Raw genomic sequence first — 72,089 nt, 5'->3', positions numbered from 1 at the left:
CTACTCGGTCTCACGAACACAATGGTATATTCAAAATCAGAAAATAAACAACAACAAAAATTTGAAAATCAACAAAATGCAGCAACATATATTTGCTCGATTTGACTTTTTTATCCATCCTCATGACGAATGAACTATGGATTTATACTCGGGTGATGTTGAGAAGTTATTGGATACATTATTTATGTAAAACAAACATAAATTTGCATTTGACCCTTTTTGTTCATGGATGTTCAAAAACACTTTAAGCTCTTGATTTTGAAATCAATTGAGTTTCCATACAAAATTGTGATTATTAAGGTACTAAATAAATAAAGTAAAAGTAAAAATACAATAAAATTAAATAAAGAACAAGCATAAGATCGATTTAAACAACAATAAATCACTTTTACTTATGGAGGTTCAAGAACACTTTTCAACTCTTGATTTTGAAATCAATTGAGTTTCATACAAAATGGTGATGATTAAGGTACTAAATAAATTAAGCAAGAGTAAAAATGCAAAATAATTAAATAAAGAACAAGCATAGGATCCATTTAACAACAAATCACTTTTGCTTATGGAGGTTCAATAACAATTTTCAAATTTTGATTTAAAATCAATTGAGTTTCCATGCAAAATGGTGATGATTAAGGTACTAAATAAATAAAACAAGAGTAAAAATGCAATAGAATTAAATAAAGAACAAACATAAGAGTCTACCTATTTAATAAAAAGAAAGAAATGACTTGAAAGAAAATGAAGAGAGTTTTGACTTAATTTTTGTGAATGATTGGTGGTGAGATTTGTGAATGAGAATGATCTTATTTATAGACTCTAAAAATGATAGTTTAAGAATTATGTAAAGAGTGTGAGTGTATTCTAGAAGCTTATTTAATTAAATAGTGAATAATGATCTAATATATGCATGGAATAATAATGTAATAAATGAGAGATATTTTGGATATTCTAGAAGCATTGTTTTTTGTTTTATGATGCATGAAAATGATTAATAAAATTTAAATAGATATTTTGATGATAAATCAAATAATCATGAATATATCAACTCTTTCTTTTTTAAATGCATATTAAAAAAAATACAAATTTAGTCAATTTATTTAACATGTAAAATTTTAACTTTTTTTACTTTAATGCATATATGCATGGTTATGGTAACTTTATTTGATGATAAAAAATGTATATGGATAAAAATGGAAAACTTAACAAATGAACATGTATTAGATGAATTTAAAATGTCCGAACAAAATTGGGGTATGACACATAGGTGTATATACATGCATGAATATATTTGTTTTTGAAAATGCTCCACCATCATGCATACATAAAAATCACATTGGTACTTTGTGAAACTAAGAATCCAAATCTTACTTCAAAAACAAATATGAAGATGAAACTTTAATGGAAGATAATGGTGAAGATTCTGAAAGAAAGAGTAAATAACAAAGTTACACATTCAAACTACAAAAAATGATTATGGTTTGAAATCGTGGAGCACTAAAAATAAACATACATGAATACCTCATAAACAAACACATATCATCGATTTGAAAAAATTCTGAGTTTGTATGAAGGTTGAGCATGAAGATATGAATTCAAACCCGTAATTAGGGATTAAAACAAAAGAAAAGGTTACAGGGACTAAAATAAAAAACGAGCCAATTTATAGGACCGAAAATAATATTTAATCCAAAATTCTGAATTTTTGTTCATATCTTCATCTCTAACCATCATACAAACTGTATTTTTCAAATCCAAAATTATTCTTTGATTTTCCTTTTCATAAAAATGATTTTTCACACTTCTATCAAGATCAAATACTATCATTGTTCAATAAAAATTCACCACCAATTCTATTAGGTGATGAAGCTTGCAAACTCATCTCCCACCATTAGAAACAACAACTAAATAAAATAAAATAAAATAGAGTAAACTTATATATTAAGGATTTGGAACGGAGTAAAGTTGTCAAACGAATACGTAGTCATAAATGAAGATGCAGAGGAAGAAGAATGCGGATTAGAGGAGGGGAAGAAGAAGTTCAAATTACGAAGTCAATTCATTTTTGGATTTAACCATTCTTCTCATTATATATGCGTTGCAAATATGAAATAAGAAACACACGTGGTTTAGTGGAGATGCATCTTTGCCTCTTAAATATAAGGTCCATAGTTTGAATCCTTTAGGATCATTTTTTTGAAAATTAAGGAAAAAAATTGTCACATCAACAACGTTTGTCAAATCAATTTTTTTGTAATGGAGAATTGACGTCAAAGACTATAATCAAACGAAATTTAATATATAAGGACTGAAAAAAAGACACAAAGAACTAAAAAAATTTCACTAATTTTGGGATTAAAAGACTATATAAACTTTATTTCTTTTATATATCAATTTTTTATATTCGATATGGTCTATTAAATATAGAATATTTCTTTTATATATCATACATTTTTTCTATTTTTATTAGATATTGACTTTACCACTCATATCTCAATCCCAACCTATTAATATATGAGATTAATTATTATACACTGTCAGTGTAAAAAGTTTTACACTGTATTACTTTATAGATTTTTAAAATAAAAGTCAAACTTCTTTTAATATCCAACGTCTATGATTAACTGACGGTGTAAAATCCTTTTACACTGTCAATGTATTTCAATTAAACTCTTAATATATTAATGTATCTATAAAATGATTTTATATGAACGAAATATTTAGATATTAAAATCAACCTTTACTATATATATATATATATATATATATATATATATATATATATATATATATATATATATATATATATATATATATATATATATATATATATATATATATATATATATATATATATATATATATATATATATATATATATATATATATATATATATATATATATATATATATATATATATATATATATATATATATATATATATATATATATATATATATATATTTGAATGTCTAAATAAATCTCACAAGTATACCATATTCATTTTAATTTTTTTAATAATGTGAATATTTAATAACTATTTAGTTTCTTTAACTTTTCTCTTGAAAAATTATTAACTCGGTCGCATCAATTGTTCCAAATTGCTATAACTAACATTAAAATTAAAGTTAACATAGAGGTGATATGAAATGTTTTAAAAATTAGATTGAAAATCAAATCGATTAAAATATTTAATTTAAGGTTCAATTGATTCAACCGATTAAATCTACGATCGAACTGTTTATTAAATAAACTTATAATATGAAATTAAATATCATAAATATGTTATACGTAATCATATGTTCACAACTTAATAAAATAAATATTTTAAAATTCAATTACAAATTTAATACAACAATATCGATAATGATTTTTTTTTCAAAATAACCAATTTTTTCAAAAAATTTCCCAAAATAACCAATTATTAAAAAAAAACCAAAATAATCAAGTTTGGTAGAGGATGCTTCAGATGAATTGGCGCACCCCCAAACCACTAAGAGGAGACGCCAATAGCATTGACGCATGCATTGGGCTCCTCATGAGGAGGCGCCAATGCTAGTGGCGTCTGAGTGTATTTTGCTTGGTGGGTGTATGCGCCAATTCATCTGGCGCATACACCCCCTCCTTTTTTTTTATTTTTTATTTTTGGTTTTTTTTTTTATATTTAATTTTTATTATTTAATAAATAAGAAATAGTAATGAAAATAAATAAATTCATTGAATATGTAATAATTGGTTACATTTGATTGGACTGACAATAAACTAATGATTCTCCCGATTATAACGTCCCCCGGTTCCACATCCTGGTGCGTTAGTTTGTCTCCAAGGTCTCCCACGATTTTCTTGAGGTGTTTGTGGTCTTTGGGTGCTGACCTGATCGAGCGATGGCTGGTTGGAAGGTCCGGTGGAAGTTTCAACGGTATTTGACAGATGTGTCATCATTTGCTCCCAATATCCGGAGGGGCTCTGGCCAATGACCCTTCCGTAATGGAGTTCAGTGCCCATGTCATGGTAGTTAGGGCGTTGGGGTTGGGTGAATTAGGGACGGTATAGTTGCCCAAATTGGGCCATTGAGTCATTTTGAAAACGAAGCAATGGTTCCTGGGGCGTACTATAGTTAAACAATGGTTGGGTGTTCATTGGTGGTGGGCTACGATGAAGTGACCCATATGAATCATCTGGGCTATAGACGGTTGTGGTTGCGGGGTTTGATTCTTGGTTTTGTGTTTGGGTGGATGGTATGAATGGATTGCGACGTTGGATGGTTGGTTGGCATGAATGGGTTGCGATGTTGGGTGTTTGGTTGTTGTGCGTATGTGGTCGGTTGATGTTGTGTGGTTGGTTGTTGGATTTGGGTGGGTTCACATTGGTGTTGGGTGGTGAATTGTTGTGGGGCATACGATGACAAAGCATGTTGGCGTGGATCCATCAAATATCGCGGCTCAGATACAAATTGTTGAGTTATTACCGACCTAAACCATGTCATATATTGTTGAGTGGGATCTTGCACCTTGGATGACTGGTTCGTTCAAGATGTGTTGTCGTCGATTCCTCCATTGACGACACATGTCTTTTGCAAAGTCTCTCCAGTCAGAATAATCCCATTGTGCATCGATCCTTTTTTGATGCCAATTCCCCAAACACGTGGGAGATTATGGAATCTGTTGTAGCATTTCGAACTGCAGTTTGACCCGGTCACTTTGGTACATTTCCACCGTAGTGAATCGGATAATCGGTGTCTTCACTATCCAAACTGTAGCATCGTCATGGTTCACATCATGATTCAGACCCAGATACGGCCTCCAAACAAACTGTAAAACAATACGAAATGGTTAGATGAAAAATAATTTGAGAAGTATTTTTAAATTAAAATATAGTTCGGTAGGATTATTACATCGTCATGTCCAATGTGGTCCAATAGATTTCGATAGACTACAATAGCGTGTTTCAGACACCTATTGTAGTTCATTCCCCTTACTGACCACCTAAGATAATCAAAAGAAGTGAAAAATATTATTTACTGTTAATTATAATAATAAATATAATTAACTAAATGGTGAAAGGTAAAGTGTTAAACTTACTTGGTTGCAAACGGGAATACGAATTGACGCTCATTTATCGGGGCGAGCGACGGCATTCTTGACCACCTCCAAGCTTGAAGCAAATACGCACATGAAAAAAAAAGTACAGGTATTCTTTTTTGCAGTTCTACACATTGCACTATATAGATGGGTCAACATAGCTGAACCTTAACTATAAGTTTATACCTTATTAATGTTACGTAATAAAGGTAAATACATTATATAACACCGAGCTTTTATTATTTTCTCATACTCGGTTGATTCGTCGGACAATACTATACTGGCATAATATTGATTTAGGTATTTTAACTCGACCATTCATTGCATATATTGTTGTCTTGGTTAACTCGACCATTCACTGCCTTTCCGTCTATACGGAGACCCAACAACATGTACACGTCCTCAAGTGTGACGGTACACTCACCAATCGGAAGGTGAAATGTGTGGGTCTCGGGTCTCCACCTCTCCAACAAAGCCAGAATGAACTTGTAGTCCACCGAGTACGAAACAATGTTTAGTAGATTTCCAAATCCATATCCTCTAATATATGGTTCTATTAAAGGATCGTGGGATACATATTCATGCACACGACATCTAAATCGCTTCGGATCCTAATAACAAAAAAGTAAGGAAATACAATTAGAAGAAGAAATACATACTCAACAAACACACATCTATAAGAAGTAAAACAAAAATAGAAACTAAAAAGAGAGAGATAACAAAGGTATAACACAAAAAAGATATCTATTAGAAGTAAGACAAAAATAGAAACTAAAAAGAGAGAGATAACAAAGGTATAACACAAAAAACATAAAAATTTGAAAGAGAGAGATAACATACAAATGCCGTGATATTCTCGATTGTGCCTCTGTGTTCATCGCCCATAGTCAACAAAGACATGATTTGAATTTGCAAAGCTTGAGTTTGGTAGATGAAAGAAGTGTGGTAGAAGAATATAATTGAGTATTGATGAAGATGATTTGATATTGTTGATATGAGAGGCTATTTATAGATGAATGAGTGAGTAGGTTTGCAATCTAAAAAGAGTGTGATTGGTTGCATGGAAAGGCAAGAGGAGACAAGGGAATGACAAAATTCAGAATGTGAGACAAAGCTAGTATGTGAGGAATCTCTTCTTGGCGCATGTGAAGAAAGCACATGAAAGGGAAGAGGAGCCCTTCCTCTTGGCGCCTACATGTGATTTCTCACATGCAAGGAAGAGGCGCCCTTCCTCTTGGCGCCTTAGTGTAGGGCAATTGGAAGGGGCGCCCTTCCTAGTGGCGCCTAAGACAAGTTTGTATGAAGAGGCGCCCAACCCTTTGGCGCCTCAGTTACTTTATGGCGCCTAGGTTGGAATCTTAGGGCACAGAGCTCATAGATTCTTTGATTCCCTGGCGCATGCGTGTTCTTGTCACTCTTTTCTCTGCATGCTGGATTCCTTCTACTGCATGCATGGTCAAGTCTGTACAAACAATGACCAAGTTATCAATGCAACGACCAACTTAGCAATGGCCAAGCTATTTATGCTGTGCAGATGAACAACTTAGCAATGCATTCAATTCTATTCAAGCTATTTACATATTTAATATTTTAACATAATGTCTTCCACACAACATTACATGATCAGTGCTCATGTCGAAGGTGAAATATTTGATCATTAGTTGTTCGGTTTTTGTTTTCGAAACACATAGGTGACTCGGTTTACAATAAATCGACGATCAAATTTTTCACATATAAAACAAAGAATAGAAAAGAAATTGTAGTGCAGTAATGTGGGTCAGATCATCTATAAAAATCCGGGTTGGTTTGTAGAAAACCAGGTAAAATTTTATCAGAAGAAGATTCGAGATGATGATGATGTTCAACATATGTTTATCAGTCACGAACAATCCGGTTACAACGATATAGAGTTGTATATATTACCACATCAACAACAGGTGTCCCAGTACATTGATCAGTCACAAGTGTTTTGTGAGACTGATGACGAACAAGCTGAGGTGAATGTTCCAGACGACGAAGAAGAGGAACCTGAGATCATGGTTGATTTGATGATGAACGCTGAAGAGGAAGAGAGGCCAATACCAGCAAGTCATGTATATTGCCCACCCCAACACATGACAAGGTTAAATTTGGGTTCAGATGAACCTTCGACAGATGTATGGTACAATGCTTACGTGCAGATGCAAGGATCTCTGAAACAAGGAGACACATTTCGCACTAAAGAGGAATGTGTAAAAGCCATTAAGAAATTCCACATGCAACTATCAGCTGATTTCAGAGTTGACAGAACGGACGCATCGAGGTATAAAGTTTATTGTCCGAATGAGCACTCCCTTTTTAGGTTGTCTGCTTCATACCGGAAGAGGAGCGAGTCTTGAGAGATTGGATCAATGGGTCCAGATCACACATGCATGCTGACAAACCCAATGCAGGATCATCGTAAATTAAGCTCTCAGCTAATATACGATGAAATATTGTCTATCATTGGCGATAATCCGTCGTTAAAGGTGAGTACAATAATCTCGCATATTAGGGCAGAGTACGAGTACACTCCATCATATAGGAAGGCATGGATAACTAGAACAAAAGTTGTTGAAAAAGTGTTTGGCAATTGGGAAGAGTCTTACAAACAACTTCCAAAATACTCGTTGGCTCTAAAACACTATGCTTCCGGGACAATTGTCAAGATGGAAACATTGCCCGCCTATACACCAGAGGGTCCGTGTGCTGTTGGAAATTGAATATTTCACCGTCTATTCTGGGTGTATCAACCATGTATCATAGGTTTTTCTTTCTGTAAACCAATTATACAAATTGATGGTACATGGTTGTATGGAAAATACAAAGGAACGTTACTGATGGCAGTGGCACAAGATGGGAACATCAATATTTTTCCAACCGCCTTTGCCCTAGTTGAAGGGGAAACTGCTGAGGGATGGAGTTTTTTCCTAAGAAATCTTCGATTGCATGTTGCACCTCAGCCTAACTTGTGTTTGATCTCTGATAGACACCCTTCAATCATCAGTGCATATAATAACATTGACAATGGCTGGCAAAATCCTCCTTTGACGCATGTGTTCTGTATTAGACATATTGCTCAGAATTTTATGCGGGAAATCAAAGATAAGACGTTGCGCAAGAAGGTTGTCAATGCAAGTTACGCATTATCAGAACCTTCTTTCAAACACTACCGCGAGGAAATAATATTGTAGAACGAAGATGTGATACGGTGAATCGATAGTATTCCGTTGGAGAAGTGGACTAGGGCATACGACAACGGTCAGCGTTGGGGCCACATGACAACAAGTCTTATGGAATCAATGAACTCTATCTTCAAAGGCATCTGTAACCTACCAATAACCGCTTTGGTGCAGGCTACATATTTTAGACTAGGGGCGTTGTTTGAAACCAGACGCTCAAAATGGAGTTCTGTGTTGCAATCTGGACAGTTGTTCAGTGATGCTTCAATGAAATTCATCAGACATGAAGTTGCCAAAGCAAACACATACGTGGTTACGGTATTTGACCAAACTAAAGGTTGGTTTAGTGTTGCCGAGTCCATGGATCACAATGAGGGCATGTCGATGGGACAGTACAGAGTCGAACTAGATAAAGGTTGGTGCGACTGCGGAAGGTTCCAAGCCTTTCGTACCCCCTGCTCCCATGTCATTGCGGTATGCTCAAAGGTTCAAAGGGATCCATCCTACTTGCTATCTGAAGTTTATAAAGTCGTCAGCCTTTCAAATGTTTATAAAATTAGTTTTTCGGTAGTGGCAAAAGAGGATTTTTGGCAAGAATATCAAGGGGACATCGTCTGGCACAACAAAGTTATGCGAAGGAAGAAAAAGGATCGCCCTAACAGCACCCGGATTCGAACCGAAATGGATACGACGAACAAAATGGTTAGACTATGTAGTTCATGCCTTCAACCAGGTCACAATCGTAATAACTGTCCTAGTGTTGGAACGAGCACAACCAGATAAATTCAGATGTACCTCTGTTGCAATATATGAAAAACTAATTTTTTTTCATATTAGACGTCTGTGACGAAAGTACCATTACATAAACAGTAAAACAGATAATTGTAACAAATACAATACAAGAACTATGCAATTACAACCATCAAAACAATTTTGAACATGTAAAGCATCATTCTACGAGCGTCTTGGTCGGTCTTAATATCCATCCATTACGCACTTCTCCGTGTTGGTTGAACGTGGACACAAGTCATTGTATTCTTCTAATCCGTTCACCCTCTCCAATTTCTCCCTCTAACCAATTATACAACGTCCGATTAAGACGTTCAAACATATATGTGTTCCAAAGTTGAACCTGTATCGGAGCCGCAACGGAAGAAAATATTAGATCAGTATTTCGTTTATGAATGTATGTAGACATTGTTGAAAATAGAGAGAATTGAAATTGATGGTTGAACTAGACAACTTATGGTATTAGGAGATGAGTTTGAGTGAAAAATATTGTATCCAAGGCGTGGTATTTATAGAGACGGAACATCCATTGTACAAAACACGTGGGCATTCATCCATTGTACAAAACACGTGAGCGCGTAAGGGATTGGCGCCCACATGAGCATCACATGCAGGCGCCAGATGAACTGGCGCATACCAAGCAAAATACACTTGGTTATTTTTTTTTGAATAATTTGTTATTTTGGATTTTTTTTAAAAAAATTGGTTATTTTGAAAAAAAATCTCGATAATGCATATAATAACATAATATAGCTGTACACTTCATTTCAACTTTCATTTAAAAATAATTCGTACAAATTAAAGAATTACAATAAAATAGGTTAAATTAATTCAAATCGAAATTAAAATAATAGAACATAACAACTAAAATAAAATTTAAAATTTAAAATACCTAAATTAAATAAGATAGAATACCAAAAATAAACAATACAATATACTTAATTAAACAACAAAAACTGAATTCGAATTGAACTATGACAAACAAGTTATAATAGACAACAACAATCAATATTGACTTGAACGATAAACAATATTGAGTTGAACATTATGACTATGTTTGAAAGAGACATTATGATGATGATGAAATGTGATTGAAAGATAAACTATAACAGAGTGACAAAAATTAAAAGTTTGTATGGTCGTAAAAAACATGAAATTCTTTTATGTGATTGGCTAATGATATGTTAAATTTTGGTATTAAAAAATGATCAATTTGATATATTTTTTTAGACAAGTGATTTTATATAATCGACTCTGGTTCTTTGTTTTTAATGGATTTGGACGGTTTAATCCAATTTTTTTTTTTTACTTGATTTTAATCCACTAGTAATTTTAAAAGATTGGCTTAACCGAATTCGTCTTCAATTTCCGATCTAATCAATTGAATCGGCCGATTCGTTTCGATTTTTAAAATGGTGATGCGTTCTTCGTATCATTTTTCAAATTGCCACTTGAGTAAACAAGGAACATGGAGATTCTAAATTATAAACAAAAAAAAAAGAAAATCTAAATCATCACTTACTTATTAGGTTTAACAATGGAAAGAAAAAAAATTATAATAGGAAATGAGTAACGGAAAGGTGTCAGTACCACAACAATAATGTTAACCTTTAATTAAACAGCATAAAACCTAAGTAGAATCTTCAAGTTGTAAATCCAAACAGCACAAACCTAAAACATGGAACTTGTTCTTAAATCAAAACATAGATGGAGCAAGATCCGGAAGGAGCCACATGGTCCCATATTAATGTTTTACTCCCTCAAATTATTTAGTGTATGTTTGGAAAATTTGAAAAACACGGGAATAATTTTTTTTAAAAAGTTTTTGTTAAAAAAAATAAAATTCTGTTTTTTAAAAATGAAACATTAAAAAATTTCAATTTATTTTTATTTTTTAAAAGTATTTTTAGAATTATGTAATAATAACTTTTTTAATTGTTATTAAAAAAATATTATTTTAAATAAAAAGTTAAATCTTTTGTTCAAAACATTTTTTTTTCAGAAAGACAAGATCTTGACCCCTTACTTAAATCTCTAAATAAAATATTAATATCAAAGGGCTAAAAGAAATGTATAAAGAAATACTCATTTGAACTTAAAAGAGTCAAGTAAGAAATTTAATGAAAGAGATCTAGGTATTGTTTGACCGTGTATTTTTCGATCGTAAAATTTATTTTTAAGTCAAAATTAAAAATTATTTTTAAGTTAAAATTGAAAATAAGAGTTTTATAAATAAAGTTAATATTATTTGATAATATTTATATTTTTCCAACTTTAAAAATAATTTTTAACTTGATAATGTGACCATTTTGGCTTACTCATAAACCTACTTACCATTCTAACTACATAACATACGTCAGACCTGGTGTTACACAAATATTTCAGAGAGCCAACCAACTATTTGAAGGTTGTAGCATATATATCCTCACCATCAACATCAAAATCTAGTTTATGGTTTGTATCAGTAGGTGTGACTGCTGACCTACAATTCATCAGCTCAAATCTCTTTAGCAACTCAAACTCATACCTCAGTTGGTGCATAATGATTCCCTTATCAGAGTGTAAAATCTCCATTCCTAGAAAATATATCATGTTTCCAAGGTCAATCATATCAAATGCATTCGTCAACACCTTTTTGAACTTGTTTATCTCAAAAGTACAACTTTCTGTCAGCAATATGTCATCTACATAAAGGCACACCAGAATCACATTGCCATTAGAGGTATGCTGCACATACACACCATATTCCATTTCACATATTTTAAATCTCAGATGGTTCAAAAATGAATCAATTTCTAAATTCTAGGCCCTTGGAGCTTCTTTCAGCCCGTACAAGGCTTTATGCCGCTTGTACACCATCCATTATTTATTCTCTATCACAAACCCAGGAGGTTGTAACACATAAATTTCTTTTTGCAATGAACCATTTAGGAAAGCTGATTTTACATATAAATGTATCAGAAACAAATTCTTATTTGTAGCTATAACAATAACCATTCTTATGGTTTCACGTCTAGCTACAGGTACAAACACTTCAAATTAGGCTAAACCAGACTTTTGTAGAAATCCTCTAGCTACCAATCTTGTTTTATGCTTGGAAACTGAACCATTTGGCTTCAGTTTTATCTTGAAAACACATCTCACACTGATGTATTTCTTGTTCTTAGGTAGAATAGTCAATTCACATGCCTTGTTTCTTTCGATCGCCTCAAGTTCTTTCTTTGTGGTCTTCATCCACACTTTCTTCTTAAGTGCCTACGGGTTCAGAGTCCACCATATATGAGACTTTCTCATACTTTATTTCTCAAAGTTTCCAACTCACACCTGTTAATCTCAACATGCTCAAATCGCCACATTTCTAACAAATGTGAGACTTCCCTACACTACTCACACTTGTTATTTTCAACAAACTCTATTATCTCAATCATGTGTAACTAACTGAAACTAACTTTAGTTTATATACAATTTCAACCAAACCAAATAAAAACTGAAATAAAACTTAAATGAAACAAACTTGAATTTGAATTACATTTAATAGTTTGATTTTTATTTTGGATATTCTATTTTATCTTAGATAGAATGTTCTACTATAATTAATTTTAGTTTGAACTATTTTATCTTATTTTATTATAATTATTTAGTTTGTTCAAAGTGTTCTTGAATTAAGGTTGATATTAAGTGCATCATTATATTGTATTATTATTCATACTATTGATCTTGTTGTATTTAATTTGTAATGAAATTTTGAAGTATTTATTTTATTAAATTGTGTATTACTTATCTATGAAGTTTAAATCTATTCTCGAACAATTAAAGACTCAAGGAGAAAGACCAAATTGTAATATCCAATTTAAAATATTGACGTAACATATAGAAAAACATGTTCGACCTTACCAAAAGACCGAACACCTGATCTTAGCTACGGGTACATTGTCCACCGCTAGATTTGATTGAACGACTCCTTGCATTACACGTCAGATTAGAGGAAAACTGTTAAAATATTGACCATATATAAGCTCTACCACGTGTCATTTACATGTATTATCTCACTCTCACTCTAAAATCGCATCTATTTAATTTCACTATCTTGAGCGTTTGAGTGTTAACCTTACCAATTCTCCCTTATTCCGCTTAAAACTGTTATGGCCGCATTTGAAGAACTTGTTCACCAAACATCTCCTTTTTCCGTTGCCCCACATAATAAATAGTTTAACCATATATATAATTAATTAAACTAAAATAGATTAAATAGAATTTTCACCATTGTTGTAAATATATAGGTTGTTAAATAAAATAAACAAACTAATTAATTTATAATTATGACAAGGAGTGTTTAAAATAGAAAATGCACTTTCCCTAATTCACATTCCAACCATTATCAAAATTTGGGACCCTTTCTCAAAGTCGCCATTATTTATTTGTGATAGCCTTTGCCCTTTTGTCCACGCCTAATCTTAAGCCATGATTTCTCCTAACTCGCACATGCACATATGATTAGACAAAAGGTTGTTGTGAAAAGCACCTTTTTGATTTAGAGTTTTTAACTCCATTTTGGCCATAATTAACCACTCCTTGTCCCATAATTGTATCACCTATTAACAACACTTTTGGACTTCATGCTGTCAATTACTAGGAATTAGACAAGAACAAAAGTAAATGTCTGCTTTTGGCTCCAGCGAACTTTGTACCACGTAATATTTCTTTTATCATTTTTTAATCATTATATATATATAGAAATATAGCCCTTTTCTTATAAACGAAATAATATAAATGTAGCATTAGGCTTTTCAGAGTAATGGTATAGTATCACCATTTACATAACGAATGATTAGATGATTTTGTGGACCCATGTGGAAGCCACTCACTATATCACACATGCTAGTATGCTACCACACCAAGGGGGCGTTAGGAGTAATTCAAATAATGGGAGATTAGGAGTAATTCAAATAATGGGAACACTATTTCTATTATCAACTTTAGTAGACCAAGTACACCATGTTTAAGTTCATTAAAAAATATCATTGATTCTATTAATTTAGCTCATTTAATATAGTATTACATAATTATGTGATTGCATCTGTACGAAGTCAAGCCGTCTAATAAGCAATATCTTATTTATTTATTTAAAATAAAATAAAATAAAATTATTAGATTGAAAGAAATCATAACGAATTATAATTAAAATTGAAACTTTATAAAAATATATGATTTTAAAGAGATATCGATATTCTATCAAATAGTATGAGTCGTTTATAAAAAAGATCGTAAATAAATGGTATTATATAAAAATATGTGTAATAAAGATATTTTGTAAATAATAATCTTGATTATACATAATTACTAACATTTAATATTAAAAAATAAAATAAAATAGAATGAATTAGAAAAAATATATGAGAAAATCAAATATGTTGAACAAAAAAGGACAAAAAAATAATAATTAATTAAACATTTTTTCATATCTAAAAACTAGATTCTCGAAAATACATTGCTAAAATCTCTTTCATAATCTCTCCCGGCTGAAAACTAAGATTTGAAATGGGAACCATTATAATTAAATCTGTTACAAAGTTGGGTTATTTCGAAAGTACAAATATTTTAACTTTCATAACTTTCACGATTCAAATTGTTTTATTCCTGAACGAAAATGTGAGAATATCTATTCTCATGAAATTACACATGATTTTAGTGAAAACTTTATATTATGTGGTATAATGAATTTTGAATTAAGCTCTTATATCATATAAAAGTTTATGTTTGATTTATCGACTTGTAAGATAAAAAATGTCATTTTATATAACTTTTTTACTTCTGTTTGTTACCAATGTGAAACTTGAGAAATAAAGTCACTGTTATCTAAGTAGTAATTGTATAAACTCTACTTGGGAATCATAAATGATTGGTGAAACGATGAGATGAGATAATGGATCAATGGAGCAAGTTTCTGGTGCGACAGATAATGAGTTGACCATCAATGTTACCACTCCAATGTCCAAGTAACTGAGAGAACGATGAGTAATATGAGAGTGAAAATAAATTTGAATACCTTAAATGATGCACTTTCTTCCTTATATAGTGTGAGCGGTTAAAATCGTCCGCGTGGGGTAAAATGTGTTATGCAAATAGTAATTGGATTTAATCAGACGATGATCGATGCGTTTGGAGGATGGAATCATATACCCTTAGTGGAATAAGAGATAACCTTCTTCATGCGTTCTTTCGCTTGATGTCGTTATTTGGCCTTTCAATATCGATCTTACGAACAACCCAGAACACTTGCTCCCTAAGCCATTGTCTCTGCTTTGTTGTACGAGGGTTTTTTGTGTACGCTCCTAGGCCGACTATTTACACGAGCAAGTGAAGAGACTTTATGAGACGCCACATTCGTTAGGAAAAATTGTTTTAAATGCATTTCCTATAATGGGTATCATTTTGTATAAGCTACGCATATCCGTACACTAATAAATAACGATGTCTCCTTTATCTTAGGATAGTCGAGTGTCTTGAACGATTCACAAAGAGTTCTTGACTGTTGATGGTGTGATTTGAGCTTCTTCATATAATGGATCATATGGCCTTCTTTTGTTGGGGGCACATATAAAGTGTGAATTTATGTGTTTGCATGTATCATGTCTACAACAACATGCTTAGTTTTGATGTTGACAACGCTCTTAAGTAGTAATTGTATAAACCTCTACATGGGAATCATAAATGATTGGTGACACGATGAGATGAGATATTAGAGCAATGGAGCAAGTTTCTGGTGCGGAAGATAATGGGCTGACCATCAATGTTAGCACTCTAACGTCCAAGTAACTGAGAGAATGATGAGTAATGTGAGAGTGAAAATAAATTTGAATACCTTAAATGATGCACTTTCTTCCTTATATAGTGTGAGCGGTTAAAACCATCGGCGTGTGGTAAAGTGTGTTGTGCAGATAGTCATTGGATTTAATCAGACGATGATTGATGTGTTTGGAGGATGGAATCATATGCCCTTGGTGGAATAAGAGATAACCTTTTTCACGCGTTCTTTCGCTTGATTGCGTTATTGGGCCTTTCAATATGGATCTTGCGAACAACCCAAAACACTTGCTCCCTAAGCCATTATCTCTGCTTTGTTGGACGAGGGTTTTTTGTGTACGCTCCTAGGCCGACTATTGACACGAGCAAGTGAAGAGACTTTATGAGACGCTACATTTGTTGGGAAAAATTGTTTTAAATGCATTTCCTATAATGGGTATCATTTTGTAGGAGCTACGCATGTTCGTACACTAATAAATAACAATGTCTCTTTTATCTTAGGATAGTCGAGTGTCTTGAACGATTCACAAAGAATTCTTGACTATTGATAGTGTGATTTGAGCTTCATAATATAGTGGATCATATGGTTTTATTTTGTTGGGGGCACATATAAAATGTGAATTTATGTGTTTGCATGTATCATGTCTACAACAACATGCTTAGTTTTGATGTTGACAACGCTCTTAAGTGAAGTCTTCATCAAAAGTGTTGATTAAATTCATCGGGTGTTGATGATGACAACACTGTGTAGTGATGTCGTCACCTGATGTGGTAATCAAGTTGTGATGCTTGAAGATCAAGATATAAAAGTCCGTCTTTGGAGGACAACAACTAATGTCAAGTATCGTTTGATGAAGTCGGTGAAGATCTCTAATCAAGTTGTGTATATAATAACGGTGTCTGTCATGAAGAGTTATCTCGACCCTCAATGATAATGTAGCAAGAAACCTGAAGGTTCTGAGTTGTGAAAGAGAGGAAGTGTGGAAGTTCATTGAGTCTGATTAAAGTGATTTGTGTCTATAAAGGTATACGGCTAGCTATCGAATTTACTAAGATAAATTACATACACACACACAGACACACACACAGATAAACACAAAGACACACACACACACACATACATACACACACCCACACACACATACACAAATGCACACACACACACACACACACTTTCAAATGATAAAAAAATCACTCTTACTTCATTTATTCAACCAGAAAATGTTTTTATGCCTAGCTAATAGGTTAGAGACTCATTCAAATCAATTAGAAGGGTTTTTTACATGACATAATCGATTATCCCATTGGGGTTAATAAATCATCAGTTTTGTCACTCTAATAATCGATTAGTTGAGGTGCCTTTATAAGCCTTCCTTTTTGCATTTCATAATTGATTATCCATGTGGCCTAACCGATCGCGAGTTTTAAAAGGCATGTGGATATTTTTATTTTAAGCCACATTTTATCCTATAAATACAGAGATTCCCCTTATTTTATTTCACAATAGAAAAATATATTGTTAATACCCCCCCCCCCCCCCCATCTCTCTCTCTCTTTCTCTCTTTCTCTCTCTCTCTCTCTCTCTCTCTCTCTCTCTCTCTCTCTCTCTCTCTATATATATATATATATATATATATATATATATATATATATATATATATATATATATATATATATATATATATATATATATATATATATATATATATATATATATATATATATATATATATATATATATATATATATATATATATATATATATATATATATCATTCTTTATTGATTGCTTAGTACTTTTGAGAGTGAAATCTTTTATCAGTGAGGTGTTTTGGTATGGTGTAAGGGTTTTATTGTAAAATCTCATTGTGAGAAGTTTTATTTTGGTTATGAGTTAAATAATTGGAAAAGCTCTTGTTTGGTTAATAAGGTGAACCTGTTAAAACCTTTGCTTGGATGGTTGGTCTTCGTAATTAAAACTCTTATTTGGTTTATGAGCTTAGTTTAGTGTTAAAAGCTCTCAGTTGGTTTGATATTGTACTAGTGGTAAAATCTCTTGGTTGTGAGGTCTCCGTAATTAAAAGTCTCGTGCTTGGTTTGTAGGAAAGTCATTGCAAAAAATCCAATCCTTTTGTAATAAGTTTATAGGGAAAACCTGTCAAAAGCCCATATCATATTGGAAACTTTCAAGAAGAAATTCTTGTCTAGAGAAGTAGGTCAAATCATTAGGCAAAAACTTTATAAATATTTGGTACATCTTTCTCTTCCTTTATCTATTTACTTTTCAGTTATTTATTTTTGTTGTACTACTTTCTCTTTGAATTACCTTATTCTTCTGTTTATTTCTTATTTTATTAACAAACTCGTTTTAAACTTTGATTCCATCAAATATTTTTATTTGGAAATAGTTTACAAACCCTCACAATTCATCCCCTCTTGTGTTTGAAGTCACTTGTCTAACAAACATCAAAGTTTATCTCATGTTTAAATACTAATCGTTCGATGGTGAAGATAATGCTAGCAAACACTTCTACTTTTAATAAAAGTCTTTTCATAGATATACCTCTGTCGCGAAGCGAAAAAATGATCACGATCTCTCACACGCTCGATATGATAATAGAATTTCCACCGAGCTTTATTTATTCCAGAAGGAACGGGAAAATATCGATAAAATCCTTAAAATAAAAAGAAAATGGTCGTCGAAACCGAATTCGGGTTCGGGAGTCAGTTAGGTGATGAGAAAGTATTAGCATCCTTCACATCCATTGTACTCAATGGGAACAATTTATTAACTTTGTGAGTAGAATATTAGCTTTCGTTTGTTTGCTTTCTTCAAGTTATTAAAAGTTTTAAAGAAAAAGAGAAAAGGACTAAAAAGTAAGTTTTTTATTAGGGTTCCTGACGAGCTTTAAATCTCGCTTCTATGTATCTCCAGGTGCGATGTAGAACTCAAGGCTACATTGTTCTGGATAGAAATTGTTTGTTTGTTGGTCGATTTTAGCGAAATATATTTTGTCACAATCGAACGAAAAACTTTGCTTACTACCAACAATAATGAAGGAATGGGATGCTTACATCAAATCAGAATACATAGACATATCAATATTCACCGGAAAATGTCGCTAGCTTAGTCACTCATATGAAAATGAAGCATTATTTTGCATCATATCGAGACGAAACATATTTCATTTATGAAAAGGGTTTGGGAACGTACTAAGGCGGAAAAAGATTGGATTAGTTGAGTTTTTTTAGATGCATGAAATTTGTGAATACTCTGACAAAAGTCGTAAGTCTTTTACCAAAAGATGAGTATTCAAACAAAAGATAATTACAGGTAGCACTCTAATACTCAGGGATAAGATAAGATATTACGTCTGCCCCATATAAGGATGAAGCAATTGTAACTTTTTCATTGAGAAGATAGATATATCAATATTAATGGGAAAATATCACTAGTTTACTCACACATATAAGGACAAAAATCTCAGCAAAGGGAAAAGATACAGGAACACTGATAATGTGTACCTAAGAGGAGTCTTGGGTCGAAGAGATTTTGGACTTAGTATTTTTGAAATGTTGTAGAAACATTTCGACCGCGTGGAGTTTCGACAGCATCGGGATCTTTGGAGAAACAGTTATTTGGATGCGCAGATATTACGTTCAAATATGAATAACTACCTGCGGATTTCTTTTTGAAGGACACATGGAGATAGTGCAGAGGCGGGTTGCATACAAGTCTTCACGTGGAGAACACTAAAGATAGAACCATTAGGAGCAGTTGTTTGCGTACTAGTATATATAGGAGTTCATGTGTAGAATTCAGTGTGTTCATTTTACTATAAAAATCTCACGTAAAACTCAAAGTACCAGTATCCAGAGAAAAAAGTCATGGCTGAGAGAATGTATGAACAATGAAACACCATTTTTTACCTTCAATGCAAAGTCTTTACAATTCACTTTACTTTGTCTTACTAGTTTGTTTTTAGTTTCATTCAATTGCATAGCTTTTATACTTTCAATTCTTGTTACTTTCGTTACATTTTTAACACTGTCAAAGTCTGTATCTTTCACACTATTTCGACCAAGTTGAAAGTAGGTTGTATACCAAAAGAAAACTATAAAGCAAGGTTTTTTTGGCACTATGTCCTAGGATTCACTAGTTGATTCTTCAAGTAACCTTTAATTAAGAGACTAGCTATTGTTTACCAATTTTTCGTGTAAACAAATTGGCACGCCCAATGGGACATGTGATAAATTACATATCTTTCACAAATATTCATAGTTTTCTCCTATAAACATGTTCTATATTCATGAATTTTCTGGGTAGTTTGCATGCGATTAAGAAGTGGAAAACCTTTGTCCAAAATGTTGCGTCCTCTTGTAGGTAATGCCAATCCCCATAATAATCCTCAAAATGTAGTACAACAACCAGTCATGTCAATGGTTAAAGATCATGTTGCCTCAACGCCTATTAGGACAACGGCTCTGGTGGTGTCAGTGACGTCAATCGCACCAATATTATCACAGGGAGCAACTCCCCCATTGCAATAAGGGAATCCTCTTATTAACCCTGCAATTGCAAGATCTTTATTCAGGTTTTTAATGCCACCAAGTGGCAGAGACTACCCTTGTGGTATGCCAACGTCAATGATGGCTAACCTTCAGACGAATATGTCAACCTTTAGTGATAATGCAGTGGCCACATCGCCATTATACAATCCCTATAGTTCCTCAGCGTCAACCATTAACAATATGGCACGGCTAGGAGGGATGAGTTACATGCCTCAAAGTACACCATCTTTAAATCTGACCTATATGATGGCTATGAGGCAACAAATGGACGAGAGTAACTTAGAAATAGTAAATACTCTTACCCAACAAATGGGAACCATTCTCAACCATTAGATTGCAAATACAAATCATACCTATGAAGTATTGGCAAATCAAATGAGGCGAATTGTTGATTTCTTTGGCACGCCTCTAGTATATGCGCGACCTACCCCTCAAATATCAAACATTTGGCAGGTCGAAACCCCCGAGAATGGGATAACACAAGCCACTGTCGGCCAAAACCAAGGTTTTCAACTACCTGATCCTCCTCTAAATAGGGAAGATTTCTAAAAAATAGAACAAAGTAACCCTAGGCCTTTAATGGTCCAAAGAAATCAGAATTTTACCAAGTGCTTAGGCATGTCCAGCAAAATAATTTTGGGGGACACAACAACATTGCAAACATGGTCGAGAAAATTTTGGCACATAACGGCCTCAATGTGGGACTCCATATACCTAACTTTATATCCCCTTTGTCAAAATACGTTTGATAAACGAAGTTACCCAACAGATGGAAAGTCCCAAAGTTTACCAAATTTGCTAGAGTCGCCATTGAGTCAACAATTGAACATGTCGCTCGATACCAAACTGAGGTTGGCGATATTTCTTACAATGAGAATTTAAATATGAAATATTTCCCTAACTCTCTAACTAAGAATGCTTTCACTTGGTTCACAACTCTATCTCCATAATTTGTCCAATCATGGAGTCACTTGGAGAGACTTTTCCACGAATAATTTTACGTGGGACAATCGAAAATCAGTTTTAAGGAGTTGGCTAGTGTTAGGAAAAAAGTCCTTGAGTCGATAGGTGTCTATTTGAATAGATTTAGACTTCTCAAGGCAAGGTGTTTTACCCAGGTTCCTGAACATGAGTTGGTCGAAATGGCCACTGGTGGCCTAGATTATTCAATTTGAAAGAAATTAGATACTCAATATCTTAGGGACGTGGCAAAATTGGCAGATATGGTTTTCCAGGTCTAACGCTTGAAAGCTGGAAAAAAAGCCTGACCAAATAAATACCATAAAAAGGAAAAATATGCTTATATAGAAGAAGATGATTACATCTATGATGTAGGCGATGATTATTCTGAAAAAGGTGAGGTCAACATGGTTGAACTTAAGCCAGGACCCCCTTATGTGTGTAAATTACTATAACCATCGAATGGAAAAAACCATGTCGAGACCAGCAAAAATGAGAAGTTCTCCACTAGAACTTACACGTTTGATATTACAAAATGCGACGAAATATTTGACTTGTTGGTTACATATGGACAGATTATAGTGCCCACTGGCCTAAAGACTCCTCCTTTAGAACAAAGAAAGAAGAGAGGTTTTTGTAAGTACCATAATTTTTTATGTCATAAAACTTATCAATGTGTGCTTTTCGTGGATTTGGTTCATAAAGCTCTGAAAGATGGAAGGTTACAGTTTGGCAAAAAGCCAAAGTCATCAATGAAGGTGGACTCAGATCCCATGCAGACATAAGATGTTAACTTTGTTAAGCCTGTGGGATTCTGATGATTGAAGTTGTTGAGAGCATAACATGGAAGTTGACAAGGGTGAAAAGATCTCCGTTGTCGTCGATTCTGACATTCAAGTTGTAACACCCCTTTTTCTACCCCAAAATACTTAACACATAATCAGAGTAAATAAGCACGCATATAACAAAAGGGCGTCACATCGACGTTTTCAAAAACTAAAAGCTTTCAAAAACCAAACCTCATTCATCATCAATATACAATACATCTGGTCATTTCAAATAACACATTTCACTTATCATGAATATTCAAGAATATGCATTCGCAGCGAAAAATAATGAATACTCATGCATTTCATCAAATGATCCATGTCCCATACCATGATCATCTCTCAATCATCTTTTCAAAATAAACGGAAACCATAATCAGAATATTTGGCACTATGGCCTCTCAACAGCAATTGCAAATAAGCAGGTTCGCAAGTAATAACATAATACTTATCCAAATAGGATACGAGTTCAATATTACTAATCTACCCAGTGTTACATGACCAGAACATTGACTCATTACCTAGTCTTCAAACTAAAATACGGGAACTCTCTAGCTAATCTCGAGCGAGCTACCGTCCACTTACTTCAGCGCTACTACTCCTGAGTATATGCGCGATACCCATGTAAAGGTAACATTCAAACAGAAAGGGTGAGAATTCAAATCATTATGAAGAAGTATAATAAGGCACAATGATTCAATCAACAATTAAAGGAATTCATCACACTTCCTATAACCATGTAAATAGTACTAACCAATATTTATTTCACATGTTTCAAACATCCATAAAAACTCAAGGAGTACAATATTAAAATCCAATATGATATTCTTAAATATACACATAACTACAATTATCACATAATCACATATGCTGTCAAGTTATGTATCCAAACATCATCAAATTCAATTACCATATCTCATACACACATCACAATCACAATAATGCATACACTCAAGTATCACATAACTCTAATGTGACTCAATGTAAGACATGTGACTCTATGCATGCGGTACCTCAACGTGAACCCAACGTTTCACCGCTTTCCGATTCAATATCTAGAATCCAAGCCACCACGTCTATTTCCAATTAAGGATCAACGTCTGCTACGCCTATTTCCAATTAAGGATCAATGTCTATTTACCACGCCTATTTCCAATTAAGGATCAACGTTTACTACGCCTATTTTCAATTAAGGATCAACGTCTATATGGACCCAACGTTCCACCGTTTTCCGATTCAACATCTAGAATCCAAGCCACCACGTCTATTTCCAATTAAGGATCAACGTCTGCTACGCCTATTTCCAATTAAGGATCAACGTCTATATGGACCCAACGTTTCACCGCTTTCCGATTCAACATCTAGAATCCAAGTCACCACGTCTATTTCCAATTAAGGATCAACGTCTGTTACGCCTATTTCCAATTAAGGATCAACGTCTATATGGACCCAACGTTCCACCGCTTTCACTATGAAGCCGACCATGCATGCCATGAATGAATGTACAAATACCAATACATATGCAATTAAGATCATCTCTACCATCTTAACATTCCACATATCACCATAATTCAACTCTATGAATTATCCACCAATGGTACATATACACATTCATAACAATATATCATTCATAATCCACCAATGGTACATATACACATTCATAACAATATATCATTCACAATCCACCAATGGTACATAAAGACATTCATAACAATATATCATTCACAATCCACCAATGGTACATAAACACATTCATAACAATATATCATTCACAATCCGCCAATGGTACATATACAGATTCATAACAATATATCATTCACAATCCACCAATGGTACATATACACATTCATAACAAATACACCATTCACATAATATCTATTAGAGTAACCTTTCTAATGCTTTAAACCCCAACCCAAAATGATTCATGAGTTGAAAGTTATGAATAAAACCGTGCACAAATGCGTTACTAAAAAGTTGTTGTTTTCTAAATTTTCTAACATAATTTTCATCTTCTTCAACCCCAAAAGCGTCCATGAAATAATCTCCAAAATTATTTTATTCCTGAAACAAAGTTATAGACTTCTGTTTTAGCTATCCAATGCTTCAAACGGCACTCAATTTGGACTTACGGATCAAAAGTTATGACCAAAACGATTTCGACAATAAAACATAAAAAAGGGCCGCGATTGTGACGGACAGCATGCAGAATTTTCTGCGGTTTTCATCGTTGGAGGACTTCCGGACCTCCGATTTTGATTCCGTAAAAAGCCAAACGTTCAGAAAATTATAACTCACATAATACTCCAAATATATAACGTTAATTTGCAATTTTAACACAATTAATCACCACAATCAAGCATAATCATCCCACTTAACAATTTCAAACAACCATACAAAATTGGGGAATTTTAACCTAACATATATCTACCCATTGACCCAATCATACTAACCCATAATAATAAGGATTCCCCCCTTACCTCTTCAATTTTCTGGAAACCCTAGCTCTTCTCTTTACTTTTCCTCTCCTCTTTCTCTATTGCCTTCAAATGATCAAATGAATCCTAATTCTCACTCTCCTCCCCTCTTATATACTAGTATTCTATTTGGGCTTAAAGCATGATACTTCTAATTTAATTAATAGGCCCAATAAGACCTAATATTTAAATATCTCTAATTAGTTCAATTAAATTAAACTAACCCCACATACACACTAAGTCAATTAATACAATTATTTAATTATATCTCATATCAACTAAATAATTAATTAACACACCAAAATTAATTAATATAATCAATTATTATACTACCTAACAACCAATTAATTAATTAACACTCCACATAATTAAAATAAAATATAATAATAATAGTATAATAAATAAATACTAAAATTGGGTCGTTACACAAGTTGTGTACCCCCAGTCTAAAGAGGGGTAGATTGATTTCCTTGAGCGCTGCAAGCTCAACGATTACAAGACGATGCTTTGTTCACACTACAGTGTCACATTTGATGAAGAAGCGGAAAAGAAGCTAGAGGGAACAAAGAGATTCGACCCCAGAAGAGGACGAGGTAGGAATCAAACTGCTAGGTTTGCCTAAAACAATATGGGTAGACCTCATAGAAACGAAGAATATAAGATCTAATTTCAACAGCCTCGATAGAGGACTTTCCAACCACCAGTAAACACACCTAAGGAGGAATGGGTGAAGCCTTAAATACGAAAGGGGCAAATCACCCCAAATGGAAGGAGGTCGACCGCAAGGTGGGGATGTCGAATCACAATAGGCTGAAAGTGTTGAAGGGGAAATCCCATGTCCCTATGACCTATAAGGGCAACAATCCCATGACATGTTCCCAATGAAGGCATCATCAACAAACAAATAAGGCTGAAAGGGAAGCCTTCGCAATAAAGCGCGATGCCCCAAAGGAGAAACATAATAGAACTGCATTGAAGGCTCAAAGGAATTCTTACTCGAAGAGATTCAATGAGGAAGACAAGATGACAATCACTCAAAGTCCATCTTCGAAGGAAACCCGTAACAGCAAAGGGGCACCGAGGGTGAGGGTGAAGACGCCAGAATACTCTCTATAGTCTGAGGATGAAACTCTATAATACACTCCCCAGTCTGAGGAGGAGGAGGAGGAGCCCCACTATCCTCCTTAGCCAAAGGATAAAGAGGCGGGGTACACACCCTAATCAGATGATGAAATTGTTAAAGACAACATCGATAAAGGGTCTGAGGATGACTTACAGATTAATTGTGGCTTAGTGTCAATGCTTCCAGCTGAATACGACAGGGTGTCTGAAGTGTCCGAGGTTGAAGATGACTTAGTACATGACCAGGATGATAACCAAGCCTCTTTGTTACTACGTCATGAATGATAGTGTAGTCGAAGAACAATAGGATGTGTTTGAAAGGCCTGATCTAGGAATGATGTATCACCTGAAGCCGCTATTTATTAGGGCAAAGGTAGACAAAATTCCCATCAACAAAGTGTTTATAGATGGAGGCGCAGAAGTTAATTTAATGCCACATTCACTAATCAAGAAAATGGGGGAAGATCGATGAAGATCTTAGGCCCCATAATATGGTGTTGTCCAATTATGAGGGCAAGACCAACAACATACTAGGTGTAATCCAGGTAGGCCTATCAGTTGGCTCAACTTTTAAGCCAACATTATTCATGGTCATCAAGTCCAATGCTAATTATATCTTACTGCATGTATGCTAGTAGATACACATAATCAGTGTGGTGCCTTTGACACTGCACCAAAGAGTTTCCATCTGGAGGGAAGATGGTATCATCGAGAACATAGAAGCCGACCAAAGTTACTACAAAGCTGAATTGGGCAAGGTCAGAAGAAAACACTTCGATAGGGACTTGGCAAAGATACTGCCATGCTATGCTGCATATGAGTATATACTTCCGAGGGAGACTTCACATACTCAATAAACCTACACCCGAACTATTGGTATATTTGGGATAAGGAACAAGTAGGGAATGTGCCTGTCGAAGAAGGGAGTCTACCCATATGAGATGGATAATGGTCAATGAGAATGACTGCTGAGTCAATATCATTGGCTCAGATTTTGGCTTTTATGGGAAAAAATAGAATAAACTTGGCCTTAGAGGCTGAGACTGGTCGTAATTTGGCTTTCGAAGCCAACATCAAAAGCTCCGAGGAATTTTGAGGTGGCTCTATGGGCCGGACAACAGCTTCAGAAAGACGGAGGCTCGATTTCATTTATGACAACGAACCTTTGGGGTTTAAAAAAGACCCACTCGACACTAACAAGAAAATGTAGGATCAAGACCCTCTAAAAGAGGTAGACTTAGGCGAAGGAGCAGCAAATCGGTCAACGTACATCAGCGCCAAGATTAAACTAGGCATGAAAAAGAAATTAGTTGACCTTCTCAAAGAATAGAAATACTGTTTCGCTTGGGACTACAACAAAATTCTATGACTAAGTCGAGACATGGTAGAATTAAAGCTGCCAATTCGATCTGACAAGAAGCCGATGAAACAGTTTCCAAGGAGGTTCGCACCAGAGATAATGTCGAAGATCAAGGAAGAGATCAAAAGGCTTCTCATAAGTAAGTTCATAAGAAAGACCAGGCACATCAAATGGTTAGATAATATTGTTCCAGTTATAAACAAAAATGGTACTTTTAGAGTTTGCATAGACTTTAGGGATCTAAATAATGCTACGCCTAAAGATGAATACCTTATGCCTATGACAGAAATGCTAGTCGATGCATCTGCAGGTCATGAGTATTAAGTATGTTAGACGAGTACTTCGGTTATAATCAAATCTTTATAGTTAAGTATATATCAATGACATAATCCTAAAATACTTATCAGAAAATGGTCATTTGGAGCATCTTCGACAGTCTTTTCAGAGGATGAGGAAATATGGATTGAAAATGAATCCATTAAAATGTGCTTTCTGTGTTGGTGCATGAGACTTCTTGGGATTCTTTTTTCATCTCAATCCTCCTTTGAGAAAGAGGCAACTTCAATCTTTGTTGGGGAACATACATTTCCCGAGAAGGTTTATCTCAAATCTAAGCGAAAAAATTCAATCATTCTCGCCACTGCTTCGACTCAAGAAAGACAACAATTTTATTTGGGGGAGAAAGAAACAAGAGGCTTTTGACAACACCAAGCAATATCTGATGAATCCTCCAGTATTTTTACCTCCAAGTAGAAATAAGAGCATGAAATTGTGCATAGTTGCATCAAATTCGACCATAGGCAGTATGTTAGCTCAAGAGGATGATAATGGTATCAAAAGATCCATATGTTACCTCATTCGAATCTTAATAGACGCAGAAACTAGGTATAACCCGATTGAAAAATTATATTTGTGCCTATACTTTTCATGCACGAAATTGAAGCATTATATAAAACTAGTGGAAGTTTATGTTTACTCTTATTGCGCCGTTATTAAACATATGTTATCAAAGCCCATATTGCATAGTCAAATAGGGAAGTGGGCCTTGGCGCTTATTGAATATTCACTAACTTATTGTCCTTTAAAAGCAATAAAAAAAATTGCAGACTTTATTATTGACCATCCAGTGGTCGAAACAATGGAGGCATATGTAGAAACAAGGCCTTCAAGGTTGTATTTCGACGATTCTATACATAAATGTGGAGCCGGAGTAGGAATCTTTATCCTTTCTTCAGATAATATATCGACCAAGTTTAGGTATAAGATCAAGGATTCATGTTCCAATAATGAGGTCGAATATGAAGCCTTGATAACAGACCTTTAGATTTTGTTGGACTTGGGGGCAACGATTATTGAAATAAAGGGAGATTAGGAGTTGGTGGTTCGAAAATTAAAGAAACAATATAAATGCATAAAAGATAACTTGACGTTATACTTTGTCATAGATAACTCTTTGCTGAAACGTTTTGATCACGTTTTGATTGACCATATTCCTCTACTGAAGAATTAAGAGGCCAATGACTTGGCTCAGATAGCCTTAGGATATAAAATCTCTAAAGAGAGGTTGGAAGATTTAGTCGAGAGAAAGGAAAAATTTGTATCAAAAGAGAATCCTCAAGAGACACCGTCAATGTCAAAACTTGGGGGGTGGAGGAAAACGAGGATCCACCAAACTTAGAAAATTATGAGTTTGATAAGTTTTTCGAACTACGAAGTTTTGGCCATTTACTTAATGTTGGATAACGATTGGCGAAAACCTATAGTCGAATATTTAGTAAACCCAATCGAAGTAACTGATCGAAACATCAAATATAGAGCCGTAAGCTATGTAGTCATGGGAAATGAGTTGTTGAAGAAAACTCCTAAAGGGATTCTCCTTAAGTGCCTTGGCAAAAGCGAATCATATCTGGTGATCTCTGAGGTACAAAGGGGATCATGTAGTTCCCGCTAGGCTGGTCACAAGATGAAAGGGTTATTGTTTCGATTAGGGGTCTATTGGCCAACTATGTTGAAAGATTGCATAGATCTCTCCAAAGGTTACCAAGAATACCATAAACACTCAGGTATTTAACATGTGTCGACCAATGAGTTACACTCAATAGTTAAGCCTAGACACAATTGGAGAGATGAAGCCATCTCTGTCAAAAGGGCATAAGTACATTTTGGTGGGAATAAATTATTTCACTAAGTGGATATAAACCATATCCTTACCTAATGTCAACCAGGAGAAGGTAATAAGTTTAATCCAGAATCCCATTATATATAGATTTGGAATACCTGAAGCTATTACCACAGACCAAGGCTCAGTTTTCACAGGGCGCAAAATGGTGGAGTTTGCCTCAGAAACAGGTTTCAAGTTGTTGACCTAGACACTATATTATGCCCAGGGCAACAGTCATATCGAAACGACCAACAAGATTTTAATTGGTTTAATAAAAAAGCATGTGGGTCAAAATCCAAAGAATTGGCATAAAACCCTAAACCAAGTCCTATGGGCATGTCGCAGTTCTCCCAGAGAATCAACTAACTCTATAACATTCTGACTTGTTTATGGACACGATGCAGTGCAACCTTTAGAAATTTATCTGCAATCAGTTAGGATCCAAATGCAAGCTAAAATCCCCACTGAGTGTTATTAAGGCATGATGTTCGACGAGTTGGTTGAGTTAGACGAAGAAAGATTAACTGCTCTAGATGTGGAAATTCATATTGCCCATGGATGAGAAAGATAGAGTTTTGGGAAAATGGTCCCCAAATTGGGAACGACCGTTTAAAATTCTGCAAGCGTATTTATACAATTCATATGAAATCAAATAATTGACTCCTAAAGGTAGAGCCCTGCGAATAAAACAATAAATATTTAAAACAATATAGGCCTATTTTACAGGAAGTGCATATTGATGCATAACAAAAAATTCAAAATTAAGAATGCTAAAAGCTAATAGCATTAAACATTGTCAAGTGCCACGAAGGGCATACTTTAAGATTACACTATCCAAGATATTGCCACAAGCGACAAAAAAGAAACTTCAAACAGAAACAAATCAAAGTGCAATCCTAGAAATGGAAAGTAGTTTTGAGTCTCCCGTACTAAACTCTAGTTGCAGTAAGGCGACAATTAGCTTGAGAAATGAGTGAAGTGTATGCAGAAATTTCAATATCAAGAGCGACGACAGTCTCTAGGTGTTGGATCCCATTTTGAGTTTCTTCATCTAACTAGATTTGGGAGACTCTCCGAATGTTGGTCTTTTCATTTTCAGCCTCTTGCACCTTCTTCTTCAAATCTTCGATCTCTTTCTTTCAACCGACAATTTTGGTATCCAAAGTAGCAACAATGTTGTCCTCCTGACGAAGACTTTCTTCCAGTTATTCAGCACACTAGTTGGATTCATTGGCCAAGTTCCATGTCGTCGACCTCTTAGTTGCCTTGGGTTCCATATTCATATTAGCATCATGCTTCTTATGTAAATCCATAAAATTTGTTCGAACAATGGCCCAAAAGTGACTAGAAAATCGACTACTTCGACGGGGACATCCAGCTTTTTCAGCAAAGTCTTGATACTGTAGCCATAGCTAAAATCCTTCTCCAAGAAATCAAAAAGATTAATTCCTCCAACAAGAGTCTTCAGCTATTTCGGAATTTCATCAACGGTCTCAGGCCCAATCTTACCTCCAGAAACAGTTGAAGAGATTAAACACCTATCAATGGAGCTACCCTTGCGGTTGAGCACCATTTTCATGTAGCCTTGGGATTTCCTTTCTTCAGTGCGTCCATTTCCTATTGGGATATAAGCTTGACGGGTAAAGAGGCGATTTTCGCGATCACCACTTCTGGATTTTCTTTCTCCACACTGGGGGCAGTCACCTTAATGAGTTGTTCAACATTATTTAAGGTGTCATCAACTTTGTTTTGTGGTTGGGCATATTTAGTGGGTTTAGGACTTCCGAGGGGAGTTGGTTCCTTTGGCTCTTCTTGTTCAAAGGTATTCCCTAGTGAAGTGTCATCCATGTTAATTTGGTTCTTCTCTTCTTTTGTAGATGTTGAAGAGTTTGATTCAGAAAGGGGAGCTCTCCTAATCGATTGGTGAGAGGTGTTGTCATCAGCCTCTGCGAGTTTGTTGACTTCGTCGATAATGGTTGCAGTAGCAACGAGTTGATATACTGGTGAGTTGTTGGTTGGACCTGGTTTTTCAGTGAGTGCAAACACATATTATGTTGAGGGATTGTCCTACAAAAAAGTCAAACATGGATACTCAATATAAAAAATCATGAGAAGTATAAAAAAATAATGGATTTACCTTTAAGGTATTTGCATCAGGAATGGAGTTAGCACTCTCATTCGAGGCTAATTTCCTCGTTGCACCAGTTGTCTTCGCAACTTTCCTTGCAAGAACTTCCTTCCCCTTCGTTGCCTTAGGAGTGGGAGCCACTATAGGATTGGCTGGAATGTTATTGGAACCAATGCATCGTGATTTCTTTTTATGTGGAAGAGGCTCAAGGGATGAATCTTCGATAAGGATCGATTCAAGAATTGTCGCGACAGATTCACCCTATGTATTGGCTTCATCAACCTACACCACAATTATACAAGAAGAGTTGAAGTAAAGAAAAATGCTTAAGTTAAAGATATTGAAAAATACAAAGCTTAGCGTTACAATGAAATACTTACTTGGGAAGGTTTGGATGAGGTTTCCTCGACCTTGGATTTTTTGAGTGTTACTTTAGCATTGGCAACGTCCCTGGTCCTCTTCTTATGTTCGACAACTGTGATAAAATAAAAGCAGTTGTAAATATAGAGAATGGATATTATAGAATTTATCGGTCTTGTGCAAACTTGAGTATAAATTGAGTTATCTTGGGTATTCATGCGTTCCAACTCCAAGACAGTTGAGAGTGTTTGAAATACTTATAAGGAAAGTGATTTCGTTCACAATATAGTCTCGATCCATTCGATTTAAATTAATTTTCAAAAAATATATACTTTTTAGATATATTATTATACTATAGTATTTTTAGAAAATGAAATAAATTAAACCAACAAATATTTTTATTAAAGAAAAATTTTTTATTATTTACAAATTTAACTAAGTTTTTTTAATAAAATATTGTTAACTTCTACCTTAAATGATTAAAAAAACTAAATAATTAATTATAGCATATTTTGAAAAAATCATTGTTATTTTTCAAAAAAAAAAAAAATTAACGGAAATTTTATTTTAACCTGTTTTATTTTTTTACCTACTACAATACTTTATAAAAATATTGTAGTTTTGTCATGAACTTTAAGAATATTATGAAAGATAAAAAGATATTGTAAAAAAAGTTAAACTTATAGAGATATATATGACACATAGTGTCAAATTTAACATATTTATAGACTTTTTTAAAAATAATTATTATTTTTAATTAATTTTTTAAAATAACCATTATTTTAAATAAAATATCAATTTAATAATGTTTTAAACAAAAAAAATCGCCAGCAAGAGCAGTAGCCATGCACGTTGGCGTATGCATTCATTTGTTTTACATAGGCGTCATGGTTGTTGGTGACTGCTTATCGGATGCGCCAATACATGTGGCACATGCATACATCCTCTAGGAGCATGTGTCACATACAGTGGCTAGTGCATTGTTTAGGGTTTTATTTTTATTTTTAATCATTGTAACGATAAAATAATTTAAGATAAAATATAAAATTAAAAATAATTTATAATATTATATGATAAAATTGAGTTACACAACGACACAATAGAAAATCAATGATCCGCTCAATTGTAATGCCTCCCCACTTCCACAACTCGGCGCCTTCGCTTGCCTTCGAGGTCTCTCGCGATTTCCATGTGGTTTTTGAGGTCTCATAGTATTCTCCCGAGGCAGAGGTGGTTGGTGCGAGGGTCCTGGCAAGTCTAACAAGATCATATCTCCCCAGGAGTCGGTGATACGGTAGTTGGCGCTGTCGTAATCGAGTTTGGTGTCCATGTTGGCGTAGTTGGGTTAAGTGTGGACGTGTTGTTTGGTCGAATTGAAACATTGAATCATTTTGGAAACGAAACAATGGTTCTTATGGTGTTTGAAAGACATGTGGTGGTTGGGTACTTTGGTAATGAGATATATGAATGCTTTTGCGATGTAATGTTTTAGTGGGCATTGGGTGGGGACTATGGTTGGAATGGGTGGAATCATATGCATCATCCGAGCTATAGTAAGATGTGGTGGCGGCATATGGTTGTTGGTGATATGGGTCATGCTCTTGGTTTTGTGTTTGGGTGTGTGGCATGAATTGGTGCATGAATTGGTTGTGGGGTTATGTGTTTGTGGGTTCATAATCATGTTCATTGGTGGTTGGGTGTATTTGATATGATGATGTTGTGAGGTTGGTCTTTGGGCTTGGGTGGGTTGACATTGTTGTTGGGTTTGGTAATGGTGTGAGGTAGGTTGTTGGGCGGGGGTTTGTGGTTGGATGTATGATGACGAAGCTCTTGGCATGGGTCGATTAAATACCTCGGGTCAGAAATAAACTATGGCGTTTTAACCAACCTATACCAATTTAAATAATTTTTAGTTGGTCTAGCATGTTGTGTGATAGGTTCGTTTAAGATGTGTCGATGTTGATTCCTCCATTGACGACACATCTCCTTAACAAATTCTCTCCAATCAGAATAACTCCATTAGTCATCGACTCTTAGTTGATGTCATTGTCCCCAACACATCGGAGGGTCTGATATTTATTATTGCATGCCGAATTGTAGTTTGACACGTTCACTATGGTGCATCTCCATAGTAGTGAACCTGATGATTGATATTTTTGTTGTCAAAATTGCAACATCCTCGGGGCTAACCTCATGGTCGAGACCTAGATACGGGCTCCAGATAAAATGTATAAGAAATATACATGATTAGAAGATTAGTAAATTGGTAATATTAAAACTAAATTTAGATTCTAATAAGTTGTTTAGTAGTAATACATCGTCTGGTCCAAGGTAGTCTATAAGATTTCGATAGACTACTATAGTGTATTTGGAACATTTGTTATAGTTCATCCCCATAACAGACCACCTAAATCAAAAAGACTGAAAATGAATTATTTATCATTAGTTGTAGTATTAAGTAAGCAAAGGGAAAAATAAGAGAAACTTACTTTGTTTCGAAGGGGAATGTGAAGTTGTTTTCGTTGACGGGGGCGAGTGACGGTATTCTCGACCAACCCTATGCTTGGAGCAAAAATGTGCAAGAATAAAATGAACAAGTATCCTTTTATGCATTTTTACACAAAGAAATATATAGATGAGGCAAAATAGTTGAACCCCAACTATATGTTCCTATTTTATTTATGTTTCTTAACAAAGAAAAATACATAATATTTACCGTATTACGAGTAGTTTCAGGAAATAAAAAATTACCAAACAAGATTATAATATAACACCAGGTTTTAATTATTTTTTCATACTCAGTCGAATCTTCGGTTAATATTATACTTGAATAGTATTCTTTAAGATACTTTGATTAATACCTTAACGCCTAGCTTTACCAGTAGATATATCTTCACACAATAGGGCACCCAATAATTCTTTGCATATTGTGTTATCTTGGTTAACTTTACCATTAACAACCTTACCTTCGATAGATAGACCCAACAACATGTACATGTCCTCTAGTGTGACGGTATATTCACCTAACAGAAGGTGAAATGTGTGTGTCTTCGGGTCTTTATCTTTCTACTAAAGTAAAGATAAATTTATAATCAATAGAGTATGAGATTATGTTGAGTAAATTACCAAAATCGCCTACTCTTAAATATGGTTCTATCAATGGGTCGTATGGTACATATTCATGTACACGACAACGAAATCTCTTTGGGTCATAACAAAAGATAATTAAGGAAAAATATTAGCGGGAAATTTTGTAATACATTCAAAATAGTAACTTACAAACTCCGTAATATTGTTGATAGTTCCTCGATGTGTGTCACCCATGGTTAGCAAAAGAGGTTATTGGCATGCATATCAAGGAGAGATAGTTTAGCACAATGAAAACATGCGAAGAAAGAAAAAATATCATCCTAACAGCACACGTATTTGAATCGAAATGAATACGACGAATAAAATGGTAAGATTACGTAGTTCATATCGTCAACCCAGACACAATCGTACAAACTGTCTCAATATTGGAGCAAGCACCACAAGATAGTTTTTATATGTACCCATTTTATTTGATATTGAAAATAGCGTTCATTTCATAAATATCACAACATTTGGTTACAATAATTTAAACAATAATTTAAACAACAACTAAACAACAATACAAACAAATACACCGACTAAACAACATATCTATGCGATTACAGTCATCAGGACAATTTCCTCACAGCATCATAATATGAAAATCTCTGTCAGTTTTAATTGAGTCTTAAAAATGACCTTCTCCAATGTCATTGTACACTGTATCAAGCCTTTGAATTCTTCTGGTCTTTTCACCATCTGCAATGTCTCCATGTAACCACAGATCAAGCTCCTATTAAGATGCTTAAACGTCTCTGTGTTCTAGAGTCAGATCTTCATCAGAGAATTTATTACTGAATAAATCAAATCAACATTTCTCTTATGTATATAAGGCAACATCTAAGATGACATATAAGACGACATTTTCAAGAAAAATTGAAGGAAAGACTTAGAAGATGGGTGAAAAATGATGGGAAGAGGCTGAAGATGAGTGAAAAATGATGGGGAAGGGGTGAAGATCGGTGAAAATGATGGGGAGAGTCTAAGGTATTCATAGAAAACCCTAAACAATGCAGTAGCCATTGCATGTGGCGCATGCTCCTAGAGGATGCATGCATGCACCACATTGGCGCATCCAATAAGAAGTCGCCAGCAACCATGACACTTATGTATAACAAATGAATACATGCGCCATCATGCATGACTACTGCTCTTGTTAATGATATTTTTGTTTGAAACATGGTTAGTTTGGTGTTTTATTTGAAATTATGATTATTAAAAAAAAATGATTATTTTTAAAAAAAAAATCACACTTATATTTTTAACAACTCTATGTAAAAGACCAAATAAAACAATTATATTATTGAATACTTTTATATTATCTTAATAAGCATGTGCCTAAAATGTCATAAAACTAACACATTTGAATGTTTTAATAATTGATGTTTATATAAGTTTTCAAAATATGAGATAATATAATTAAATATCACATAGTTTTAAATTTTTTAGTTTTTACGAGTCTGGTCTACTTGACAAAAACTTCCAATTTAACTAGGTTGATATAATTTATCTTCTAGAAAGAATGATTGATTGTATACATAGACTTTAATATAGTGGGATTTTAATAGGTAGACTTTGTTACTCCTAAATCTGTCAGCGTCTCTGCAAATGTAAATATGGGACCATGCATATATAGTGGTGAAGAAAAAGTAACATACCATATCTAAGTGATCAATATGTAGCATCTTTCGCATGCTTCATGATAATACGTTGGAGAGGATCATTTCTCTATCAAGCAATTGTCCAAACAGATACGTGACAAATTCAATTTTCTAAAGAAGAGCGTGTGCAAAACGTGAATCATTGCGTATTTTGACGAAACTAAGGTCACAGGTTGGGCATGCATGCTGAGAAAAAGTTTATCTATAGATAACTGTAAAATAATTATATGAATGAGAGCTTCGGCAAGAAAAAAAAGTAGGACACATAAATATATATACAATCATTTATAAATAATTTATATATAACACATATTGTTATTATTTTAGTTCTATTCAAAACTATGAAATGAAGGATGAGATTATAAGGTAAAATCTTAGAAATAGATTTGCATTTTTGGTGTAATGAAGATCGAAGACGAGACTGGTATGCAAAGTTAGGAATTCAACGTTCAAATTAGTGAGAGAATAAGAAATCATGTGAGAGTGAAAATGAATTTGAATATGTAAAATGACATTCTTTTTTCTTTATATAGTACGGAGAGTGATTAAACCCTTCAACATTAGGTGAGGCATGTTGTGCGAATAGCCTTTGGATCTAATGGGACGGTGATTGACGCGTCTAGAAGACCAAATTGCCTACTCATGTTGGAAAGATGGATCACATGATCCACGCGCTTTACCGCATGTTGGCACTCTCAGGCCTGTCGCTTTGCGTCTTGCGAGCGGCCTATAACAGTTTTCCTCAAGCCTTTGTCCCTCCTTTGTAGGACGAGGGTATGCCGCATATGCCTCTAAGTCGGCTGCTTGGCAATGGTAGACGAAAAGCTTTGATGAGACGTCACTTTCTTTGGGAACATGTGCATTAAATATTTTTCTTGTGTAACTGGTAACATTTTGCAAGGAATTTCTAAGGCATCTCTCTATACTAGTCAATAATAATGTTTCTTTAAACTTAGGACACATAAGTGCCTCGAGCAACTCACGAGGAGATCTAAATCGTTGATGGTGTGGTTTTGGCTTCCTTATACAATGGGTTGTAAGGTCCCGTGTGACTGAGGCACATATAAGAGTCTCGAAAGTATCATTCTTTATGTGTTTTTTTTCATTTGCGAACAATAAAACTTTTCCCCTTTTGTAACATCAACTTCCCTCTTCCTTGCGAGCTCTTATGGAATAATTCTTTGATTAGTTTTATCGGTGACATCTTATTAGGTGGTGCTTATGACAGATGGGTGATCAAGTCATTTATTTTGAGGTAAAGTTTATGTTTTTCTTCCTACTTTCGCTTCCTTCATTATTAGGGTCTCTCGAGAATAGATTTTGGGGGTTTTAGATGTTTGAATCTTCGATCATTGGTATGGTTGAATGAAGTTATTAATATTTATATTTGTATTTTTTGTGTTGACGGTATTCTTAATGAAGATTCTATTGTGTTTCCTAAGGAAATGGGCAACAATTCATTAGTGTGGGTTTGGACCGAGTTTTCACTGAGGTGTGACCTTCGTCTGACTAGGGAGTACTTGTTCCTGGGGAAGATAAGACGGTCCGTAACAAGTTTGGCGGGTGTGTCATCCTCTTCATGAGTATTTATTTTTTTGGTAGGCTTTTGTCTCCCTTTTAACAATTTCGAGGTTGGTGTTTTTAACCACTTGTTAATCTCCCTTTCGCAACTACACCATGTGAGTTGGGCTTGCATTCAAGTCTTCCAATAGGAGTGAAAATATAAGAAGAGTGTCCTAACTTTGATGCTCTTCTTCCATCTTTCCAAATCTTAACATAGCTCGGTTGCTTCTACAAGGGGTCATGGCTTGATATTCCTTCGCCAGTGCACCAGGATGTTTGATGTTTATTTGGATAGTGTGAAGCACTTTAAGAATCGATTTTCTATAAATTATCTCAACAAAGAAGCTCACGCTAAAATATTCTCCATAGACTTTGTGTCGACCTACCAATGCTCAAACATATTCTCTAAGTCTCGACCTGCCAAAACCATTTTTTGTCAGACTTCGAGTCTTATGTTTACAAGATGGATGATTTGTCATAAGAAGATGTTTTCCTTAAAGGGCATATGGTTGTGGGAACATGTTTTGCAGGGTATTCAAGACAAGGGATCAAAGCCAATAATTTTCCTTTGTCATTGTGCTTTTGATGATGTCAATTTAATAATGATAACTTAAAGGGAAATCTAAAGGAGAAGTCTTTGATACAACCTCAATGTAACAAATCGGTTAAAGATGCAAGGAGACAAGTTAGGGTTTTATCCTCTAACGATAGTACACAACTTGAATAAATCTAAAGCCTCATCTCCAGAAAGATTCAAGCAAGTGTCTACATGATTGGTTTACTTGATAAGTCTTGAAGCTGTGAAGTATGAAAGAGACGAAGTATGAAAACTCGCCCTATTGCGCCTGAGTTAACCGTCTTTTGTAAAAACATAAAGGATATTTTGTAAAGTTATACAACTAAATCGGACACACACACACACACACATACACATGCACATACACGCGTGCGCGCGCGCACACACACACACACACACAATCAAGTTTTAAAGCCTCTATTTCTCAATCGTTTGGGACATCTTCTTAATGAATGGAAATCTCTATGGATATTTTCTTTTCTTTTTAAGTTTTCTAATCGATTATTCTTGGGGCTTCCAATCGATTGGAATAAGGTGTTAATCGATTACCTCATTAATTTTGGCCCAAGAAAAATTCCTTTTTGTACCAAGGCATGGCAACGGGGCGGGTCGGGGACGGTTTTTACCTCCCCCAAACCCAAACCCAAATCCCCAAACAATCCTCGTTCCCCGCCCCAAACCCAAACGGGGATGGAGAATCAAAACTCAAACCCGTCCCAAACGGATTCGGGTTGGGTTCGGGTATCCCCGCCCCGCCACCATTCATTTAGTGAAATATATTTTTTTAATAGAAATATTTATTTCTTCCAAAATAAAATTACATTACAAATAATAAAATAAAACAATCTAAAAAAATTCATACATACATTTCAAATATTTTAAATAATAAATTTAAATTAAAATATCAAAACATTAAACACATATTTAATATTCTAAATTATCAAAAATAAATAATAATATACATAATGAAATAAACGGAGCGGGTTCGGGGACGGGTTCGGGGTGGGTACTATTGTCCCCATTACCCGGCCCGTCCCCATATTTTATAATCGGGGAAAACCCAAACCCGAATCCAAACCTAGTCAAAGCGGGTTTTCCCCGTCAACTTCGGGGCAGGTTCAGGTGGGTACCCGCGGGTATGGGTTATGTTGCCATGCCTATATACCACCCTCTAGCCTAGAAATAGAGGATATTCCCTTCTCATTTTCACATCCAGAAATGTGAGTTCACTATCTCACTCTTCACTCTCTCTCTCTAAAATATTTTCAACTTTCTCTCACATATTTTTAGTTGTATCGCTTTTGAGAAAGTTATTTTGTGTAGTGAGAAATTTTGTATTCTGGAAGGGCATAATTATGAATTTACCAAGGAATATTTTTATCTTGGATGAATAATTTATCTATTAGGGATTGTTTGTGTGGGTTCAGAACTAAACCCTTTAAAAGCTTTAGTTTGGAAATTTAGATTATAAGTCGTTGTTTTGGTTCATAAGCTTAACCTGTACAAAAGTAGCTCAATTTAAAATCTCTTATTAGTTTGTGGCTATCCTAGTAAAAACCCTAGTTCAATTCATAAGCTTAGCCCGGTTAAAGCTTGCTTAGATTCAAAATAAGCCCAATATAAAATCGCATAGGTTCTTAGTCATCCCAATTAAAACCTCAGTTCAGTTCGTGAGTTCAGCCTGGTTTAAAAGCTCACCTTGGTTCACGATAATCCCGTGTAAAATCTAGGTTTAACTTGGGGACTAACTGCTCAAAATTTATGTTTCGAAGAAGACTGACTGCTTTAATTCGCTGCTTGGAATGAAGACTAACCGCTTCACTCCACTGTTTGTTGTCTGGTTGGAAGTTAGCTAGAAACTTCATATTTTCTTATATAAAGGGGTTTGAGAATTCAACCTACTAAAAGATCTTAAGATTTACTAGATACTATCAAGAAAAAATCTTGGGAGAGAGAATTAGGTCTTTTCTTTTTTAGAAACTCTATAATTCCTGGTTTTACTTCTTTATCCCTTAACTCTTTATTTTCCGTATTTTATTTTTTGCATTCTTAATTTCAGCTTCTAATTTCTAAAACGTTTTTAAAATGGTTTTAAACTCTCTGAATAATTATAAAAGTTTTTTGAACAATTGTTCTTCATGTAAGGTTAGCTGAAATTAAAATAATAATAATAATAATAAAACAAAACAAATGGTCAATTAGCGCGCCACATAAGCCTTTTTGCCCAATCAAATCCTAAAAGGCTTAAATAACTAGAATCTTTATATGACAAAATTATCTTTTATAAAAAAAAAATTTACAAAGATATAAATCAGAACTCGCCTATATAGCAGAAGTAAAATGGTATTAACCCAAACTTTTATATAAAATCGAAAATCCACCAAATATTTATTTGTAAAAAAATTATGTTGTGATTAATGACATAATAAAAATAGCATTATTACTTAACTGTCATTATTAAACTTTTTTTTGCAAAGTTATTTATTGTTTAAAATTGTTATTAATTATTTAGCCCTATCAGATTTTTCTCATTCCAAAGAGATACTATAACCGTTGTTACACATTTATAAATTAATTAATTGTTGTTATAAATTTGTATTCAAATGTTTTTGTTTTGATGGGGTAATATCACATTCAAGATTTAATATGAAACTCTTATTCATTGTTTAACCCTATCAAAATCCTGACTATTTCGATCAGTTGGACGGATTATACTGTAAATTGGAAGGTAGATTAGTTCAGTAAAATCAACCGACTATAATTGTAATTGACCTGATAAAAATCAGTGTGATCTGACCGATTCACTTGTTAGACCAATAAACCGATAGATTTTTTAAATCTGTGGATTGATTCTTTTATGTTTATTTTTTGACTTAATTATAATTTTGATCTGATATTTTTATTTTTCTAAAATTTTGGTGGCTTTGTTTTAAAATCCGATTTTATTAATATTAATAATTATATTTTTTTTATAATAACTAAATAATGTTAGAATTATAAAAATAAAAATTTGTCCAACTTTAAGAATAAGACATGTATCCTTTCAAAACTAATAGGATTGTGGTTTTACAATTGCCCTTTAAATCTTTTGATGTTTAATTTAGTCAAAGATAAAAGAGTTATATATTACTATATACATCAATTCTCTCTAATTTAATTATCATTAAATTTATATATTATTAATTATACAATAAATAATATAATAAATTTTAAAAAAACAATTAAACAATATAATAATACTACAAATTAATAAAAGTTTTGAAAAAAAATCATGTCATCAAATAAAAATAAAATTATATTTTTATATTATTAGAAGTCATGTGGTCCGACTAATGACTCATCTGTCCGACCAATAACTCAATGATTCAATTTTTTGACTGACTAATGATCGGTCTGAATTATAAAACATTAATTCTAAAAATATAATATAAAACATATTGTGACACATTTATTAATTAATTTGTTGTTACACGTTGATATTCAAAATTTCATTTTTGGTTGAGTATCATTATTCATTCAAAGTTTAATAAATAAAAAAATACTAAATATTTTAATATAATTAAAATGAATTATTTTATAAATAAAATTAAAAATATATAGTACTAAATATTTTATTTTATATTGTTGAAATATTAAAATTAAATGTGTATAAACTTTAATTTTTTTTTGAAAAATACATATAATTATTAATAAGAACCCAAATAATAGCAAAAGGTACAACGAGTATATAGTTATGCCTAAATAATCAAAACCCAATTAAATAGATTTTTTTTTTAAAATAACCAGTTTTTTCAAAAAAAATCGAAAATAACTAATAATTCAAAATAAATAAATTAAAATAATCAGTTTTACAAGAGGGTGCGCCAAGAGGAGGCGCAAAGGGCTCATCATGAGGAGGCGCCAATGCTATTGGCGCATGCATTGATGAGGAGATGCCAATGCTCCTGGCGCCTTAGTGCAATTTGCAGTGTGGGCGCCAATCCCTCTGGCGCCTACGTGTCCTGTCATGTGGGCGTCAATCCCTTTGACACCTGCATGTCATGTACATTTGATGTTCAGTCTCCAAAAATACCACGCATTGGATCCAATATTTTTCACTCAAAATCATCTCCTAATACCATAATTTCTCTAGTTCAACCACCATCACCTTCAAGTTTCTCTGTTTTAACAATGTTTGCATACATTCAGAAGAAAAAATACTGATGTAATATTTTCCGCCGTTGCGACTTTGGTACAGATTCGACTTTGGAACACAAATACGTTTGAACGTCTTAACCGGACGTTGTACAATTGGTTAGAGGGAGAAATTGGAGAGCGTGAAAGGATTAGAAGAATACAATGGCTTGTGTCCACGTTCAACCAAAACGGAGAAGTGCGCAAATGGGTGGATATTAAGACCAACCAAGACGCCCGTAGGATGTGCATTACATGTTCAAAATTATTTTGATGGTTGTAATCGCATAACTCTTGTATTGTATTTATTATAATTATTTATGTTACTGTTTATGTAATGATACTTTCGTCACTGACGTCTAATATGAAATAAATTTAGTTTTTCATATATTGCAATAGAGGTACATGTGAATTTATCTGGTTGTGCTTGTTCCAACACTAGGACAGTTATTACGATTGTGACCGGGCTGACGGCATGAACTACATAGTCTAACCATTTTGTTCGCCGTATCCATTTCGGTTCGAATACGGGTGCTGTTTCGGCGACCCTTTTTCTTTCTTCGCATAACTTCGTTATGCCAGACGATGTCCCCTTGATATTTTAACCAATAATCCTCTTTTGCCACTACGGAAAAACTAATTTTATAAACATTTGAAAGACTGACGACTTGTAAACTTCAGATAGCAAGTAGGATGGATCTCTTCGAACCTTTGAGCATGCTGCAATTACATGGGAGCAGGGGTACAAAAGGCTTGGAACTTTCCGCAGTCGCACCAACATCTAGTTCGACTCTGTATTGTCCCATCGGCATGCCCTCATTGTGATCCATGGACTCGACAACACTATACCAAACTTTAGTGCGGTCAAAGACCGTAACCACGTGTGTGTTTGCTTTTGCAGCTTCATGTCTAATGAATTTCATTGAAGCATCACTGAACAATTGTCCAGATTGCAACACCGAACTCCATTTTGAGCGTCTGGTTTCAAACAACGCTCCTAGCCTGAAATATGTTGTGAAGGAGAATTGCGATCCAAAACGCAGTGGAAATTAAAATTTTCACCTTTAGAGATCCTTACGAATGGCCATGATCAGTGATAGAATATTTACCTCTTGTGATAATTGAAACCTTTGGTGCAAATCTCTTGTGACGATCAAAACCTTTGATGCAGATCCACGGAGCGATCACGAACGTTGAACGATGACAACGTCTCTACTCAGTCCTGTCATACCCCAAAATTTGCCTGTTAATTTTTATGATAAATTGATTCATGCATGACATTCATTTCACATTTGCATTCATTCATTAGCATACATTCTCATATAAATTATAAATTTCAATTTATTTATTATGTGATACAGATATAAAAAATAATAATGATTTTGGTTATATGTATGATATAAATAAATTTTATATATATAAATAAAATAGTTTTAATTTAATGATAAATAAAAATAGATTTGAATTTTAATTGTATAATTAAACCTTTAAATTAATTTTATTTGTTAAAGCTCATTAAATTATAATAACAATTTTTTATAATTAGTGACTCATGTTCCATTTATTCATTATTTATAAATAGTATTTATTTAGTAATTCACGTTTTTTACTTAATAAAATTTATTTATAAGAGTAAATTTTTTTTAAAAGCCCATAAATTATAAAATAATTTTGGTTGATATAAGTAAGAATAATTTTGATTTTTTTTAAATGATGAAAGTAAAAATAGAAATAGGTTTAAATTTTAATTCAATTATGTAACTAAAATTTAAATTAATTTTTATTTGTTAAAAGTCATTTAAATTATTCATTATTTATAATAATATTTGTATAAATATTTATTTATAATAATAGATATTTAAGACCAAATCCAAACCAAAAATATATAAATAATCATAGTATTATTTATCATATGATGATTTTGTTTTATAAGAATAATTTTGGCTCTAATTTAATAACAAAAATTTAAATTTTAATTGTGCAAAATGTTAGAGCTAACTCTCCTAAATTATATGGTGAGATCCTAAAGTATAGGAAGGGATCAAAATATTTAGCAAGGTTAAACCCTAATCCACACCATTATAAATACTTCATATGGCTGCAGCGAGAGGAAAAAAGACGGAAAAGAGGAAAGACACAGCAGAAGAAGATACACAAGGCAAGGCAGAAGCAAGAAGGTTCACGATCAGGGAAAAGAGAAGCAACCATAAAGCACTCATAGCCTGAATAAGAACAACACACATACAGTGAGCAAGCTAGAAGAATCAAATCCCCAGTAAGTGTTCATTAGGGAATTTGCATCTAGCATGATTACCTTGCAATACTCCTTAATTCATGCATGAATAATATTGATTTAATATATATATTGAGATGATTTATTCATGGTTTGGTGGATGTTGATATTTCTTTATCCAAGTATGCATCTGTTCTTGATATGTCATAGCATGTTGGAGAAATTCTGTTTGCATGATTAAAGAATTATATCTGCCATTTAATTATTATTATATGAGTGTTGTTTCTAGCATGATTATGTTTATTTCACATGCTGTTATTACATAATAATGATGATGATATAATGGTGATAATATAAATCCTTGGTTGTCTTTAACATGTATGTGTAAAGTTTGTTTTATCATTATCACTTGATATAAAGAGAACTAATACATGAGTAAAATAATATAAGCTTCTTGATTTGTGCATGGCTATTTTTATTATTGCATGATGATTACATATGATCTTATTTTATGTGTGTGGTTTGATATAAGATGGACTTACATGTTTGTTATATTCACATGAAAGAAACAACATGAGAAAAAATAAAGTAGCTTGCCGTAAGAGAGAAAGTTGTAACACGCATGGTGGTGTTGTGTCAAAATGGAAAAATCCATGTAGAATTAATATATATTTTAATGAAGGCGAATAAATAATGAATGGACCAACATGGCTCGTTGGTAGCTCCCCCTCACTGCAACGTAATTTTCTAATTAATATATTATATTAGTTATTTAAACTAGGATATAATTTAATCTAGTTTATTAATTAAATTTTCATATATCACTTAATCAATTAAAATGGGTTATTTTGAATAATAAAGGGTTAAATACACTTTACCCCCCTGTAATGTTAGCGAGTTTAGGGTTACCCCCCTGGTAAAGTTATTTTTTCAATACCCCCCTTATGTTATGTAGATTCCTTCATAGAACCCCCTAATATCCAGGTGGCATGGAATCTTGGTTTTTTATTTCAGACGTGGCTTTTTAATTTTTTTATTTTCACATGTGAATCTTCATTAGGTCTCCAGCATGGCATAAACTAGAAATTAGGGTTCCAAATCCATCCCTCTCTCTCTTCGTGAAATCCATCCCTATCCCAAATCCATCCCTCTCTCTCTTCGTGAAATCCATCCCTACCCCAAATCCATCCCTCTCTTCATCTTCGTCCGTGTCCCCTTCATCTGGGTTATGGGTGGCAGCAAGGCATCTTCCACGAGTGAAGTTGGAAACGGCTTACCAAGATGTGGATGCAATGAAACCATGAAGTTGTTGGTCTCCAAGTCAATTGAAAACCCCGGTCGCAAATTTTGGAAATGCAGGAATAATATGGTGAGCAATTTTGAAGCATTTTATTATTTTGAGTTTGATTTCGAAATTAATTGTTGGTGGTGTTTGTCTCAAATTGCAGAATGGGTGCGGTTTATTTTTGTGGGATGATTTGGTCAGTGAGTTTGCAGTGAAAGAAACCAATCCGTCCGGATGCCGCCAATGTGAAGTCAACAAGGCTTATTTGATTGAATTTGCTAAAGAGATTGTTGAGGAGATAGATTGCAGAGTCGGAAAGCTTAACAAGTTAGAAAAACTGAAGAAAAAGATTGCAATGGAAAAGAGGAAAAATTTATGGTTAATGTTTGTAATTGGTCTGTCATGGATGTTGATAGCAGCTATGGTTAAGTTAGTCTAATGAGTCTGTCATGTAATTGTTATGTCATTAGTGTTTTTCAGCAATGTAATGTTGAACTTGTAATGTGTTCATCAATGAAATGTAATCTGTTCATCAATCTTAAACTGTCAGTGCAGCATCATTATTTGATTAAACTTTCAGCATTCAATCTACCAATAATGACAGAAAAAAGTTATATCATAATGAAAGAGCAAAATTGCAAAATCATCAGAAAACTACAGAACAATTTTATAGTCAGTAATTCTAAAGAAAATATGACATAGTAAACATATAAATAAATTGAAATATATTAATGTAGTCTATCTCTTAAACTTTTTCAGTGCAGAATTCAAGGTGAATGTAATTAAATACTTTGGCTTTTTCTTTAGGTTTTTTTTCAACCCTTTTTCTGGATTGTTTTGTGATTGAGGCAGCCACACTAGATCCTGTTTGACTCATAATAGTTGGAACAGGCATATCAGTTGGAGGTTGTGGATCAGTTGGAACAGGCACATTTGTTGGAACAGTCATATCAGTTGCAGTTGGGGCAGGCATATCAGATGCAGGTGGTAGAGGTGCTCTGTAAAGCATATCCCTCTGAGTTTGTATCATACTTCCACTATTGCCGATCATTAAGGTTTGAGGACAAGCCCGATTATTCATATTTAAAGAGACTTTTCAGAGATCTATTTATTCGAGAAGGTAAGTTGTTGCCTCAAATATGCAATATGGAAAATATATTCAGTTTATTTTACTGGAAACTTAGTGTGCTTAGTAGCTGTGGCTCTGTGGACATTGTTTGTGCAGGATATCAATTTGACTATGTTTTTGACTGGACTGTATTGAAATATCCACAAATCGGTAACAGCTCTAGAGGACGGGTTAGTATTTTATATATTTCATGTTGGGATTTTTCCGTTTATTGTTGGTTTCTTACTGTAGTTGTTGTAACGACAGCATGACATTGGCAAGGCAGCTATGCAAGCAGCAGCTACACCTGCACGCAGACCAGAAAAGATCCCAGGTCTGTTTTCTTTCAGCCGAATAAGAATGAAATTTAGTGTAGTCGGGAATTTTGAATTTGACATGTGATGTGCCAGAAAATAAATGTTTGAACTAAAAGAGTTCAACTGAAGTCATATTTAGCATCACTCATCAATAACAGAACTAATATACTGCTCTCAAATTCTGTGTTATATCATATTTGCTTGTGCAATTTGTTTCAGTTGGGAGAGAGATTCGAGAGAAGTTATCTGGGGCTGTTGAAGGATTCTCCCATAGGAACCGTCCAAGTTCTACTCCTCATCATCATCACGGTGAACATGTCAGACATAGGACTTATGACGAGGCAGCAATGTATAAGGAGATGGTAATATTGTTTTTTTCAAAAATAAGAATGCTTCATGTTTGGTTAAACAAGACGTTTCATTTTTATATGTTCTGTCAAATCTAACAGACTTATTTTCTGAATATCTAGTTGAGTCTTGAGTGAAACTATGTATTTGTTTATTGAGATATTATTCTTATGTTTAAGATGATCTTGTATTAACAGCACTATGCCCAACACAATTCAACTCGATACGGAAGCAATTCGAGAAGAGCAATGGTATCATCATCAAACATGACGAATTCCTCGGGTGACCATACTGGCAGGATGGCCACAAATGGTGGGGGTCGTCCATCTGCCGCACATAGAGTTCGTCAACCTGTTTACGAGTCCAAACAAGCAGCTTTTGCGCGCAACGGATCTTTGAGAGGTCACCGTGATGATCCTCTGAGGAACTTTGAACTCCTCGCCATCAGGAAGTAATCTCAAGAGTCTCATTTTGTTGTCATTTCTAAATTTCACCTGAGATTTCAAGAAGCCTTATGAATGAGGTCATGGATAATACTGAATTACCTCTGAGGTCACAATGGCATGACCTCTTGATATCATTTCTGGATCCCCCCAGATTGCTTCAGAAGATTTCTCAGCAACTGTGTAGTGTGTTCTTATAACACGTTGAAGATGTAATTCAAAGAAAAGATTCTATTATAAATAAGTATTGTACTGGATGAAAGTTTTGTCATAACAATGTTACTGTTTTTTTTTAGCATGAATCAAATTTAACAAGGCTAATGTGCTGAATGATATGGTGATGTAGGATTATAAAACTGGAGATATCATTTTCAAAACAATAGATGAATTTAGAAAAAAAACTGTGAAAACAAACCCTTGAAGTCTTGAACTGATTATTAGGTATATATAGCATCAAACTAGGTTATTCTGTGCAATCTTTCTATGAGTAATGCAGTGTTTTTTTTTTCATTTCCAATTTTGGTTTCGAATCCACACCACTAGATTGCCCATGAAAATTTAAACTGAAATAAATAAACAACTTCAAGAAGGATATTACACATTGAATTTCTGAAATTCCAACAAAACACAGACGTTCTGAAAAGAACTATAGTTTACAACTGAGTTTGAAAACCAAAATCCTAGACAAAAGCTATGGATTTCTAAGAGCTGCCAAACGCTTCTCGATGTCATCAATTTCCGAGCTGCAATGGCATCAAATTCAAAGGTCAAACAAACTGACAGAATAAGCAACAACTAAAGAAGTTTCACAGAAGAAATCACATGTCAGGTAAACTATTCACAGCTTATATGATATATACCTGCTGACATTTTCGGTGTTCTTTGTTTTGAGTCTCCCTTTTGGAGCTGCTGATAACTGCCAGTAGTTCAAATAAAACAGAAATTAACATAAGCACAAAACAAAGATTTAAGACAGATTATAGAACAGCAGAGATTAGTAACAACTAATTCCAACCTGTGAAGCAAGATCCACACCAATTTCATCGAGCACCTGCAAAAAAAGAAAGGTAAATGTAATTTCCATCAATTCTTTTATGTAATAACAACACAAGATATTATAACATACTTCCATATAAATCGCTTAGTAAGAAATTAACTAGCCATGCAAACCAACAATTTTTGGGAATTAATCAAATTTAAGCTCTGCAGAGATTATAGCACAATTTTTTTAAGAACACTGCAATGTGAGGAAGTCTGTATTACCTGATTTGTGAGATCTTCTGTCTCTTCTTCAGCTTCATCATCATCCAAGACATCATCTATGGCATCTGACATCATTTCAGTCTGCATAAATTACAGAGTCAGGACCACTAAAATCCGCGTCATTAGATGTAGAAACACAAACAGCATTTCGAAATTTACAACATCTTACCGTTATATCCATTTGCGCTGATTGTTTCTGGAACTCTTGAATAACTTTGGCTTGCGGTCGTCTTTCTCGTTTGCTTCGTTCCCTGCATTCTTCTTCTTCGTCTTCGTCTTCCCCTGGAAATTTCGTCTTCGTCTTCCCTGCTATGTTCAGAACCCTAATTTTCTAAGGGGGTATTTGAAATTAAAAAGTGTAAAATGACACATAATCACTTTAACAAAATTAAAAATATGCCAGGTGTAGGACCTCTTATTAGATTCCATGCCACCTGGATATTAGGGGGTTCTATGAAGAAATCTACATAACATAAGGGGGGGTTTACAAAAAATATTTTTACAGGGGGGTAATCCTAAACTCGCTAACATTACAGGGGGGAAAAGTGTATTTAACCCAATAATAAAAATCTAATTATATTTTTTTTTATTTCTTTCTTTTTAGTTTAATTAGGTTTTATTATTTTGTATGCCCTTTTAATTTTGTACTCGTTAATTAAGATTTAGATATTTTATATCCCGTTTTAAATTATGTACCCCCCATCCCGAAGCCATGTAATAGCGTAGTCTTATTTTTTCGCATTTTAATTTTTCCATACTGTGAATATAACTGTCTACATGTATGCTAATAGGATTGCATGGAAAGATAAATAATCAACTTAGATAAATTAATTCAAGATAATATATCCGAATTCAATCATTTCCACACTTGCACCTCTAGGGTAACCCTCTCTTTGTTGCCTTACGATATTACGATCATGTCCCGCGAATATGGGGATACCCTTAGCAAAGACCCTTTCGATTAAATCATCATCATCCCTAAACAGATAAGTCATAGTCCCTTCGTTCAAAAGGTCAATGTCCCTACAAGATAAATCATAGTCCCTCGAACGTTGCCTTCGAATATATGACCTTGTCCCTCGAACGTTGCCTTCGAATATATGACTTTGTCCCTCGATGATCCTTCGTTGTAGCCTACGATTAAATGATGATCGTCTCTTCGAATGCTAAGGTATCCTTACAAATGTTGCCTTCAATGACCAATCGACGACCCCACGATGTCCCTTTACATCCAAAGGATAAGACTACTTACTTCTCAATAGTAAGGACAGTTTTACCCTCCTAAGGATAGGAAATACCTATAAAGACCTTGGTTAGGTATAACTCTTAAATGCTTGCTCACAGCTTAAAATACTTTTCACACCTCACACTTTTCAAAACATCTTTTAGAAAATCACCATTTGGTATACATTCGCACCAGAATCATCGCTGAGTTGTATTTTTCTAAACATCTTTCAAAATCAAACGAGATAAACACTTTGTATACATTAGTACAAGAATCATTACAAAGTTAAACTCTCCTTTCAAAATATTTTCTAAACACACCACATTTCTCAAACACATTCTCAAACAAGGAAAACATAAGTGAGTTAAGCAATTAAGAGCCCATGGATAACCATGGATACAAAGGGTGCTAACACCTTCCCTTTGTATAATGTACCTCCCGAACTCAAAATTTAATCAAGGTCTTTCCTGTTCTTTTCCGCCTTTCCTTATTGAATAAAAGAAAAGTCGGTGGCGACTCTTGCTATCCGCAACATAGCTTTTCAAAGCAAAAACCCAAAGTCAGTTCACCGTATCACAGAACTGGCGACTCTACTGGGGAATCTTAAAAAGAGAGGTTACCTTAAAGATAAGATCACTTATATTTTCGAATTGTTTCTTTGTCTGATTTACTTTTAAGGGATTGTTTGGGTATTCTATGCTTGAGTGAAAGATCCTACACCCGGATCTAATGTACCTTAGGTAAGTAGCAAGATATCATCGCGACTGTCCGGCGTATACTGGAATGGTTAAAATGATGGCTACGGTTAATGTGACACTTTGGATGTCCTGATGTTCCTCATGTTTACTTGAGGAAAAATTTGGCGTCTGCGTGGTGTCATCAAAGCATTAACCAGACCTTTAGAACCCTAATTGACTCATCCTAGCCATTAGAAAGTAGTGAGATAACTGACTTCGGTTCCGACTGGGGTTGGTTGATACTCGATACTACACTCTTTGAGATTGGACTTTAGGGAAATTTTGGTCAACCGCTTGGTGTTGCACTAAAGTGGACTTAAGGAAAGGTCAATGATTTGAGATCCTTATAGAACCCGGTTACTATTCTAGGACAGGTTGAACCAACCAAACTTCAGTGGGGAGGGTACTTACCTATGGAACTCATGCAAGCCTTAAAACCTAGGAATGATTGTCGTGTGACTTATTTGTGCTTGTTACTTACTGGACATCATAACATCATAACATCATGACATCATGACATCATGGTATTGTACTAACCATTTCGAGGACTTAGGGATTTAACTTTGCTCTGTTTTGTAGGGTTATGGCTTCCAGGAAGACCATCCGGATCAATTTTGTAGCGACCTCTCCTCAACTCAAGGATTTAGTGTTGGAACTTCCCGATCATGCTCAGTTCATCAAGAAACATGGTTATCTCCTCAATTTAGTTACCACCGGTTTCAAGAAAGATATGATGAGAGTTCTATTCCAGTTCTTCGATCCTAAACATCATTGCTTCACCTTCCCAGATTATCAGTTGGTACCCACATTAGAAGAATTTTCCAGGTTGCTTGGGATACCTATCCTTGATCAAACACCTTTCAGTGGTTTAGAAAAGATTCTGAGGTCTGAAGAGGTTGTCGCGACTTTACACATGACAAAGTCCGACATTGAAACTAATTGGGTAACAAGAAGTGAAGTTAAGGGTTTACTTGCCAAATTTTTGATAAATAAGGCCCGAGAATTCCTAAAAGCTATGAGTGTCCACGCTTTCGAAGATGTTCTAGCATTACTAATCTATGGTTTGGTGCTATTTCCTAATCCGGATCAATTCATAGACATGAATGCTGTTAAGATATTTCTCACTCATAACCCTGTGCCCACCTTGCTTAGAGACATTTTGCATTCCCTTCACACTCGTACTATGAAAAGGCAAGGGACTCTCATGTGCTGCGTACCTTTATTATCTAGGTGGTTTATTTCGCACCTTCCTCAATCAGTCTTGAAGAATGAGCAAAATTTGAAATGGTCTCAAAGGATAATGTCGCTCTCCCATTCAGACATCCATTGGTGTTCCCAACCCAAAGAAAATGTTATCATCATTGACCGTTGTGGAGAATTCTCTAAAGTACCACTCCTGGGGATAAGAGGAGGTATTACTTATAATCCTGCTTTAGCCCTACGTCAGTTTGGTTATGCTCGAAGAGATGGTCCACATGAAATAATTATCCAAGGCATTGTGTTTGACTATGACAACGATTCTCAAGGTCTCCGTCAAAGGTTTGTACGAGCTTGGGGCATGGTGAAAAAAAGTACTTTAGGACAGATAAACTCTATTCCTATGGAACCTTATCTCAGATGGGTACGCGCCAGAGCTTGTGAGCTTATCATGCCATATCTTGCAATCGGACCTCTATTTGTTGAACCAAAAGTTGAAGGAGGTACCCCTCAGATCATTCCTTATCCATATATGCCTACCAATATTGAAGAATTAAAGAAATCTTGGATCCAGTTGAGAGAGGAAAGGGATACTTTTGAAGCTCAGTTCTGTGCTGAAAGGAAGAAAGTATTAGAGCTCACCAGCCAGCTTAATGAGGAACAAAGTCTCAATGCATATCTCCGCCCAAAAAGAAGCCGTCCCTGGGAGACTTGAGCTTTCATTTTTTCTTGTAATGAACATTGATTAAAGAAATTATTAATAAAAGTTCCCCTTTTTGGTGGTTTACGCAAAGTTAAATTCCAAAAGTCCTTGAAAACATTTCATACATTGCATAGCATAACATAACATTGCATAACAGGTACTCTAAAGGATCAATGTTCTCACGGTCTTCCTCTCAAACAGAAAAATGGCCCTCGAACAAACTGCCAAGGATCTCCAGGCTCAGAATGCTCAATTCCAGGAGATGATCTTGAACTTATCCAAGGGGCAGGAGGAACTGAAGACTCTATTGCTCGAGAAGAAGAAAGACAAGAAATCTATGAGTTACATTAACCAGGGAAGAAGGCTTAAAGGACAGGCTCCAGGAGTCAAGATTGGAATTCCGAAGGATAAAGAAGATGAGACAAAAAATGATTCGGAAGATGAGAATGCTGATCCCTTCAACCCTGAGGACGACTATGAAAATTATGAAAATGAGCAGTACTCTCTGAAAGATGATAAGTATAAGTTACTGGAAGAACGTATGCTAGCTATGGAGGGTAAAAAGGTGCCCGGTCTGGATTTCGAAAGCTTAGATCTGGTCTCTGATGTGGTCATTCCTCGCAAATTCAATGCCCCCGTTTTCACTAAGTATGATGGTGCGTCTTGTCCTCAGATGCATCTGAGAGCTTATGTGAGAAAGATCCAGCCGTATACCACTGATAGGAAGCTATGGATCCATTTCTTCCAAGAGAGTCTGTCTGGCACACAGTTAGAGTGGTATTATCAGCTCGAGAGCTCTAACATCCTCACCTGGACTGATTTAGCGACAGCTTTCTACAAGCACTACCAGTATAATTCTAAATTAGCGCCTACTCAGCTACAGTTGCAGAATATGACTATGGGCTCTAAAGAAAGCTTCAAAGAATATTCTCAAAAATGGAGAGTTTTGGCTGGCAGAGTCAAACCCCCTATGACTGATCGAGAATTAGTGGACATGTTCATGGGTACACTGACTAGCCCATTCTACAGCCATCTATTGGGAAGTTCCTCATCGGGTTTCACTGAACTTATATTGACGGGTGAATGTGTGGAAAGCGGCATTCGAAGTGGAAAGATACAGGCGGCTACCTCTGCAAGCACCAAAAAGTCCTATCAGGGGAAGAATGAATCAAATGTTGTGTACGGTCAAATGGGTCATAACAAGAAAAATCGTGACCATACTGTTGGAGCAGTTACGATTGCAGCACCGCCATCTCAAAACTTCCAACACAGACAAGACAGGCCAAGAAGGCAGTTTACCAAGATCAATATGACTTTAGCACAAGCACTGCAGGGTATGCTAAAAGCAAATTTAATTACCCTCAGAGATCCTCCTGCAAATCCCAATACTACTTCTCCTCGTTATAATCCCAATGCCATGTGTGCATATCACTCTGATAGCCCCGTGCATGATACAAACGATTGTTGGTTGTTGAAGAATAAGATTCAGGATATGATCGACACTGGAGAAATTGAATTTGATCCTCCGGAGACTCCTAATGTCATCATTGCTCCTATGCCTAATCATGACAAGACTGTTAATGTTGTGGATGACAATTCTCACATTACTAATGTAGCTGACTTAACATCTCCTCTCCTGATCATCAAGAAGAATTTATTGCAAGCTGGTTTATTTCCAGGTTGTGCTGAAAATTGCGATCTCTGTATACTCCGACCCAATGATTGCTTGAAGTTGAGGAATGGTATTCAACGGCTGATGGATGATCATACAATTCTCTTTGAAAAGATTCCTAAGGTGGAAAACCCTATTGAAGAAATATCTGTGATTGCTAGGTCCAAAGTTCCAGTGAAGATTACCGCTACTAGAGTGCCTGTGAAGATTACTACTGAGCCCAAGGTAGCTCCCCTAATTATTACTGCACCTGGCCCAGTACCGTATTCCTCAAGCAAAGCCATTCCGTGGAATTATGGAGGTGATGTTTACATCCACGGCATAAAGCAAGATGATAATTCTGTTAATCCTAATGACGTTGACATTGTCGGGACTAGTAAAATTACTCGAAGTGGAAGGATCTTCTCTCCAGAAATCTCACCTCCCGCCCCTGAAACTCGAGGAAAGGGACCAGTAATCAATCCTTCTCAGTCAAAGACACCAGTCGAAGTTACTACCGAAGATGTTGCCAAGCAGGAAATGGAAGAAATGCTGAAAATCATCTGTAAGAGTGATTTTGATGTGGTAGAACAGCTGGGGCATACTCCGTCTAAAATTTCGATGTTATCCTTGTTGTTATCTTCTGAATCTCATGCCAATGCGTTGGTAAAATTCTTGAAGACCGCTCATGTACCTCAGGAGACATCTGTCGATCAGTTAGAAAATTATGTTGCTAACTTGGCTGTTGATAATGGCATAGGCTTTTCTGATGTTGACCTGACACCAGCAGGAAAGAATCACAATAAAGCTCTGCATATCTCCATTGAGTGTAAGGGGATCACCTTGTCTCATGTGTTGATCGACAATGGCTCTTCTTTGAATGTGCTACCAAAAGTTGTGCTCGATAAGCTTGACTGTAAAAGCATTGAACTGAAACCTAGTGACGTTGTGGTGCGTGCTTACGATGGTGCGAAGAGTGTTGTCCATGGTGAAGTGGTTCTCCCTATCAAGATAGGACCTCAAGTCTTCAACACTACCTGTTATGTAATGAACATTCGTCCTGCCTATTCCTGCTTGCTGGGACGCCCTTGGATCCATGGGGCAAGTGCTGTAGCTTCGTCTCTCCATCAAAAGCTGAGGTATCCAACAGAGGGCAAGATTGTCATTGTGTGTGGAGAAGAAGAGTATATTGTCAGTAGTGTGCATACCTTCAGATACGTCGAGATGGATGGTGAATTCTTTGAGACTCCTTCTCAGTCATTTGAAGTAGTTCCTCCGACCAGTCTTGTCCTTAAGCCAACTTCCTGTGTGCCCAAGGTTATTCGTGCTCCTCCTACTATGATTTCTCTGAAAGATGCTCAAGCCGTGGTTGAAGATGGTGGTCGTACTGGCTGGGGTCAACTGAGTGATGTACTGTACAAGTCTGATAAATTTGGCCTGGGGTTTAGCTCTGAAAAGATAGTCAAAGATCAGATTAATGCTGTAGAAGATGCTGATAGCGATTGCGACTTGGATAGCTGGATTTTCCCAACAATTGGTGACAGACTCAATAATTGGAAGGCTGAAGACACTATCCCGATTTCCTTTAGTCAGGAGTAATTGTTATTACTTATTTTAGTGTTTCAAATTTTGTAATTTTTATTATGAACAATTGAACTTCTTAAAGCATTGTGTCTATGCCCGGGGAACAAAGCTAATTTGTTAAGGGTTTTGTCATTTTCATAAGCATATTCACATTCAATAAATCAATGGACTTTTTGCATTCAAATATTGCGCTCTTTATCTTTCCTGTCATCTTTCAAATAAGCTATGTTTTCTTACACACACTCACGTAACAAATTGCAGATCCATATCCACTTTGGACCCTGTTGATAATAATTCTGCTACTGTTAGTTATGGCTTTAAAAATCCGATCTACCAAGCCGAGGATGGAAGTGAGGAAGATTGCGAAGTGCCTGGAGAGCTTTCCAGACTGTTACTGCAAGAAGAAAAGACTATACATCCGCATGAGGAATCAATTGAAATTTGTAAATCTGGGTACTGAAGTAGACAAGAAAGAAGCCAAAATAGGAGCAAGCTTGGAAAACAGTGTCAAAGAAAGATTGATTCAGATGTTACATGACTATGTAGAGATTTTTGCTTAGTCTTATGAAGACATGACAGGACTGGATACTGATATAGTAGTACATCGTTTACCGATGAAGGAAGATTGTCATCCTGTTATGCAAAAGGTTTGTCGCATGCCTCCTGAAATGTCTGAGAAAATCAAAGTTGGGGTTATGAAACAATTTAATGCAGGTTTTCTAGCTGTTACTTCTTATCCTCAATGGGTTGCTAATGTGGTACTAGTGCCAAAGAAGGATGGTAAGGTGCGAATGTGTGTAGATTACAGAGATTTGAATAAAGCAAGTCCCACAGATGACTTTCCACTTCCGCACATTGATGTTCTGGTAGATAACACCGCTCAACACAAGGTATTCTCATTCATGGATGGATTCTCAGGTTATAACCAGATTAAGATGACACCTAAAGATATGGAGAAAACTACGTTTGTGACGCAATGGGGCACTTTCTGTTACAAAGTAATGCCATTCGGTTTAAAGAATGCAGGGGCAATATACCAGCGTGCTATGGTGGTTTTGTTCCATGATATGATCCATCATGAAATAGAGGTATATGTGGATGACATGATAGCCAAATCTCATACTGAAGAAGAACATCTCGATCATTTATACAAACTGTTTGAGAGGTTGAAGAAATACAAGTTGAGATTGAACCCGAACAAATGCACCTTTGGAGTAAGATCTGGTAAACTCTTGGGCTTTATTGTCAGTGGTAAAGGAATTGAGGTTGACCCGGCTAAGGTGAGAGATATTCAAGAAATGCCAGTTCCCCGTACAAATAAAGAAGTCAGAGGTTTCTTGGGACGCTTGAATTACATTGCCCGATTCATCTCCCATTTGACTGCTACTTGCAAACCCATCTTAAAATTACTGAGGAAAAATCAAGAGATAATATGGAATGATGAATGTCAAGAAGCTTTTGACAAAATCAAGAAGTATCTCCAAGAACCTCCAATTTTGATGCCACCAGTTGAAGGAAGACCTCTAATCATGTATTTGACCGTGTTAGAAAATTCAATGGGGTGTGTGTTGGGGCAACATGACGAGTCTGGTCGAAAAGAACATGCAATATACTACCTTAGCAAAAAGTTTACCGACTGTGAAACAAGATACTCACTGCTTGAGAAAACTTGTTGTGCTTTGGCTTGGGCTGCTCGCCGACTAAGACAGTATATTTTGAATCATACCACTTTATTGATTTCTAAGATGGATCCTATCAAATATATATTTGAGAAACCTGCTCTCTCCGGAAGAATAGCAAGATGGCAGATGATTTTAACAGAGTATGATATCCAGTATACTACCCAGAAAGCAATCAAAGGAAGCGTGTTAGCTGATCATTTGGCTCATCAAGCAGTTGATGATTACCAATCTATGAATTTTGAGTTCCCTGATGAGGATGTTATGCTTGTTACTGATTATGAAGAACCTGGACCGGATGAAGGACCCGAATTGGGATCCCGATGGACTATGGTTTTTGATGGATCTTCTAATGCATTGGGCAATGGTGTTGGTGTTGTAATTATTTCTCCCAAGGGTTGCCATACGCCTTTCACTGCTAGATTATGTTTTGATTGTACCAATAATATGGCTGAGTATGAAGCATGTATTTTGGGACTCAGAGCTGCTATAGACCTGAGAATCAAGTTTTTGAGTGTGTACGGAGACTCAGCCTTAGTAATCAGTCAGATCAAAGGAGAATGGGACACTAAACATTCGAATCTCATCCCTTATCGAGAGCGGGTGTTGACATTAATCTCATACTTTGAAGAGATTACATTCGAACATATTCCACGAGAAGAGAATCAGTTGGCAGACGCATTGGCTACCATGTCATCTATGTTCAGAGTCAGATGGGACAATGAAGCTCCCATGATCACCATTGAACGATTAGATGAACCAGCATATTGTTATGAACTTAATGCTGATGAAGTAGAAGAGAAACCTTGGTTCCACGAAGTAAAAAGATATTTAGAAACTCAGGAATACCCTGAAGGGGTATCCATCAATGACAGAAAATTTCTGAGGAAGTTCTCCGCTAAATTCTTTTTGTGTAATAGAGTATTATACAAACGTAATCATGATTCGACATTGCTTCGCTGTGTGGATAAAAAGGAAGCAGAAAAGATTATGGAAGACATGCATGATGGTATTTTTGGGACTCAATGGCCAAGAAGATTCTGAGATCAGGGTATTATTGGTCTACCATGGAAGCTGATTGCCACCATCACTCCAGAACTTGTCACAAGTGCCAGATCTATGCGGACAAAGTACATGTACCTCCTGCTCCATTGAACGTGTTGACAGCCCCTTGGCCCTTTGCAATGTGGGGCATTGATATGATTGGAGAGATTAAACCTACTGCTTCTAATGGACATCGTTTCATTCTTGTTGCTATTGATTACTTTACGAAGTGGGTAGAGGCAGCCTCATTTGCTTCTGTCACCAAGAAAGTGGTGGCACGGTTCATCAAGAATAGTCTTATTTGTCGGTATGGCATCCCTGAAAGAGTTATCACTGATAATGGTACTAATTTGAACAACAAGATGATTACTGAACTCTGCACGCAGTTCAAAATAAAACACCATAACTCTTCTCCGTACCGGCCAAAGATGAATGGCGCCGTAGAAGCTGCTAATAAGAATATTAAGAAGATTATACAAAAGATGACAGTAACATACAAAGACTGGCATGAGATGTTACCATTTGCTCTTCATGGTTATCGCACTTCAGTACGCACTTTGACAGGGGCAACTCTTTTCTCTTTAGTTTACGGAATGGAAGCCGTTTTACCAGTGGAAGTTCAGATTCCCTCTCTAAGAATTATGAAATATGCAGGCTTAGATGAAGATGAATGGATTCAGACTCGACTCGATCAGATAAATTTGATTGATGAAAAGAGACTTGCGGCTGTTTGTCATGGACAAATATATCAGAAGCGCATGACCCAGGCATTTTATAAAAAAGTCAAGAGACAGGTGTATCAAATTGGCGACTTGGTGATAAAGCGTATCATTCTACCACAAGGTGATCCTAGAGGCAAATGGACTCCCATATACGAATGGCCATTTGTAGTTAAGAAGGTATTCTCTGGTGGAGCCATGATGCTTGCTACAATGGATGGTGAAGATTTCCCGCATCCCGTGAACGCGGACATAGTTAAAAAATACTACGCATAAAAGAGACCCGCTAGGTCGACATATCCAGGCAAAAGTAAGGGCATCTCGGCGAACCAAAAGGATTCAGGCAAAAATTAGGGATAAACATATAAAAATGTACACCCGGCAAGTCGAAAACCTGAAAAGGCGGCTTGGGCAAAAAAGGGTATCCTGGTGGACTTAAAACCTGAAAAGGCGGTCCAGGCAAAAATTAGGGATTAAAGCGTATGACTATGTCCCGTTCTCGGTCAGCTTCACCAAAGTCAAAGAGACTGAACAAGCCAATCACTTCTATCCGACAGCAAGAGATGAGATGCTTGAAGACATAATAGCAGTAGTAGAATTAAAATCAATAGGACTTTTTTTTCATAGCTGTTTTTTTCTTTGCTTTCTTGACAATTTCCTCTTACTAGGATTTCTGTCTCCTTGTATTAAAATTGCTTGTTTATAGACCCTCTTTCAAAATCAATACAATTTTATTTCCAAAAAGATACTTTTGTTTTACTTTCTCCGTTTTGTTTGCATAAACGTCCATTGATTTAATTCGAATTAATATATGCATTTGAATATGATTGATGTTTACCAAAAATACATGCATAAAATAGAAATAGCAATTACTAAAAGAATTTAGGACCAAGGATAAGGTTTAACCATGCGTTCTAACAAATCCGGTTGTAAATCCTATTCCCCAGCAAAACCAGTTATTCCCAGAAGAAATTGACACTACTAGACAGACTGGTCATCTCTTTTATCCCCAGTCAGGTTCTGTTGAATATTTCTACCATCAGACAGAAATCAAATATCCCCAACTAAGAAAGGGTCATCAATACAAATATCTCCAACCAGAATATCGGGATTTATTTTCCCATGGCAAAAAATTTCAGACGCATAATTCATTCATGCATCATTTCACACCATATACATGCATGCAATGTTCGCATTTATTTTCAAGAGCATAAAACATCTCATGCATCATGACATGGCATGAGGCTAACTTTTTTTTTCAAGTTAATTATCCTCCTGATACAGTCAAAATAAAGATTCATTCAGACGGGTATCTTTATCGATTACATTCAAGATTCAGATACATCTTTCATATATAATCCATATGAATATTCATTCTGACAAGCATTCTGATATCCTCCTAATGATGGCATCTTTAAGCCCCTCCCAGACATTTATTTCAAATACAACATATACAAATATTATCAGATATAGCCTAACGTACGGCTCATTCTGATTCAGCCTAATGTATGGTTCTTTCAACTGTTCCAATACGGTATAGCGTACGACCCATTTGGATATTCATCCCCTCAGATACTACCTAGCGTACGGTATATTCTGAAATATAGTCTAGCGTATGACTACCCCTTTTATCATCAGATACAGCCTAACGGACGGCTCATTCTACTACTCAGATACGATATAGCGTACGATCCTTCTGATCTTTATTTCTCCAGATACAGCCTAACGGACGGCTCATTCTGCTACTCAGATACGGTCTAGCGTATGACCCATTCTGATCCTTATCTCATCAGGTTCAGCTCACCCTAATATCACCTAATGGATGACTCATTATACGGTCTAGCGTACGACCCAGTGTGACACACATGTCTTCAGATATGGTCTAATGTACGACGCACTCTGAAGCTCTCATCATCAAACTTTCTGGATGGCATCTTTAAGCTCATCTCCATCAAGACTATCTTTTAATTAACAAGTGCAAATTTTTGGGGCATTCTAAGTGTTCAATAATCTTCCACCTCCAGATCCCGAATGACGTACATACCATTCTAATTCTCTCGGTTTAAGAATATTGAATAGGGGCAGCTGTCATACCCCAAAATTTGCCTGTTAATTTTTATGATAAATTGATTCATGCATGGCATTCATTTCACATTTTCATTCATTCATTAGCATACATTCTCATATAAATTATAAATTTTAATTTATTTATTATGTGATACAGATATAAAAAATAATAATGATTTTGGTTATCTGTATGATATAGATAAATTTTATATATATAAATAAAATAGTTTTAATTTAATGATAAATAAAAATAGATTTGAATTTTAATTGTATAATTAAAATTTTAAATTAATTTTATTTGTTAAAGCTCATTAAATTATAATAACTATTTTTTATAATTTAGTGACTCATGTTCCATTTATTCATTATTTATAAATAGTATTTATTTAGTAATTCACGTTTTTTACTTAATAAAATTTATTTATAAGAGTAACATTTTTTTAAAAGCCCATAAATTATAAAATAATTTTGGTTGATATAAGTAAGAATAATTTTGATTTCTTTTAAATGATGAAAGTAAAAATAGAAATAGGTTTAAATTTTAATTCAATTATGTAACTAAAATTTAAATTAATTTTTATTTGTTAAAAGTCATTTAAATTATTCATTATTTATAATAATATTTGTATAAATATTTATTTATAATAATAGATATTTAAGACCAAATCCAAAACAAAAATATATAAATAATCATAGTATTATTTATCATATGATGGTTTTGTTTTATAAGAATAATTTTGGCTCTAATTTAATAACAAAAATTTAAATTTTAATTGTGCAAAATGTTAGAGTTAACTCTTCTAAATTATATGGTGAGATCCTAAAGTATAGGAAGGGATCCAAATATTTAGCAAGGTTAAACCCTAATCCACACCATTATAAATACTTCATATGGCTGCAGCGAGAGGAAAAAAGACGGAAAAGAGGAGAGATACAGCAGAAGAAGATACACAAGGCAAGGCAGAAGCAGGAAGGTTCGCGGGCAGGGAAAAGAGAAGCAACCATAAAGCACTCATAGCCTGAATAAGAACAACACACATACAGTGAGCAAGCTAGAAGAATCAAATCCCCAGTAAGTGTTCATTAAGGAATTTGCATCCAGCATGATTACCTTGCAATACTCCTTAATTCATGCATGAATAATATTGATTTAATATATATATTGAGATGATGTATTCATGGTTTGGTGGATGTTGATATTGCTTTATTCAAGTATGCATCTGTTCTTGATATGTCATAGCATGTTGGAGAAATTTTGTTTGCATGGTTAAAGAATTATATCTGTCATTTAATTATTATTATATGAGTGTTGTTTCTAGCATGATTATGTTTATTTCACATGTTGTTATTACATAATAATGATGATGATGATAATATAAATCCTTGGTTGTCTTTAACATGTATGTGTAAAGTTTGTTTTATCATTATCACTTCCAGTAAAGAGAACTAATACATGAGTAAAATAATATAAGCTTCTTGATTTGTGAATGGCTATTTTTATTATTGCATGATGATTACATATGATCTTATTTTATGTGTGTGGTTTGATATAAGATGAAGTTACAGGTTAGTTATATTCACATGAAAGAAACAGCATGAGAAAAAATAAAGTAGCTTGCCGAAAGAGAGAAAGCTGTAACACGCATGGTGGTGTTGTGTCAAAATGGAAAAATCCATGTAGAATTAATATATATTTTAATGAAGGCGAATAAATAACGAATGGACCAACATGGCTCGTTGGTAGCTCCCCCCTCACTGTAACGTAGAGGTCCTGGGTTTGAGTCTTTTTCAGTGTTTTTACTATGTTTACTCCCTTTCCACTATAATTAATTCACCACATCCGAATCCAATCATTTTCACACTTGCACCTCTAGGGTAACCCTCTCTTTGTTGCCTTACGATATTTTCGATTAAATCATCATCATCCTTAAACAGATAAGTCATAGTCCCTTCGATCAAAAGGTCAATGTCCCTACAAGATAAATCATAGTCCCTCGAACGTTGCCTTCGAATATATGACTTTGTCCCTCGATGACCCTTCATTGTAGCCTACGATTAAATGATGATCGTCTCTTCGAATGCTAAGGTATCCTTACAAATGTTGCCTTCAATGACCAATCGACGACCCCCACGATGTCCCTTTATATCCAAAGATAAGACTACTTACTTCTCAATAGTAAGGACAGTTTTACCCTCCTAAGGATATGAAATACCTATAAAGACCTTGGTTAGGTATAACTCTTAAATGCTTGCTCACAGCTTAAAATACTTTTCACACCTCACACTTTTCAAAACATCTTTTAGAAAATCACCACTTGGTATACATTCGCACCAGAATCATCGCCGAGTTGTATTTTTCTAAACATCTTTCAAAATCAAACGAGATAAACACTTTGTATACATTGGTACAAGAATCATTACAAAGTTAAACTCTCCTTTCAAAATATTTTCTAAACACACCACATTTCTCAAACACTTTCTCAAACAAGGAAAACATAAGTGAGTTAAGCAATTAAGAGCCCATGGATAACCATGGATACAAAGGGTGCTAACACCTTCCCTTTGTATAATGTACCTCCCGAACTCAAAATCTAATCAAGGTCTTTCCTGTTCTTTTCCGCCTTTCCTTATTGGATAAAAGAAAAGTCGGTGGCGACTCTTGCTATCCGCAACATAGCTTTTCAAAGCAAAAACCCAAAGTCAGTTCACTGTATCACAAGTCCACACGAACAGATTCCTTCAATCTCAGTGCTAACTGGTATGAATGAAGGCTTTGAGTGAGTGAGAGAGAGAGAGAGAGAGAGAGAGAGAGAGAAAACGAAAATAATGCAACTGCAATGAATGCTTCTGCACAAGGGTTCTATTTATATAACCACTTGTGTGAGCTTCAAGCTAAAAAGCCCACTTAAGTGTATTTTGGCCCATATATTATAATATGCCCAAAATCACTTAAGCTCATGGTACCTTACCATATTTCGTATTCTACTTAAGTACACCGTACTTTACGATATTCTACAACTCACTTAAGTGCACCGTACCTTACGGTGTTCCTTAGTTACTCTATCTCTCATTAATCCGTCCTTTGTGTGTGACCCTGTAGGTTTTCGCGGCATTGGCAATTATATTAAATCATGTATTTAACATAATAAATAGTGAGCGGTATCTAGAAACACATCACTACTACCCAAGACACGAAAGTGTCATGTGATCTGACAAATCCTTTTGTAATAATACTTATGTGCATAATTACCATTTTGCCCTTATGTCTATATTGAACACAAGGCATAGACCGTGTCATCCTTGTCCAGTTCAATATTGGGCCATAAACATTTATCCTATTACGCAGGATGGGCAAATTCCATCTAGGTCACTCATGTCCCTCAGCATGCTTCGTGGAGTACCCATCAACTATCTTTATGGTTATCCAGTTACGGACAACGTTTGATCAGCAATAAAGCATTCGACTCTACATCTAGGGTCCATAGTGGTTTCAGGTCGAAGAGTGGTATACACCATTATCACCATGAGAATAACTTATGACACTTTGCATAATATTCTATATAGTATTCTCATAGCGGGTCAATCCGGTATAAATATTACTCTTAATATTCATATATATGTTTAAGACTTGATAACTCCTTATCCATGATCCATGAGATGTGATCATCAGTCTATATACATAATAGTCTTAATGCTTTAATGTTATCGCACTTCACAATAAAGCTCGACTACAGATACTTTAAGAATAGTGTCTTTATGTTTAATGTGATCTCATGATTAAGTCATACTTGATACATTAAACGGACTAGCTATTCTAGGGACTTTATTAAACAAACATAATAAAGAAAAAGCCTTTTATTATTAATAAATAATTCGATACAGGTACCAAAAGTATTGGCCTCTAGGGCTTACACCAACATGTTGTCTGCACCAAAACGATTATAGGTAGGTTACGAATGCCTTTGAAGGCAGAGCTCATAGATTTCACAAGATTTGTTGTCATGTGGCCCCAACGTTGAGCGTTGTCGTATCCCCTATTCCACAAGATTTGTTTCGAGAAAGTACGGGTAATTCTGTAAATATTATGTATTTACCTTTGTTACGCAACATTAATAAGGTAAACACATATAGTTGGGGTTCAGCTATGTTGGCCCATCTATATAGTGCAATGTGTAAAACTGCAAAAAAGAATACTTGTACTTTTTTTTTCATGTGCATATTTGCTACAAGCTTGGGGTTGGTCAAGAATGTTGTCACTCGCTCCGATAAACGAGCGTCCATTCGTGTTCCTGTTTGCAACTAAGTAAGTCTAACACTTTACCGTTTAGTTAATTATATTTTATATTATAATTAACAGTAAATAATATTTTTCACTTTTTTTATCTAAGGTGGTCAGCAAGGGGGATGAACTACAATAGGTGTCTGAAACACGCTATTGTAGTCTATCGCAATCTATTGGACCACATTGGACATGACGATGTAATACTCCAACACAACTATATTTTAGTTTAAAAATACTTATCAAATTATTTTTCATCTAATCGTTTCGTATTGTTTTACAGTTTATCTGGAGGCCATATCTGGGTCTTGATCATGATGTGAACCATGACGATGCTGCAGTTTGGACAGCGAAGACACCGATTATCTGATTCACTACGGTGGAAATGCACCAGAGTGGCCGGGTCAAACTGCAGTTCGGCATACCACAACAGATTCCAAAATCTCCCACGTGTTTGGGGAATTGGCATCAAAAAAGGGTTGATGCACAATGGGATTATTCTGACTGGAGAGACTTTGCAAAAGAGATGTATCGTCAATGGAGGAATCGACGACAACACATCTTAAACGAACCAATCACCCATGGTGCAAGACCGACTCAACAATATATGACATGGTTTAGGTCGGTAACAACTCAATAATTTGTATTTGAGCCGCGGTATTTGATGGATCCACGCCAACTTGCTTCGTCATCGTACACCCCACAATAATTCCCCACCCAACACCAATGTCAACCCACCCAAACCCAACAGTCAACCTCACAACATCAACCTACGACATACACAACAACCAAACACCCAACCTCGCAACCCGTTCATGTCATCCATCCAACAACCAACCATCCAACGTCGCAATTCATTCTATCACCCACCCAAACACAATACCAATAAGCAAACCCCGTAACCACAACCGTCTATAGCCCAGATGATTCATATGGGTCACTTCATCGTAGCCCCCCAGCAATGACCACCCAAACATCCCATCAACATAACACTCAATCATTGTTCAACTATAGTACGCCCCAGGAACCATTGTTTCGTTTCCAAAACGACTCAATGGCCCAATTTGGGCAATTATACCATCCCCAATCCACCCAACCCCAACGACCTAACTACGATGACATGGGCACCGAACTCCATTACGGAAGCGCCTTTGGTCAGAGCCCCTTTGGATATTTGGAACAAATGATGACACATCTCTCAAATACTGCTGGAATTTTCGTCGGACCTTCCCACCAGTCATCGCTCGATCAGGTCAGCACACAAAGACCTCAAGCACCTCAAGAAAATCGTGGGAGACCTCGGAGACAAACTAAAGCACCTGAATGTGGAAAGAGGGGGACGTTATAATCGAGACAGTCATTAGTTTATTGTCAGTCCAATGTAACCAATTATTACAACATCAATAAATTTATTTATTTTCATTACTATTTTTTATTTAATAAATAAACAAAATTAAAATTTAAAAAAATTTAAAAAAAAATACAAGGGGTGTATGCGCTAGATGAATTGGCGTATATACCATAAAGAACACACTAAGGCGCCAGGAGCATTGACGACTCCTCATGAGGGCCAATGCATGCGCCAATGCCTCCTCATGAGGAGTCCAATGCATGCGCCAATGCTATTGGCGCCTCCTCTTCATGGTTAGGGAATGCGTCATTTCATCTGACACACCCTCTTGTAAAACTGGTTATTTTGATATATCTTTTTGAATTATTGATTATTGATTTTTTTTTTTTAAAAATTGATTATTTAAAAAAAAATCAAACAAATATCTTACAAAAACTAAAAAACTCCTAACCCGACAACTGAGCAATGGGAAAGGAAAAATTAAATCATTTTTAAACTTCCTGATATACCAAACTATTTCATATCTAAGCATAAGGAACCCATCTCTCAACTTAAGAGACCCAACAACAGATAAAAAGACCTCACAAAGTTACAGAAGATTATTTTTGTGGGATAATGATTGTATAAATATTATCGTATCTTAATGGTATTTTGTGGGATGGTAGTAAATATATTAGCCTTGTGGGATAACGAATCTAATGTGGGTATATTGGATTATAAGTGCATTATTTTGTTAAGAAAGTGGGCAATGTAATGTGAGTCTATTTGTAGATAATTTCTATTAGTAAAGTGCTAAAAATAATTTGGACAAAAATGATTTTTGGAAACAGGGAAGAAAAGAATTATGAATACAAGTTTAAGTGAAACTTCGCTCAAATTCGAAGCTACTATAGCAACTCATTGAAAAAGTAGTGTCTCCCAAGTTAGACTTTACTGTGTTAACATCAGTCAAAGTTGAAGCTACTATAACAACACATTCAAAAATTAGTGCCTCCCATATGAGACATTACAATGTTAATGTTAGTGTCAACAAAAGCCGATCTTAAAAATGGAAACACATTAAAAAAATTTTACAGGTTATTGTGTAGTGTCCGACAAAGTCGATTCTAAGAATGACAATATACACATTAAAAAAAATATTGTGTCTTTAAAGTGAGATGTTTTATAGTGTTTGATTTATAGTGTGTTTGTACTCTTCTCTATTTAAGTAAATTTATTTGCATTATTGTTGTAACTTTTTTTTATCATAATTCACTTGGAGTAATACGCTGTATTAATATTAATTCGTTTCGACTATTTTTATCATTGTACGATTAAGAAACCTATTGACTTATTGACTTAGTTGTTGTAGTCCATGTTTGTGTCCCTTTTAGCCAACATTTGGTTTCATGTCAAAATTATAAGTGTTGCTTGAATCACAAGTCATAACACTTGAATCAAGGTTGTAAGATTGTGTGATTCGAATCATACATATGCGTGAGTTAAATCAAAGAGCATCACGAAAAGTGGGATTTGATTCTGCTTCATTTGAGTCGAATCATGGCAAGGTGTGATTTGAATCACAACCTTCCTTAAGTCGAATCATGAAGTATATATGACTCGAATCATGTCATGTATCTCCTCTTTCCAACCTTTGATTCAAGTTGATTATCTCTTTGATTCGAATCATTACTTAATGATTTGATAAAAACTTTTTGTCTAAGTTAGTTGCGAGTAGTATTCACAAGAGTGTGTGTCAACCCTCTTGCACCATTATTCATCTTTCTCTTTTTTATCATGAGAGAGAGTGTGTCACCTTACAAAGAAAACTAAAAAAAAGTGTGAAAAATCAGAACTCTTGAATCGTTCTTATTCTTGTGTTCTTGTTGAAGACCAAGAAACCCAAAGAAAGTGAATATGATTTGATCAATCAAGTGATAGGATTGATAATCTTAGAACAACCATCCAAGAATCAAAACCCTTTTTTGCCTAGAAACTTGAGAGAACCAAGTTTTGTTCTTCATTCACCAACACCTAAACTCCTTGTTGATACCTTGTGATTAATCTCCTAAAATATGTATCTTGTGAATGTTAGTTGTGTGTGAGATTATTCAGATACTATTCATCATTTTCAATCTTTGTCAAACGATTACTGTGGACCTTCAACTCTAAAGATTATCTTCTAGCTTTCAAGATTATCGCTAACGAAAAAATTTCTCAAGTGTGGATATGCGATTATGAAACATATATTTGAAATTCATGATGGTGTAAATTTTGTTTTTTAAGACATGAATTTTTTATGATAATATTTGAGGATATTTTCTTTTATTTGTTAAATTATTGTGATAGTATGAAATTTATGATTGTGTGTTTGTTTTGAAACGATTTGTATGGTTTAAGTTCTTCCATATAAATTAATATGTATGCATGTTCTTTTATGTTCTTTCAAATATATACATCTTCTATATATAAATATTTCTTCATGGATTCATGGATGATTACAACTGTTTGGTCCTTAATTGCATTATAATCTTAAATATTTATTTTGATCGTGATTTTGTATAAAACAAAAACCAAAGAAATATATTAGAAATAAAGTTTTTTATTTGAAATTAAATATTTTATTGTGATATATATTATAATTTTTTTATATTTGATTCAAATATAATTTGCTGCCATCAAATAAAGTTCGGAATTTGACTTGTTAATTATATGATAAAATTTTGATTCAAGATAATATCTTTATATTTTTTTTTGAAAGAAAAGTATTTGTCAAAATTTTGGTTTTCTTTGGAATCACATATATTTGAAATCACATATATTTGGAATCACATATATGATTATGATCGGTCATCGAGAATCATAAAAATATATATATTTTAAAATTTTTGATTTTCAACACTTTATTTGTGGCTAGAGTATATATTTCAAAATATATATTTATGTCAATTATTTGAGAAAGATAAATATTGAATTAAAATCTTATTTTGGTGATTTAATTCTTGGTTTTGAATTTTTTTTTAAAAAGTTTTATTATTAAATTATTTTATTGTTAATTATTGTTTATCTTTTAATTTGATTCTTATGAAATCTGCACATGAATTTAGGTTTTGAGAGATAAGAAAAATACTAATTTGTTTAATATATATTTAGTTATTATATATTATTTATGGATTTTTTTTTAATATTTTGAATGTCTCTCAAAATTATAATGTAAAACTAAATATTTGATTCTTTCAATTTTGGATACTTTGGATTTTAGAATTGAATTTGTTGATTCTAAAATGATTTATTTAAAGAATTATTTGGTGTATATGTGAATTTGTTCGATACTTATTTTTGATATATAAATATTTAATATTTATCTGATTTTAAATTATACATTTAGCATGATTATGTTATTTGAGTTTAGCGTTATTAAGTTTTATACAATAATATTTTTTTAATCCTGCAATTTATATAAATTCATAAAACTTATGTTTTATTGTGAATTTATTCTCACACTAAGGACTTTTAATAAATATTATTATTATTAAACGACATCCTAAACGAATACGACTTACATTTGTGAGTAGTGCCTTGTAAATTTAAGACTCTTCTCATTGAAGTTATTAAAATGCCTAGTAATTTTGATTGAACTGATTGCAGTAATATATTGCAAAAGTAACATTTGTTGTGTAAATTTGATTCAATCGAAATTACAAAAGATATAGTGTGTAATTGTTCATGCGAACTGTTATGGTCGGCCAAAAGAAAGACATAATTTGGCCGAACAATTGCATACTTGTGATAGTAAACATGTAGTAAAGATGAATGTCAATATAATCAATAATGATGTTGTATGAGTGTAAATCTTTCAAGTGTTAATTTGATTGCACTCACACATATAACTTGCCATTGATTTTATTGTCTAAAGACTTAATATCAATGGTGAATTT

The 72,089-nt window shown here is 34.6% G+C and overlaps 3 protein-coding genes across 3 annotated transcripts; 2 read left to right on the top strand and 1 right to left on the bottom strand.

Annotated features, from left to right (window-relative positions):
- The first annotated feature begins 46,172 nt into the window (after window positions 1-46,172).
- Window positions 46,173-46,896, top strand: LOC127093786 (uncharacterized). Its single transcript, XM_051032688.1, has 2 exons — window positions 46,173-46,541; window positions 46,621-46,896. Exons 1-2 carry the CDS (start codon window positions 46,401-46,403, stop codon window positions 46,894-46,896), a joined length of 417 nt encoding a protein of 138 aa, XP_050888645.1. The 5' UTR covers window positions 46,173-46,400.
- A 937-nt stretch (window positions 46,897-47,833) lies between these two features.
- Window positions 47,834-48,935, top strand: LOC127092952 (casein kinase 1-like protein 6). The gene is made up of 3 exons (XM_051031846.1): window positions 47,834-47,899; window positions 48,102-48,244; window positions 48,428-48,935. Exons 1-3 carry the CDS (start codon window positions 47,854-47,856, stop codon window positions 48,683-48,685), a joined length of 447 nt encoding a protein of 148 aa, XP_050887803.1. The 5' UTR covers window positions 47,834-47,853; the 3' UTR covers window positions 48,686-48,935.
- Window positions 48,936-49,226: 291 nt separating this feature from the next.
- On the bottom strand, window positions 49,227-50,255 carry LOC127095653 (vacuolar protein sorting-associated protein 2 homolog 3). The gene is made up of 5 exons (XM_051034312.1): window positions 50,106-50,255; window positions 49,937-50,017; window positions 49,689-49,724; window positions 49,534-49,589; window positions 49,227-49,416 (listed from the first exon to the last, which is right to left on the bottom strand). Exons 1-5 carry the CDS (start codon window positions 50,115-50,117, stop codon window positions 49,365-49,367), a joined length of 237 nt encoding a protein of 78 aa, XP_050890269.1. The 5' UTR covers window positions 50,118-50,255; the 3' UTR covers window positions 49,227-49,364.
- Window positions 50,256-72,089: the final 21,834 nt, after the last annotated feature.

This window comes from Lathyrus oleraceus, chromosome 6 (assembly GCF_024323335.1).
Source record: "Lathyrus oleraceus cultivar Zhongwan6 chromosome 6, CAAS_Psat_ZW6_1.0, whole genome shotgun sequence".
NCBI classification, from domain to species: domain Eukaryota; kingdom Viridiplantae; phylum Streptophyta; class Magnoliopsida; order Fabales; family Fabaceae; genus Lathyrus; species Lathyrus oleraceus.
Note: the sequence above shows the minus strand (reverse complement) of the source record. Positions and strands in the feature narration are given on the sequence as shown.

Coding starts and splice junctions, on each gene's coding strand:
- LOC127093786 (XM_051032688.1), top strand. CDS start 46,401: ATGGGTGGCAGCAAGGCATCTTCCACGAGTGAAGTTGGAAACGGCTTA. Junction 46,542..46,620: donor GGAAATGCAGGAATAATATG/GTGAGCAATTTT, acceptor CTCAAATTGCAG/AATGGGTGCGGTTTATTTTT.
- LOC127092952 (XM_051031846.1), top strand. CDS start 47,854: ATGCAAGCAGCAGCTACACCTGCACGCAGACCAGAAAAGATCCCAG. Junction 47,900..48,101: donor CAGACCAGAAAAGATCCCAG/GTCTGTTTTCTT, acceptor AATTTGTTTCAG/TTGGGAGAGAGATTCGAGAG. Junction 48,245..48,427: donor CAGCAATGTATAAGGAGATG/GTAATATTGTTT, acceptor TTGTATTAACAG/CACTATGCCCAACACAATTC.
- LOC127095653 (XM_051034312.1), bottom strand. Junction 49,725..49,936: donor CAGAAGATCTCACAAATCAG/GTAATACAGACT, acceptor CTTTTTTTGCAG/GTGCTCGATGAAATTGGTGT. Junction 49,590..49,688: donor GTGTGGATCTTGCTTCACAG/GTTGGAATTAGT, acceptor AACTACTGGCAG/TTATCAGCAGCTCCAAAAGG.